Raw genomic sequence first — 71258 nt, 5'->3', positions numbered from 1 at the left:
TAAAACATAGAATAAACCATAAAAATATCGTCTGTCGTTGGTTTTGTAGTATGATACGTAATCATTTGTCTTAAAGCCACAGAAACAGCAAGACAAATACCTTTAAAAAGTAAAAGCACTCTAAATCTTTTATTTTAAATAATAAAATCTTGCTTAAAAGCGAATTGAATGTGCTTGAACATAACATTACATTACGTACAGAACAGAACTTAATAATAAACAATAATTTCCAACACTTTCATTTCCAGTCCGGATTTTTGACATTGATACTACCCTTATATGCGCAAAATCTAAGGCAGGTACCGCTGCAATTTCTTGAGCAGGGATCACGCCAAATTCATTATTATTATATATCAATTTTTCTTTTTATATCCCTGACAGTACGTGAGTTGTGAGGGAAAGTATTAAAGGGTTCATGTCCATTTAAAAACATTTATTGCAATAATATTCCAAGCGATTTCTGAACCGTTTTTCATAGAGATTTATAGGTAAAATGTCTCCAATTTAAATCGTTGTTTTCTCATTTAAGAACAATCATTTAAAGAAAAGTATAAAGAAAAAGTATAAAACATAGGTTATTGCCACGAAATAAAATAAAACCACAAAAACAAACATGGGGGTATTTGCTGAGATCAGTTTCTAGCTATCTAAATTGCCCAACCTTTTTAAAGACAGACTTTATTACAGTTTCAATTTTACAATTTGGATCGAGGTTAAGATGATTGTTATGTTTATTTATTCAAGCAAACTTTTAGCACGCTTAAGTGGCCATCAAAACTATAAACTGGCGAACTTGTAACAGTTGATTATATCAGGGGTACTTTTACCCGTTTTACTCGCCAATTTTCATGTCGTGTGCTAGCTATACGACACTATTGTGGTATAGTGTTGGGATATTAATGATATCCGGATAAATTAAAGGGAGTTGCCCTCTTTTAATGGTTGAATGATGGCCGGTCCAGGTGCACATTGAAGGATATAGCACACGAGTGGAATCAACCTGCACTATGGTTCAAATGTATTGATATTGTTTCATTTTTGACACAACACGAAATATAGAAACCCTACGCTCATATTAAATAACAGAAGTAGTTTCAATAAAAAGAAGAACAGATTAAATTTAGCTTTGACATCAAGTTTGTTGCACGATCAACATCACAACATTTCAGTTAAGCAAGAAAACGAATGACTTTGTATCTATGTTGATTTGGTTAATTCTTTTTTTAGAGTACAAACTTGTCATTTGGGTTTATTTTGGATAAAATATCTTCAATCACGGTCATTGAAATCTCATTTGATGACAGTTTATTTTTGAGTTCAAATTTTTCTTATCTTCTTCTAATTCATCAAAGTGATTCTTTACATATCCATCTGACAACCGTACAAGACGTAATGTGAGCGGTGTCACATAGAATTGTTATACTGACAATTAAACCTAACATTACAGGTGTAAAATTACTGATCCGAGCTGAAGGGTTTTCATAAAGAGCATTTACCAAGCGGTTCAAATGTTAATTAATTGTCATATAGCATGGGCTCAGGGTCGCTAGGTTATAATGTTTCATTCTATCAAAATTCTTATATCACATTAACACAACATTTTGATATTAACCTTTTATAGAGGTCGAAAACTGACACCCCGCTCATCATTTTAGATTGAATTTCAGTCAGTCAGTTTGACTTTTACGCCCTGTTTTCCATTTTGTTAAAAATGTCTGCTTTTTAAAATTAATGTTTAATGTTCAAGATGGAAGACGTTTGTGAAAAACTCGAATATGATCTCCTATAAACCTGTTTTAACATCAAAGTATTTAAAGTGAATTTGTCCATCATTGAAGGTCTGTGATACATGAAAGTGGCATTATGCCCATCGAAGGTTATACAGTTAGTGAACAGGTAATAGTCAAAATAAGTTTAGATTTTGCCATAATTCCTTTAAATTTTATATTATACTTCGCACTAATGTTAAATAAATCGTGTGGCCGAAGAAATTACACTAACTGAATTAACAATATTTTGGTTTTCCCAGGTAATCCGTAGGTACAAACAAACTTTTACTTCTTCTTCTACCAGTATACTGGCCACCTCCAGGTAAATGCGCAAGAGGGAAAGAAAGTGTAAATAGTGAGGAATATATACAGTGCAGGTAAACAACGGACAAGAGTGCGGTTTAGAAAAAAGAGTTTGGACAGATGAGTACGGAATGACTCAACTTTACCGGCTGACATAGCATCCGGAGAGAGACTGTTCCAGTCTTTGATGGTGCGATGGAAGAATGATTGTTGACGATATTGGGTGCGTCAGTAGGGATCTTGTACGATAGGTCATGTGTATGTCTTGTAGATGTGAGTTGGAAGGAATGAGTTGGGAGTTATCTTGAGCGATCTTGTTGTTGATGACTTTGTAGAGCATGATCAGTCTGGCCTACTTGCGATGTTCTTGTAGTGACTTCCATTTCAGGTCTGCAAGCATGTCCGTGTTGCTGGACCTGTTGTGATACTTGTTCTTAACATACCGTGCAGCTCGTCGTTGGACCATGTCTAGACGGTGTATGTTTCCCTTCTCGTGGGGACCCAGTACGGTTGGCTTTGTTACAGATGTTATTTATATGTTGGCCCCAGTCTAGGTTGTTATTCAGGGTGCATCCAAGGTACTTAGCTGATGTGACGTGCTCTAGAGTACGGCCATGAATGGTGTTATTGTGGGAGATAGGGTTTCTTTTGGATAAGGCATTTGTCTGGGTGGAATGACATTGTCCATTTCTCTTCCCAAACAGCTAGTTTGTCGAGGTCAGCTTGCAGTGTGGAACAGTCGGACTTGTTGGTGATGGCAAGGTAGGCCAGCGTATCATCTGCAAATAGTCGGACGACTGTGTTGAGATCCTCCGGGATGTCATTGGTATAGAACAGGAACAGACTGGGGCCAAGGACTGATCCCTGTGGGACGCCGGATTCTACAGGTACTGTATCTGAGGTTACCCCTTCCTAGACTACATATTGGGGTTGGCTGCTTAAGAAAGCCTGAATCCACAGGTTGGTCTTGCCTCTGACGCCGTAGTGCTCCAGTTTGTGGGATAAGAGGCTGTGACATACCTTGTCAAAGGCCTTGTCGAAGTCCATGATGAGAACATCAGTCTGTTTTGCCGGTTCTGGGTTATATCGTCTGTGAATTCAATAAGTTGTGTTTCACAGGATCTGTCCTTCCTGAAGCCGTGTCGGAGAGGATAAAGTATCTTGTGGTTTTCGGCATGATTCATACAGTTACTGCAACGAAAATAAGCGAAACAACTTGACTTATCTATTGTGAGGGATAGTGCACCGTAAAGCTATAACGGTAAAAGTTAGTTTGTACCTACATATTAACTTGGAAGAGAACACATTTGCCGAGTTCCGGATAACGTCGATTTCGGAATTTAACGGTATTTATTTCAATTTATGAAAAGAGTGGGACATATTTATATTTTATACAGCAATTGTTGGTCAGTTACCGTTATAACAGATGTATACAATGAAGTTATTTCAGCTCAACTTGACAATGAAAATATGGCCATAATGTCACTTTAAATAATTATGTTAATAGTATTTAGGAAACTACGGAATAATTTATATATGTATGGCTATTGTGAGATGCATGATCCGACGTTACATGTGTATCAAGAAATAGCAGATTATAAATAGTTTTAAAACAAAATATTGTTTCATGATTCATAGAAATCACGAAGAACTCTTATGATTTTAACTGAAATATATATTACATGTATATCCAAATGATAAATGTCTATTGTTTTTATTAATACTTTGAATATTTTTTGAAAATATACACCCATCCTATTTCACTTTATAGTTGTTGTCGAACCCCACAAACATGGGATTGCCTCTGATGCCGTAGTGCTTCAGTTTGTGGGATACGAGGCTGTGGCATACCTTGCCAAAGACCTTGTCGAAGTCCATGATGAGAACATCAGTCTGTTTTGCCGGTTCTGGGTTATATCGTCTGTGAATTCAATAAGTTGTGTTTCACAGGATCTGGTCCTTCCTGAAGCCGTGTCGGAGAGGATAAAGTATCTTGTGGTTTTCGGCATGATTCATACAGTTACTGCAACGAAAATAAGCGAAACAACTTGACTTATCTATTGTGAGGGATAGTGCACCGTAAAGCTATAACGGTAAAAGTTAGTTTGTACCTACATATTAACTTGGAAGAGAACACATTTGCCGAGTTCCGGATAACGTCTATTTCGGAATTTAACGGTAACGTTCAATTTATGAAAATGGTGGGACATACTTATATTTTATATAGCAATTGTTGGTCAGTCATCGTTTTAAAAGTCAATCTTTTGAAATATACACAATGTAATTATTTCAGCTAAACTTGACAATGAAAATATGGCCATTATGTCACTCTAAATAATTATGTTAATAGTATTTATCAAACTACGGAAGAATTATATATGTGGAAGTTGTTGGCTATTGTGAGATGAATGATCCGACGTTACATGTGTATCAAGAAATAGCAGATAATAAAATAGTTTTAAAATGATTAATAGAAATCACCGAGAACTCTTATGATATTTTATTGGAAATATATTATATCCAAATGATACATGTCTATTGTTTTTATTAATATTTTAAATAATCTTTGAAAATATAGACCCATCCTATTTCACTTTATAGTTGTTGTCGAACCCCACAAACATAGGGATTTTTGTCTTTGTCATTTATGTTCGTATCTCTGCAGAACTAAACTTTTAGACAAATTATTTATCAATAAGTATTGTGTTTATACTGTTTATGATGTGGTGCATTTGTATTACTCACGCGACAATGACCAATATTTACGTATATACCAAAAAACAAACAAACAAACAAACATCATATGTTTCCTATTTCAATAATATGTACTTTAAGTAGACCCTTCACATCACAGGTTTTTTTTCTAGTATTTTATTATTGTTTCTTATGATACAAGTCTGTGACAATTTGTCATATGATAATTCATTCAAATGAAAACAAACAGATGTTCATTTATGAAATATAGAATCTACAACATAATATTATTCTCTTGTTATGTAAAAGTCTTAAAATATCTCCAATTTTAGAAAGTATATAAACATTTGAGCCGCGTCACGATAAAACCAACATAGTGGGTTTGCGACCAGCATGGATCCAGACCAGCCTGCGCAGTCTGATCAGGATCGATACTGTTCGCTTACCAGCTCTATTACAAGTGCAGAAACTAACTGACAGCGAACAGCATGGATCCTGATCAGACTGCGCTGATGCGCAGGGTGGTCTGGATCCATGCTGGTCGCAAACCCACTATGTTGGTTTTGTCGTGACGCGGCTCATTTAAACTGGAAGTATAAAAGCAACAACTGGTCGATCACAGACGCAGCCGGAAATTACAGATATTAGTTTTGTATTGAATCATAAATGGCCATTTTCGATTTTTATTTCATAGAAGGAGAACATTTCGTTTTCTTTATTATCTAATGTTTGTACAAATTATCTTTATAGATCAATTCAGAGTGTCTTTTTGTTATGTTATGGGTTTATATTGACGTCCAATTTCCCGTTAGTTAAAGCAAAGAGCTATTCGTCTCATCTGATTGTCTGAAAGTTTATTTTTGTGATATCATTTCATCATTACAGCGGCCATATCTTTTCTTACAAGTATTTTCATAGGGACCCCTTATTCCAAGTCTAAACATGGGTCTCCCAACCAAATACAAATGTGATTTAGTGGTGTGTAACATAAACGTGTTCGTCAGAGCAGGGCGTCATGGTAACACTGTTATGTACCACCAACTTAAAAACAACAAAAACAAGAAAGAAAAAAACACAAAAAAAAACAAAACAACACGAACCAGTGACCAGATATGTTTCTTTATAACTTTGTCTCTGTTCACTTATATTGACATTTTTGAAAAACATAAAATTTTGAAAGAAACGTGACAGGGCGCGCACTTGCGCAAAAACGGTGTTGGCGATATAATTTCAAGTTTCAGTTTTATCTAATTCACAAGAAAACACATTTTTCTATGGACATAGCGGTGCAATAAAATCATAATTATGACCAAAAAGCCGCAGGACGAGTAAAACATTTGAACTGATAAAGTACAAAGTTACAGTAACCAGTATAATGACTGGAAGTCTTGGTGACCTTGAAAATACTGTAACAAAATAATAAAAGTACCAGGCTTATCCAATCACAAGCTGTATGTTGCGTCTTTGAAACAACAGACATAAGTACATAGCACTGGTAGAGGAAGCACGTGTAACATTCGGACACCGCCCTAGAGATGTCAGTAGAGGAAGCACGTGTAATATTCGGACACCGCCCTAGAGATGTCAGTATCATGGAGGAAACACCTGCTATATATGAGCCGCGTCACGACAAAACCAACATAATGGGTTTGCGACCAGCATGGATCCAGACCAGCCTGCGCCTCCGCGCAGTCTGATCAGGATCCATGCTGTTCGCTATCAGTTTCTCTACTTGTTATAGAGTTTGTAAGCGAACAGCATGGATCCTGATCAGACTGCGCGGATGCGCAGGCTGGTCTGGATCCATGCTGGTCGCAAACCCATTATGTTGGTTTTGTCGTGACGCGGCTCATATACTCACTAACAATGTCAGTATCGGCAAACATCAACCACAATCTTTATATACATTATATAATGTAAGTTCAGGCATTAAGCTCGTAACTGACCGAGGCAATTCTATATTAGTACACCTACACTAGCAAAACACATCGTAACAACAATTTGTATGTTCACATACATTGTATGTGTCTCACTCTATTTACAAATTTCGGTAATTAAAATCGCATGATGCTGGCTTAAATACAAACATTTTTATTTAAAATGAAAATAAATATAGTTATACAATCGCGACATATAACGTAAAAAGAAAAAAGTAGCCTTGGTTAACCAAAAAGCTGCTGACATTGCGTATTTCCAGAACCAGATAAATTCGCCGCGGATTTCAGAAAAGAAGGACAGTGCAGTTACTTTAATGCTGTAATTTTGTATTTTATTATTTATTACGACAGGGAAACATGAGCGTATAACATTATTTTATGCTGATATTTCCTACCAAATGTAGTGAATGTTCAAATTGAATACGAAATTTTGAATAGCAACAATTTAATAGCCATACAGCATATCGTATTGCAGAATTTATATATCTTAATTACAATTAAAAGAAAAGCAGATACTTTTGAAAGGTATTTTACTATGCTTGGATGATATATAAAGTTGTTTTTCTTAATGTAGAAATAAAAGCAACCATTTCAATACTTCAGATATGACCACGTGCTTGTTATAATAAATCTTTGAAGGTCTAGTGTTTGACGGAAGTATTTAATACAATTTGAATATCTGCACACATACACACTTACAACTACAACTTGATTTGAAATGTTATCACAAATATTTCCGTTCAATCATTGTAAATATTCATCCCTTTGATTTGTTTTGCAATAAACATAATATTTACAAGTCAGTCCTCATAATACGTAAGTCTAGTGATATTATAATGCACAAACGTCAATTGAAAGGGAACACATTTTTGAACAAATCTTTAAACTGAATCGTTTGTAATAATTTATACTGATAAATCACCAGTTTGCACGATTGATATATTTGCTGACTTCCTGGCTACCCATGCCTGCAATGGTTGATGCGCTACATACTTATTCTCATTAATGAAACTGAAAATGTCGTAATTATCATTGTGACTTGAACACAGACTAATGTGAAATAAAAAATATAAACCGTCTGATATACACCAGTATGACACCGTAATATTAAAAGCATACAAACTGACAGCGACGGTACCCCGTGAGACACCGCCTCCATACGGGAAAATCATTCAAAATCTCACTTGTCAGAAACTAAAGTGGTAGAGGTGCAAAAAATAGATTGCAACTAACGAACATTATAAGAATGTCATAGGAAGGGTCATTTTATCAAAGAACATAGTTTTTACGAACAGACGATTATTTTGAAACTAAGATTACAAAGTAACATAATTGTTGCGGGAATATTACAGAGAAGCAAGGTTAATCATTGTGATCTTTTCATCAGAGCTTATTAATGTTCAAAATATTTATTCTTATTTGTACATTGTTCATATATTTTGATAACATTTTCATCTATTTCAATTTTGCTGTAAATTTAATCATATGCTGTTCATTTTGGCAAGGTTTAAATGCTCTAGGCAACTTGGCTTGTATTCAGATGCTGATCTTGCATACAAATTGAAAAATTAATTGTTTCTGTAAATGGACAGTTTAAGCACTTATTTATACAGACTTAATTTAGTACATAGATAAAGTGGTATTTGGTATATTCCTATTACCTATGTCTGTTCAGTAGGGAATTTTTATTCCATCAAGCTCTAGGGTTTAACGGAGCAATTTTTATTTTTTTAGTCAACAATACACACAACAAAAGCAGCTTTCCCCATGAAGGATTTTTGTTTCTTAAAAGAACTCCACGTAGGATTTTTGAAATAATGGGGACTAGCAATACATTTTCGACATTTACGTTCACTTTGATAAAGTTCTAGACCAATGAATTGTATGAAAACTTTAAGCTCATTTGGTCACTCAATTTTTCCAGAATAATTATTTTAATTCTTAAAAATGACCCAAAACTGAAAAGCGTTGCAACGCTTATCACATAAGTGAGACTAGGAACAACACAAACTATGAGTTCCAATTTATTTCTAAGGATATTCTTAGTATATTTCTTTACTATCTTTTGCATATCTATTTGTTTTAAGTGCACCAGCAGATCTACGTAAAAATTGACAGTTTATGTTTTTTTAGGCTTTTGGACCTCAGTGAAGTTCCTTTATCCAATTATAAAAAAAAAAAGACTCGCACGGTTTCAATATACTAAAATTTTGCTTAGTCTGCCGCTTTGCAAGCATTTTTAAAGAGAATCCCACCTCCATGAGCAGTCTCTATGTTCGAATAGGTACTAAACAGGGATCTTTCAACCACTTGAAAATGTGCTAAAGTGGTTTGTGCGCAGCAGAGCACGTGCTTACAGGGATATACGTCATGCGGATGGCGTTATGGTAATGTTTGCTCCCAAACGGACTCCAAAACAAAAACAACAACAACAACAAAACAAAGCAATAAATAAATAAATAATAATTATAATGATAAACTCGCACGCACGCACACAACCACGCACAACCAGAGATTATGTGCTATGTTGTAATTATCAGGACTTTTATAAACAAAGTAAGAAATCATTGGTTATGTTCGACTAAGTCTAATTCATTTACCCTGATTAACGCGTGGAATTGATTTGCATTACAACACATTAGAAGGTTAAGTGACTTTAATATCAAAATAATAAAACTGGGTAACATGCAGGCTGGCTCCCTACTGGTGACACCGGTCAACACCGGTCTACTAGGTACATGATTGTCAATGTAAAAGGATTAAACAACGAAAGGTTTTGACTCTTCACAATGTATCAGACCATACATAAACCATACATAGGAAAGTTTAGAAGTCATAAATCTTTAACCCTTCAAACAATTTGTAGAAAATAATTTCTGCTGAATCATTGTATAAAACGAAAAAAAACTATGTTTTGTATTTGAATGATCAATCCTTTGTATGAGGGTAATTTGGAATGATTTACAGTCAGAGAGCTAGCATGCTCGTTACAGACTATGTTCGTGTAACCTAGCAATTTGCTGTACTAACATCGTGATCAATAATTGATATTTTACCAACTATTGGCAAGGGTATAATTTTAAGAAACATTGTTATGCTACTGAACTGTTGCAATATTAATTTCTCTATATCTGTTATCTATCTAAGTGTGCACATACATTTCGTGCATTTACTTAAATAAAATAATGAATGTGAATGAAGGAATGAAGGACTGACTGAAGGAAGGAAGGGGGGAAGGAAGGAATGAATGAGGAAAGGAAGGAAAGACGGACGGGCGGGCATACGAACGAGAAAAAAAAAACAAAGCAAAAGAATCTTAATCTGTAATTCGTATTTGTTGTTATGCCTTGACAAAGAATCATAAAAAAATGAACCATTCAATTATCACGGAAGGGCCTTTTTTGTTATGCAGTGAAGTATAATTTTATCTGATGAGAAATAATACACTTTACATTATCTCTCAATTTGTGTTTTATTGCGCTCGAGAGATTCTCCCATTTCAAGAATTTTGAAACCCTTTGAAATGTTGAACCATAAAAGTGCTGTCTGTAATAATAATGATTCAGCAATATGACCAGTATAAAGTCATATCATCATTTTAAACATTGCTGTGTAATCAGGCTATACAGAAGCTGTTTCCCGCATTATTTTAAGATTTAAGTATTGCTAGCCATCAAACTGGAGCTCACACTGGCCAGTTCCGAAATTAAGGGAATTAGAGAAAGTCCATCATTTAGATAAGTAGGTTAAGAGTTTATATAATATATGTGACTAATCATAGGCTTGTCAATGTTAGACACATGTTTAAAAGACAAAAAAAACAAACAACTTTACTTTGTGATATCATATCCGGTGCATCAAGTCTAGGATATTGTCAGTAAAGTACGCCGCGCCTTACAAAGGGTCATTATTAAATATATACGAGTAATTATGGCTCATATAGTACTGACAGAACACTGTCAGGTCAGCCTACACACCATACTCCATCTTGTTTTGGAGCTTAATTTGGTAATGGATTTGTTCAGTTCTTTCAAAGTTAAAGAAATTTTAATTCCAAAATACAAATTGAGCTACTAACAATATATATACAATATTGTTTTCGGTACTTTCTAGCTTTTGCTTTGCAGTATTTAGAAGTCTTTGGTATAAATAATTCTGGTTTGTCTCGTGCGTATTTCACGGCGACATTGTCATTCGAGGTGTGCTACTGTACAAGAAACATTACTTTCATTCAGTTAATTTAAGGCATAAACAAGTGAGATTGTTGCTTCTTTTTGTAAAAAAAAACTGTCAAATAGCTCAAGTATAAATATGTTGATTGAAAATTTGTCTTTGGAGATATATTTTGTCTTTATTACATGATAAAATACGTTATTACTTATGTATTGTTAAGAGAAAATGCTTGACGACTTTGAAAGAATAAAAAGTACAAATGAAGCAAACCGCCTTCTTACCCGATATATTCTTTGTATTTCCTTGTCAAGTATAGGAAATAATTGTTTTATTTTCTATACATGCAAGCTGGCCTGTAGTCAATGGCTAATCATTTCCGGTAGTTAAAACAACCTTAAACTATCAATGGAAGTTCCAAATTCAAAATCATGACAAATATTCATTAATAAAGTAAACGGTGTGTATAAAATGATTCAGTATTATCTATTACCATTTTAAACAGATGGTGACATATGTCATCATGTACCTTCAAGCTACAGGAACGTGAAGTGAATAAATCAATCAACACGGGAGTTAACTCTTATATAACATGTATTTGATATGACGCAACGGTGCAGTACCTTGCATTACACCAATCTTCGTTAACTCCCCATTAACCCGTTTATAGATGGGATAAAGTCTGCAGAGATATAAAAACTAACTGGTCGTATACAATCTAAACTATGTCGATTATTCTGGTGATCACGCAATCTACAGCTAATGTTTAAAAATTGATAGTTTAACATGAAGTGTAAGTGATACAAAAAGGCGTTTAATTTAAGTCATAAGTTTTTAAGACATCTCAGACTTACTGGTGTCAATATGGGAAAATAGAGCACGTCTACAATAACGCTATGTTCCATAGAGTATGATATAAATTTTCATAACGTATTGTCTAAGGATATTTCAGACGTCGAATGTCTGCTAATTGACATATGAAATATGTTTTCGTTCCGTTGTCATTTTGTCAAAAAAGTTAATTAATGAAGGAATGAGTTTTGATATAAAGCGACCAGTAAGTCGTTTATTTATATTATACAAATAGTTTTTCATATCGTGTATTTGTTCTAGCTTTAAGTCTCTCTCTCGTATCAGGCAAGACTAAGACAAAAATTGATAGCCGGCCTAAGAATTGTATCCCTGTAGACAAAAAGAAGCCCACTGTGAATTCAGATGAATACGATTTGAATATTTTGATATATAACAGTCCATTTTTGCCAGGAGAAAGGATAAAATGTGTCTGTATTTTATGCATTTGCAATAAAGCACGATATAACATATCAGATATGTTTAACAAGAATTTACAATTCTGTAGAAAAACAATAGCAAGGACGAGGTCGAGGGGTGATTTGCAAACATGGACAGAAAGAATGATTGGTTGACTGTGTTATATTTGCTATCATAATGGCGAAATGCTATACATTATTTATTACTAGTATAATAAAGGCATGTAGACCAGGAGAAATAGACCTACGTCGCATATTAACGATACATTCGTATCGTATCTTATAAATCACATGACCTTTTGTTATCTTTTTGATCATTGCATTTCGGTTGCCCAGATCCGCGACGTCTCTTGAAGATTTTACGTTATTATTTTATGCATGCGGTAGCGCATGTATACAGCTATTGCCGGGTTCCAGAGCCAAACATAATTCTTTAACATGGGATTTCGGTCTTACAGCCCTCACCAGAAAGCCCATTAGTTGAGTAAATGTTCGAGCGAGGATCACAAGGCTTGCCCGTTAACAGTAGAGCATAGATCCATTCCTATCTAAACGACCACACTAGCCAGTATTAATTACAAAATCCAACTCAGACATTTTTATGATATTTTTTTCTTCTGTAATCATAACGATTGACTAAAATCTTGTAAGACATTTCTGATCTCTTATATAACTGAGTACAAATGATGATACGCGATGATTGATGGCTAAAATTATTGCATCTTTGCTATTTCCAACCCAGCGATCGAATACAAGAAACGTCAAAACGGCGAAAAGCAATCAGCTGATGTCAAAAGGGACCTTTATCATCATACATGATGAGATTGCAACTAGGAGAAATACTTGTATTGAAACTGTAACAAATGAGAAAGATTAAAGAGATATGCGGATACATTCCGACATGTTTAGTCATTTTTATACAGAGAAACCTTGGCCATTATTGAAATAGTTCCCCTATTTTTTGGGGGAACTTTTTATTAAAGAACACGACCATAAAACATGTAATGACTAATAAAATTATTATGCTGGCTAACCACGATACTAAAATACAATTAAGAAGTATCAAGTATCAAGAAATCAGGTGTTTTTTTTTGCATCATAATTTATTGTGTTTATATCAATAAATAATATCTTTTTATTTTTTATCTTGAAGAATTTGAAAGATATTAATCAATTAAATAATATTGACTTATTTCTACTTATGGTAACACAGTGAATCATTTGTGCGCTATGATAATTATTCACCAAACATTGCTCTGGCTGTCATGTTATGTTTTAGCTTGATTGTTCTTTCAGCCTTTTTAAATCCCTTTCCAGTACTCGTGTTGGAACTAACCAGTACTGGAGACACATGGGGAAAAATGATGTTGACCTGACCAAGGCTTGAACCTACAATGCCTGGGTTTGAGAGAATAGCACATTAACGACTAGCTCTTTTGGGCACCGTTCCCTTCTTTGGCCGGGAGATCAGTTCCTCTAAAGCTACAGCAGATTCGAGACTCGCCTAAGGAACGGTTATTTACACCATTATTAATAGTATAAACATTAATAAAATTTATGATGTAAAAAATTTGTGAATATTTTAAGATATGAAAGATAAAATATGATATATGTATATAAAAAATAAATCAAGGCATAATTCACCCTTGAAAAGAGGAGATTCCTGGATAGCATTGACAACATACAACAAAATTGCATAAATAATGTAAAAGTATAAGATCTCTCACGCCCCCTTGCACCGGTTTTAGGGGTATATTATTAGTTATAAAAAAATTTGACAGGTTTTATGGCCCTATATAAACGGTTGTTTGAAAATATAACCCGAGCCGATAACTAATATTATAATATACTACTGTCAATTTAATAAGTAATGCTAAAAATGATGTTTGCTTTATTATAAATTCGTTAAAAATATTTCTGACAGGTTAATTGTTAGAATATATAAACGGTTATTTGCAATATAACCAAATATAACATTTCCAAACAACCGTTAATATAGGTCCATATAATCTGTCAACAATCTTTATAACTAATATTATAATACTGCGCGTTTGTAACGTCAATTTTCATTGGAGAATCGTGACGTTTATATTATTAGTTATAAAGATTGTTGACAGGTTATATGGCCATATATAAACGGCTGTTTGAAAATATAATCCGAGCCGCTAGGCGAGGGTTATATTGCAAACAGCCGTTTATATACGGTCATATAATCTGTCAGGAATATTTATAACGAATTTATAATACAGCAAACTTCCTTTTTTTGAGGAAAAGTGAGTTTTCTAACAAAATTGACTGCAGCCGTGTATATAAAACTATATAAACGTTACTTTTATCCAATGAAAATTGACGTTAGAAACGTGCAGTATTAAAAAAAACTATATAAACGTCACGATTGTCCAATGAAAATTGACGTCAGAAACGTGCAGTATTATTAAAAAAAACTATATAAACGTCACGATTGTCCAATGAAAATTGACGTCAGAAACGTGCAGTATTATTAAAAAAAACTATATAAACGTCACGATTGTCCAATGAAAATTGACGTCAGAAACGTGCAGTATTATTAAAAAAAAACTATATAAACGTCACGATTGTCCAATGAAAATTGACGTCAGAAACGTGCAGTATTATTTAAAAAAACTATATAAACGTCACGATTGTCCAATGAAAATTGACGTCAGAAACGTGCAGTATTATTAAAAAAAACTATATAAACGTCACGATTGTCCAATGAAAATTGACGTCAGAAACGTGCAGTATTATTAAAAAAACTATATAAACGTCACGATTGTCCAATGAAAATTAACGTAAGAAACGTGCAGTATTATTAAAAAAAACTATATAAACGTCACGATTGTCCAATGAAAATTGACGTCAGAAACGTGCAGTATTATTAAAAAAAACTATATAAACGTCACGATTATATAATGTGCCAAATACTATTATAATCAATCACGAAAACTAATCGTTCATATTAATAAACATCAGTGTCTCTATAAAAACATTTTAAAAGATGCATTTGTTATACATTTTAACATTCAAAATAAATATTAATATCAAATGCCCTAAGTCTTTGAACGTAAAAAACAAAAAGGATAAAAATTGGTTTGGAAATTATACGCAGAGGTGGTCGTTTTTCTGATTGTACTTTATTGTTTATTTACTCATCCTTATACTGTTAAACCCAGTCAACCACGGTACAATTTGATTACGAATGTCCCGGATGGTCTTTCCACAAACAGTTTGATTTATTTACTTATCTACAGCGGAATTATGTATCAAATCACCAAATAATGTATACCGCAAATACTCGATTGTAAAGTATTAAATTAACGTAAATTAAATATATGTTCAGAACTATAAAGAACCCCAAAACAACAACGTACAAATTTGAAAAGTCATCAATTATGAATTTTGTACTACATGGCATTACCAAGTGAAATCAGGAGCCGAAGATCTGTATTTGTTTTTACTTGTTTTGCCCTAAGAATTACAAAGATTGATTAAATTCAATGACAAAATGCAAATGTAATGCAAAATAAGACATTTTAAGATTTGCATAAGAAATACGTTGATATCTGCCCGAAATCTCAAATTTAAAACCTTTTCATAGACAGTTCTCCGTATTGTTTGACAGCTTTTGAATATAAATGTATATTTAGTTAAGAACATATAGTTGTTCTTATTGTTCCTATAGTGATAAAATTCTTTTGATCTTAATATGTATAAAATGTACTAAAATATGTAAATCATTTTATCAAATGTCCAGCCTATTTGATATGATAAAGTTAGTGATATGTAAAATAGATTTATATTAATTGTTCTATAGGATTTCTTTCCTTCTGATAAGAGAGAACACAAATTTTAAAATCAAAATTCAAGCCTATTGAAAAATATTTAATAGAAGTAAAACCGTTTAATATAAATTAACTATTTGCTTAATTTAATACAAACTTCAAAGAATTCATTTTATTACAGTCAAACATATGAATGAAAATTAATTAGGCATGGTATAAAAATTAACATTTATAAAAAATTGTAATAAGACATAATTGTAATAATGTAAACAGTTATGTTAATTTATATTTGTACTGTAAATTTTCAGCCTATAGGCAATTTTGCATTTTAAATTATAGTGAAAACACGATGAAGTATAAAAAAGACTTATCGTCTCCAATCGGTTGTATTACATTCGTTTAATTATACTTTAGTGTATGTCGTGTTAAAGTCAATTAAATTAAATTAGTTAAATGTGTTTCAATAGAGTTTTTAACTTAAACAGTTAAGTACCTAAGTTCACCAACATTCGTTAATGGACTTAAACATTCATTCCGAATTTCTATCAATCTGGTTTCAATTGAACGGACTTTTATATAAAAATATAAGAACCATTTCAATTAAATAAGCTTTTAATGTACATGCAGGTAAGTCAGGCCGTAAAGACCGGGCATGTTCTATTCTGCTGATATATTATTAAGTAACTCAATGTCAATGGTAGAGTTGAGAGTTGACATAATCTATGTCAAACAATCTATTTCTTGCTACTACATAACCAATTATAGTATGTACAAACTATCATTTCAAATTCATAAAGAAATAGACTTTCTCCTACCAGGCCAAAATCTTGCTTTGTCATTGCTTCTGTTTCTGAAAGTTGGTATAGATTTGTTATATTATTTAATGCCATGGAAAAAATCAAAGTTTCTCCTTATCATAGAACGCTTGATTACATAGAATATTATACATTGACAATAAAGATAGACTTTAACAAAACAACAGTCAGACAAATATCTTTGCTAATGCATAGTCATAATTTGTTGTCACATTTGGCCTCACCTACTTCGTCTCATTTGTTCATTTATTGAACGTCTATAAAATATATTCATTGACAATAAAGCAATAATTTAAAGTTGCACTTTGCTATTTCACAGACAAAGTTAGTTAAACTGTAAATGTATCACTACGTACAATGTGCATGCGTGTTTTACCTAAGACAAATAATGCATTCACATAGAAACAAATAAAATATAATCACATCATATTAGGTACATTTCACGAAGTTTACCGAGCATTTATCTAAGATAAATATATTGTGTGCATTGACCATTGACCATATAATCAGTTTGCAATTGACAGGTAAATAAGATCAAACATTAACATAAACTAGTTACAACTATTTTGAATTTGAAAATAATTTAAAATTCGTTCTATCTTTGTCCAGACAGAAAGCTAATCATGGTATGTTTGTGCTTAGTCATATTATTGTTACTAATAATAGATAATTATGTTGCTGCTTCTTCAGTCTCAACTACTTCTCAAATACTTGTTGTCTTTCAAAATGTTAATAAACTGAAGTTTAGTATTTCTTATTTACTTATTTATATAATATAACTGCTAATCAATATAGTGTGTTAATAGTTTCATAGTAATTGCAAGCTTGGTCATCCCTTATTATACATGTATTTGTAAATGGTCAATAGTATTTTGTATGCCGATATGCTAATAAACCTGAAACTGAAACTGTTAATGTTCATTGTAAAAGTCTAAGATTAACTGACCGGAACAAAATGTATGTATGCAATTTCGGATAATAAAGGTAAAAGGTTATGAGTCTACAGATGCAAAAACTGACATATAATATAAAAAAATCAGAAGAAAAAGAAATGTTAAATAAATATTGGACACATAAAGTTTATACGAACGTTTTTATGCATGGACACCTTAAATGTAAGTGATAAAACAGTATATTAAGGTAATTTTAAACAAATCTAAACTAAGTATTGAGATTGCAATGAAAATGATAAAACTATTGTTTTCAATCAATTTAGAATATTACAAAATTTCAAAGTTCAAAGTTTATTGGCATTAAGCAAAAACATTTGCCTTTGGTCATTTAAAATATATATTTATAGCAAAGACGATTACAAAAAAGTGATATTTATTCAGGATGAATAAAACATATGACCTTAGGTAATTCTTTTATGATGTAACGTTTGTAGTTATAAAATTTTATCCGTAAAATTGTAAAAAGCTCATAGTACTTTACTATCGCTTAGATTTGATAACATTTTGTGTGTAATTTTTGTGGTTTTAATAGTTTTGTTTTGCCTCACCCCAATAGCCGCATTTGGTTTCTTTTTTTGTCATACGCAGTGCATTTTGAACAACATAAAAGGAAGCAATTTAAAGTATCGTTTTAACTGGGTTAAGCTCTAAAAATGGTATCATATCCTAAAAGATATATTAGCTAATTGTTACTTTGTGCTATTTCTTAAAACATGTAACACGTTTTGTAAAATGAAGATAATAAATGCATGATATATCTTTAAATCGAAATTAATTAATACTAAAATGGCATAATGATGATATTTTGTTTTTGTGCACAAAATATCCAACTATTAGTTGATGACTTCATGCAGTTTTGTCAGAGTGTATCGGGTAAATTAAAATAAAAAATGAACAATAATTTCTAGTATAAAATGTGTTCCGATGTTTTGTAGAAAAAATGTCATATGACATAATGTTGTATGACATACTGTCTAAAACTGAACCGTAAAATTGATAAATGAATGCGAATATGATTATATCATTTGGGATTTGTCTACATTTAAATCAGTTTTAATTTTATCTTTTCGCCCTTTAATAGAAATCAGTGCAATGTAATTTGTTACTGTTATGTATATTTCCCTGTCTTAAATAAATGTTAATGTATAATCACGATATTGACAAAGTGACAAGGTCTTTTGACTTTCTATACATATTATGTCTATATTTCAATTTGACTGTCTTCAATTGTGTAACATTTGTAACACAGATATACCTGTTTATATAACCTTACATAAAAAACTTCAAAATGCATATGATATTGATTTAATTGAAAATCCTACCTAACCATAAGCCATTTGTCTCTTTTTCAAGCTTTGATTTCATACTTAAAGCAGCCGTGGCGGGATATCTTAGATCGACAATATTTATTTACTATTTAAGAAGAATACCGTCTCGGGACTAGACAATTTTTGATCGATCATTTCGCTAATTATGAAAATAATACTCATACAAAACTCAAAGCAATACATCAAACGATCTATAAAGTCATGTAAAAGAGATACATAATGTATATTAATATCGTAATACAACTTACATCACATCTGCAGTTTCAGCCATTCTTGTCGTCTGATCGCTCACGCGCACGGCTCGTTCTCCTAACCAGGAACGCGGCGTCTGCATCTTTCCATTTCCTCACCATTCCTACGATCACAAGTTACAGCTGTATTTTAAAGAAATTGCACTTCCTTTCATTTGGTGCAGCAGAATTTCTTCCGAGATCTCCCAATTGAGAAAACTTTGTTGACGAGAAATCAGGCGGACGAAAAGTGGCGCCAAAATGTCGTCTGCGGAATATTGGTTCTGCTAAGCAGCATCAATGTCCAATATTTATGGCAAGTTTTATAACAAGTATGCGTCTTTAATTTCTCCGAGGGAAGGATCGTCCCTACTGATAACAGACTGTGAACTGTGTTCGTCTGAAACTTTCTTTAAAAGCAATACTAGAACAAAATGTCCTTACTGCGATAGAAATTCCATTGCAGTTCTAAGATTGCTCATGGTATTCAGCCAATGGCTTTTGAGAAATACAGTTAAAAGTTACTTTTATCTCTTTTCAATACAAAAAAGATCTTTCTAAGAAGAAACGACATAATTCGGTATAGCAGGAAGTAATATTTTTTAACTTCTGTTTTCTTTTATTTTCCGTCTTTTCCTTGTTTTATTTGATGTATCATGATAATTAGATTTGTGTCGGTATTTATTTTGTTTATGTTCTACAATACTTTGTATAATGGCAAGAATATTTTACAGCATGCCATAAAGAAACAATTATTCTGTATTTCTAACATACTAATATAAATGTTAGATAAACAAACAGAGAGTAAAGTTTGTTTTATCAATTGTTTGGTACAAATTGACCCAACCAGTTAAAGTTGTGCTATGACTCTACTACCCTGCATTGACTTTGACACGCTCGATTCAAAGTTGAATAGATTTCAACGTCAAAATATAAAATCAAAAACCTAAAACCTCATCAGACTGTACGGATGTGCAGGCCAGCCTGGCTAAATAATGATAGCAGAGGCATATCTATTCCATGAGATAGGAAACTTTGAATTATATTCCAGTGCATTCTTCTGCATCTGCATCATTCCGGAAATAATTATATAGACAGAAAATGTCAAATATGCAATACATCAGGAGATGAATTTCACTTTTTTCTATGTCGCCATTTGTAAATGTTTCATTGAAAATATTATTGCAGAATTTTTTACTAACATACTATATTTTGCTCAACAATTTAGAAATCATAAGAAATATCACATGAAATTTTAAGCTATAAGCTATAAATACTACAAAATCTTAATATATTTTATTCTCATAAAATATCTATTGTTTTTGTTTTGTTAAAAATCTAATATTACTAATGAATAATCATTCTAAAATAAACTGCTTTCTAAATGCATGACTTTGTTGTTATTATTATTTTTTTTTATCTGAGATACGAGTAAAATATTTTTAATGAAGCATGCGTATGAGACTTAGTTTAAGATATTTTATATCTATCATTTGAATTTTTAAAATGATTGTTTTTGTTAAGTGTGAAATATCGGTCTGGATTTTTTTCTTCACAAAAATAAAAACATTAGCATAAAAATGATATCAGTATTGATCTCATGTACGAACATTTGGCCCAGCTAGCTATAGAACTGAGGCAATTATAATAAGCACGTGTTTTTGCACGTGTAATTGTAGGGAGCAGACTTTTCTAGACAAACCTTTGCAAGTTTCAAATCTCATGCCGGAGTTACACAAAAGAAAAGTAAACGATACGAAATCAAAATTTCCCTTGATAATGCAAAAAAATACGTTCACACTATTTTTTCCCAGAATTTAATAGAGTTATAGATTTTTGGACAAATTGTAATGCCTGTTTTCGATGAAAATATCATTTTCCCCTATTTTTGCCGCTCGAACAATTTGTTTCAGTTATTTATTGAAGTCGAGAGTTTCCGTGCGTTATTTCATTACAGTAAATTTTTGTGAAGTTGCCCGTTTCATATCTTTTTAACTATATTATTATTCATGTTTCTCATATTAGTCCCATCATAACAGGCGATGTCTGGCAGGAAATTGAAAATCAATAAATATTATTTTGAAGAAAACCCAAATTTGCAATTACTACGAATGTTTTACCTTTTATGCAATGTAAAATGTACAGACATGTAACAGAATAAAAATGAAAGTGTTTCATGTTATTTTGATTTAGTGCGAAGGCAAAATTGTAGGCCCTCGAACGTTATTGGGTTTTGGATATTCTTAAGAAAGTAAAGAAACAAAGAAAGAAAGAAAGGCGGAAAGAAAGAATGAAAGAAAGAATAATGAATATTGATATAACATGTATAATAAATGTCGGCCATACATGTATAACAAAAATTATGCGGTTACTTGCTTTCTAATGGAAGGTTAGAATATTACTTGTTTCTAATGCAGAAATAATATAATATTTTGTTTACAAATTGGTAGGACGTGAAGTGGTTGCACACGTGTTGTCGCTAGCGGCAGGACGACAAGACAAAAGTCCGTTGTCGTGTTGTCGCTAACACCACCTAGAAAAAAGCTATCGACAAGGCAACGCGCAATGTACCAAATCAGCCACCATACAAAAGCGTTCCAAATCAGCCACCATATGCAACTTCAATTAAGTTATTTTTAATAACTTCCCATTGTATTCTTAACACTTTTTCATTAATTAACTAAGGAACGTACAGCTAAAAGAAATACGTGTATTACGGTTGGAATCAAGACAAATATAACAACAAAGATCAGCAATGCAAAGCTGCTTTCAGAGAATGCAGCAAACGACAAAATTCAATCACATTGGACTACCGCAAAGGCACAAAGTAGGACACGGAACAAGAAGCAGCAGAGGGCACAAAAGCCGGCACATGGAGTAGTCGTTCCAATACACGATAACAACTGACAACTAAATAAAGAAACTCATAAAAATGTCAAAGCCATAAAAAATTAAAAGGAAATGAAATAACACAATTGTATAAAACTATCAAGGAAATATCTATGAGCAATAAATATTATCGGTATATAGATTCGCTGAATACTATTTGATTTAAAAGTTATAAGAATAAATTTGCAACCAGAAATGCTTGAAGTACAAGTTTGCAACTAAAATGCGCTTGAACAAGGTGTGTATTAAAACTTTATTTAGAACACGCAAAATGAAGCATTTACACAGTATTGAGAGAAACATAGTTTGTTTTGTGTTGTGAATTTCAACACTTAAATTGACATTATGCTCATATTTTCATATTCAAGTTGAGCTGAACTGACTATATATTTCAGAAGATTGACTGTTAAAATGGTGATTGACCAACAGTTTATATTTGAAAATGTTTAGAATAAAATTTAAATATGCCTAAAATATAAAAAGACTGCCCCACTCTTTTATGAACTGAACGTTACAGATAACTTCTATTGGATATTTACGAAAAATTCGTTTTGATCCATGTGTTGTGTATTGTTAATGTGAATTAAATTTATATATTAAAAGGAATTATGGCGGAATGATTTTTTTTTACTTTCACCTGCTTACTCATTTATACCCCTGGATGGACGTAATGTCACTTTAATGTTGTTAATAAATGAGTAGAAAATCCGACCAGAATTATAACCTGTCAAATTGGAAAATATGTACATGACCAGTTTATATCTTCAATAACTTCGTCAGATCAGAAGGTAGGAAGCTAAAACCTAAAACCGAGTGTGTCATTAACATTGCTTTAGGAATGGGCATATATTTCCCCAAAATAACATACAAATCCACTTACCTGAAGAAATCACGTGCGAGTGTTATAAATATTCATGACTCGGTAGCCATTTTGTTAAGTTTGCAACCAATTTTCTCGCTTGAACGAAGTGTGCAACAACTTCACGTCCTGTCCGTTGTTTTACATTCTTTTTTTAAAATTCTGTTTACATAAAACACAACAATGTTTAACTCATTTGTAAATCGGTATTTTTATTAGTTCATTATTTTGTTTAGTTCTTAGTTATGTAAAATGGACAGCTACTTTAGTTTTAGGCCTTTATAAAATGATCTTGCATTTCACCGCCGAGACATATAACATGTTATTTAGAGAAAAGAAACAATTTGTTTCTCGTTTATGTATTTAAGTGTTATGTTTAACAATACATAGTTATGGGTTGCTTGGACGAGAGGTGCTTGTCAGGAGGTGCTTGGTGAGCACTGGTCATCTTTCGTGTTCCTGGGGGTGTCAGGTGTAGATGATTTTTAGTCGGTGTCTCACTGGTGCCGCCCATTGCTGTTTTACAGCGAGACATCCTTGGTCATTTGCCTAAAGCCTAAATAGGATAAAATTATATGTTTGGTTTCGCCTTCGAGATTTAATTATACTGCATACTTGTAAGCAATTAATAACAACAACATCAACAACGACGAAGACCAACACCACCCCTAACAACATGAGAAATTGATTATTTTGAGTTTGTCAAGTTTAGGATTTTAAGACGCTCTTGTTTTGGTTTTCTTATATTGAATGCCCATTTAAATGCATTTAATAAAATTAATGTTTTGGGATTTATTTTTAAATATTAATAATAAGTAATGCTTACTATGTTTGTTTCTCCAGAAATTATAACATTGTTTTCAATATGAATTATTTCATGATATTCAATAATGCCATAGGGCATGGATTACCTATCCGTTAAATACCGACAGAATGATGGCAAATATATGGAGGCGAATATTCCGTACATTTACCGGAAAGCAAAGTGAAAATAAAAAGCATGCGGCCGAAAAATGCTATATCTACAATTTTGTATGAACTTCTTAATCTAATATTGAATCAATAAAGTTACATTTGGGAAATACGCACATGGATGTTTGTTATGTTTTCCATATCAACAGAATAAAGACAGTAACAAATATTTATATAGAAAAAGTCTCAATTTGGTGCGCCGAATAAACGCGAAACTTTTACGTTAACAAATATTTGATAAGCTATACTTAAATACAGAAAAAACAGTTTATTTGTTTTATATGATGTTTAAACATAGCGTACAAACGATCTAAATGCATGTTGTAACAATTAAACATGAAAAAAAACTGAATTCTAACAGTATAGAAATAATATTCGGTAATTTTGTTTCTAACGAAAAATGTAAGAATTCACGTTATAGGGCAAACAGTGTGTTTATTCATTATATTATAAATCGGGCAACAAATCGGTTGAATCTCAGAAAATCATAAATCATACTATCAGTTGATCAGCAATGATTCACAAGTAGTTCCATCATTTCTTTATAAAATAGAATAAATTTCACCGTGGCCTTTAATAACACACCTTTGCTATCAGTATAGACACAGACTAATATGTACAGTCTATGGTGGTGGTTTCGGAGTTTATCCATCAAACAACTGCATTAAACCACTTTGAGTTCACAAGAGCACAGTTCAGCCACCGCCTTCAGCTTCCACACTGTTGACTACTCGACTTTATTGTTTCGATTATAAGGTCCTGTAGACTATTTAAAAACTGTTCTAATAAAGAAGCATGATAACGAATTTTAAGCACGAGCCCGCAGTACAAGGGATTTAATAAATTCGAGGGCTTTGCACGAAAAAAGATGCATTAGCGCTATTCTTGCATTAAAGTATGCAATGTACGTCCAAATATGTTTTTCCAAGTTTCGTATGTATACAACAATCACTGCTTGTTCAATGCTTTCCAAGCCAGTGCGACGTCATTTGACATTTATTTTAATTTTTGATAATAAAACTACCGGGAACGTCATTGCATTCAGCTGTTTGGGTCACACAGCAACAACGGCGCGTGATAACGAGAATCTATCAGTTAATGTTTGTAATGTCCTCCGATAAGCAGGAATAAAGATTCAAAATCGTTAGGATTATGGTAGTCTCATAATGATTTACATCTATCTTGAAACTGTAATTACATGTATATAAATGATAATTAAATGCATAGATGTATACATGTTTAAACAATTTTGATGACATATTTACTAGAGATGAACAAAGCTATTCGCTTTACATGCTTCTTAGAGATAATAGGTGATTTGTATGGTGTTTGGGGGCAACTGTTCCACTTATGTTTGTCCTTTTGGATAACTGTGTTGTTTTTCCTAATATCGACTTTACACGTTAAATCCAAATTATCACCATTTGTTAAGCGTGCAGTATGAAGGTTTTTTCTGTAATTTAATTATTTTATTATGTTAATATTTCACAAATACCACATTAAATATACATGTACATTTGCTAAAGGATGACTGTGATCTTGACTGTTTATTAAAATCATAATTAATCAGCCACAAGGGAATGCTTTAGGTTGACACTCGTTAAAACATTAACTGTGCAATTTCATAGTTCATAAAAAACAACAACAACAACAAAAAACAGCAACAACAACAAAAACAACAACAACAAAAAATAGTCGTTCGGTTTAAGTGTTCGCTTTAGCAGAGTCGACCTAAATTATGGCGTTATTTTGATAGGATGAACCAAATGTTAAATGATATGGGAAATAATTATATTTATAGATGGTAAACATTTTTGAATCAGAGAATTAATAAACGGAATTAATATTATTATTAGTGTACTGTTGTATCTGTAAAACGTTAACAAAATGTTTCGCTTTGATGTACACATTGCTTCTCGCAAAAAGATTCTTTTTACCGAAAATATTCATTGATTTCTTGGAAAATTCAACATTACGGTCTAGAAATTTTGTGAGAAGTTAAACATTGCTTGATTGAATTAGTCCCGCCTGGGTATTGATAATACTTCATGCTAAATCATACAAGTCACTTTTCTTCAGTACTGTTGTCAATATATCAAACATGGCTCTTCTATAAACCCACTTCCATGCATCCATCTTATCCGAGCCATCGGGTCAATACAATATTTTTAACATTCGTCATTCTAAACAAATTGCTACTGCTCACACAGGCAATCGGATCCAATCCAATTACCGAATTTGGATGAATTCCCAACGTTTGACTGTCATATTCAATAATTTGGAAAATATTACTGGCTTCCGCTTTTATGAAAATTCTATAAAGGCGTTATGAATTATGGGTGCCGCAAATATCACATTGAGCCGAAAGTTACACTGATTAAGTTCACGGTTTACAAGTCGGCAGAATAATCAATATTCGGAATATCAACTGGTCTCATATCAAACAAGATTGTGATGAAGAAATATTCTTTAATAATGTAAGAAATATAAAATAGAGCAAGCAGGAATATCGACTCCGGTTCGTTCACTCGTACAGGCTATCAAGTGCTTTTCAATAGCTCGTTTTTGGAGATACATAAACTTCTTCCTACACTCGAGTGCTGTGAACGTAACCACTCAATTAAAATTTGATCGCAAATGTTGTAATGAGCCGCAATATACAGAGAAATAAGTTTTTTTAAATAGTATTAGTTTCTTTTAATAAGAAATAGTACAACTGAACAACAAAGAAACTTCAAAGTCAACTATGAACAATACTGAGTAATCTTATCTAAAATTGAACAATTGTTCTTTTGTGTTTTTTTTCTAAATAAATTTATTTTCTAGCAAAACTTTGTTCATTAATTAATAGGTCTGATGAATACATTTAAAGACTCTATTTTAATACCTGGTGGACTATCCAGTTGACATTTCAGGCCCCTTAAGGGTAACCCCGTTTATTGCAAAATATAGATAAAAAACATATAAAGATACATACATCCAAATAAACAAATGCTTCATTTCAATAATAATTAATGTAGAATCTCTTTCTATTTTTCTCCATATAAAGTTTTATAGCCATGTAGTCTTAAGAATAAAATATTTTACTAGTCATATTGAACTTAAAAATACCAAATGCATAATACCATGTCCACACAACTTAATCATAAAATGAAAATACATTTCAAACTTTCCTGGTACTTGTCAGAAATATCTACTGTTTTATTGGCGGCGTCATCTCTTATGGAATGCTTTTTTGGCCCATGGTAGGTGCTGTTATTATTAGCAGTTAATGTCATGTTGTCTTAATTAGTTTTATTTTGATTTGTAAAAATCAAGTAAACAAATATGTCGTTATATTTGTATTTAATAACTTTATGTTAAAAGCATTTGCATTGTGATACTTAAAATGTTATGCGTAACAACATCTATTTTACTTATTTGTTAATTAGAGTCTCATCTGCACATGTAAACATATATTTAAAAATATACTGTACATGCATAGGTATTTTAAATAGAATAACAGGAGACTGTATACTTCTAAAGAAGAACTACGAACCACCTTTTACCTATAGAGAAAGGTAGACATTTACATATTGAAAGAAATCAAAGAATATGTCATTTATGTCCAAAACAATCTCTTGGGGATGCATTTCATTACTTATTTGAATGTCACTTTTTTAACTCTCTTCGTAAAAAGTTTATTGATTCAAAATTCTCAAATCATCCTAATATTTATAAATTAGAATCTTTAATGAATAGCTTTGACCATTCAACTTTATTAAAACTTGCATTATTCTGCAAAATTATTATTTTAAAATTTAAATAAATCATTCTCCCGTAAGTCATGAATTTCTCAACTTTATGAATGTATTTACATAGAAACAATTTAGATAACTTCTGTATAAGACAAATCATGTCCAAAAAGTAAAGTCTAGTCAAATGATATGTGTTAGTCAAATTGATTTCCTTATATATAATTTTATGTATATATGTTTTGTTAATCACTTTTGAATAACTGTTCATTATATTGTTGATATATCATAACCTTATGCATATTATATGCCTTGGTTTTGAATAAAATCTTGAAATCTTGATTTTTTTTAAAAATTCATTTTACAGTAATATAATTAATGCAGTTCTGTACAAATAAAAGCAAAATATTTACTTCACACTCTGCATTTTGTATGTCTTAAAGACGGTGTTACCTTGTCAAAAGTAAATGTGAATTTTCAAAAAGACCACGAATCCTTTTAAAACTAAGCTGAAAAATTATTAATTTACAGGTCTTTAACTTCATCAGTATTAAAATTTTGACATCTTTTGCATAATAAGAGTTGAACGTTTGATATTTCCTTTTCTTTCATGGTGTAAAATGTAATTGCATGTTTAAATAAAACGAAATGAGGATGTTTTTAGTGTTTTTACTATTTATTTTCAATGATCCGATACGTCTCAGGTTTATCTTTATATTTGTGAACATGACATATTCATTCAATTAATTGTGTTGAATTTTTATGAATGACAATAGCAGCGAGCCTTTGCAGATTCGTCTTACTTGCTGCGGAAGTTTAAAAAGAATTTATTGCAAAACCTTAGTAGTATAAGGTATATGCACTCAAAATACATTAGATGTCTCAAAATACCCGACAAAAGCCTTTAGAAATAAGGTATGAATATGGTCTGTAAAGTAAATTTAAGTTAAATGAAGTTGAAGACGAGCTTCACTTTGTAAGTGCTTGTAATGCTTTTACTAGTCAACGCAGCATTTTATATTATAAAATAAAAGATAGGAATTTGAACATTGAAAAATAGTTTGAGATAAGCAAAATTGCAGATTTTACTTTTTATTTGTTATATACTCAGTAATAATACTGAGAGTATGAAATTCAATGTTACTCAGTATATGTGTTTTTGAGAGACATGTATATTGTACAGGGTGGTTCTCCTTAAATTAAAATAATTACCACCTACAGTATCGTGTTATTCTTTACAGTAGAGCAACAATAAAGGGATATTCTTTATCTGTTTTGTAAAGAATTGTTATTTAAATAAAGACATGTACTTAAAATTAGATACAACAATACAGTTATTTTGTATATAAATATAATTATATATGTTTAATATGATGTTCAGTTCATTGTTATTGCTATAATATAAATAAAGTTTTATTTTCTTTTACATCTTTATCTTTATTTGATCTTTGATCTCATTATTATTGTGATTTATATGTCATTTAATATGACTCATGATTAGAAATAAAAAGTTCTATTCTATTCTAATTCATTAAGTGTGAAGGCTTTAAATTTGAAAATAATTTGTATGGGCGTGCAACTTAAAATTTCTAAACACTTGATGGCATTTATTATACTGTGTTAAAGTAACTATGGCAACTATGACAACAACAACAACAACAACAACAACAACAACAACAACAACAACAACAACAACAACAAGAAAACATGACAGTGTCTTTAAGATTCAATGTGATGTATGTTCCTGTTAAGCACGAAATTGTGTTGCTATAGCAACGCTCTGAATTTTTTTATTCGGTGATACAAGTGTGTGCATATATGCTTCAAATTTATAATTATTTAAAACATGAAATGGTTGTTTAATAATATTAAATACATAGCAAATTATTTATATATGTAATAAATGGCATGCTTAATTCATTTTCTTAGTGATTATGATCGAAAAAATGGTCAGTTTGAGTGTTTAAATGTTTTAATAATTATAATAATAATTTTGATGTATAAGTAATATACTCCTGACGGTAATATTAGAATACCCATACTCTTCTCGTGTTTGTAAGTACCGCTATTGTATGGTAGTCAATTAACATGTAATATGTTTATTTGTGCCGTCCGGTTAGCTCGATTTGTAGAGCGTTGGACTATGAATTGGGCGACCTGGGTTCCCGGACGGTTCAGGTCATTTTAATTATGATTGATGATGGAATACTTTCTACGGTCATATTGACTGTACCTCTGCCCTGGGCTGTACTGAAGTATTACCAGTCTTTGTGAAAGTGAAGGCATCTAGCTAGTACTGGCAAAATGTTTGATGAACGATGTGATGCCACAAATTTGTGCTTTGGTTAATTCACAGTGGCTTACTGATGTGATTCGGAACGACTTAAAACACCAGTAAATGAATTGAATTTGCTGTGTAACCGACGTCATTTTTCATACGAATCATATAACATTTGTTATAGATTCTTCTTAAAAAGCTTTCAAAAATCATATTTTTAGGTTATATTGTTTGTTTAAATTATAGTATGCCAGTTTATCTATTTATAATACTGCATGTTTGAAACGTCACTTTTCATTGGATAATCGTAACGTTTATATGATCTAAATACGGTTGCTGTCGATTTCTGAAGTAATTTCATTTTTGTTTCAAGAAAATGGACGTTTTGCAGTATTATAAATTCGTTATAAAGAATTTTGAAAAGTTATGACTAACGGCTCGGGTTATATATACATACAACCGTTTAAATAGGGTCATATAACCTAACTTATATATAACTAATAATATATATTGGTTGACGTCAACGTGCTGTATCCAATTTCTTCCTTTTCTGTACTTTTCATTCTATAAAGTCTTACTCTTTGTAGTATTCTACAATACTAATTATGACTTAAATTAATCGCTTTATATAAAAATATAATTACTAAGTTTGCATTCACTTATTTCTCTTTTGACTGAATTTATATTATTGAAGCACGCATCAAGAGTCAACAGTTTTTCAAAAAAATATATTCAAACTTAGTTTTCCCCCAAAAAAACAAATAATAACGTTAAACATCTATTTTTATGGGCAACCTAGCAGACAAACAAGTGTAACATGTAAGATAAAAATGTTTTATTCAGATTAAGTTGAACAGATTACAAGATACACGCAATAATGTGATCTCTGATCCTATGATAACATTTGATATACTCGTTCGATTATTGTATCGTTTACAGCAATACCCTCGTGACTCATTAACTTCCAGTCCGGAAATACAATATCCGCCATTTTGCATCTTAATTTATCGCAAACATCGTCGTTTTTGACACCGTATTCTCTCGCAATGGCTGCAATTATATGACGCAGTTTAAGAATTTCTACCTCGTCCCTATTCTTGCTGTAGACACATAATTGATCAGGTGCTTTGTACAACACAAGCATCGCAATACGAAGTTTAGCACATCGCAGTAAGAGTTGTGGCCCTTCTTTATCTAGCTTCTCCAGCAAGCCTACAATCTTCTGCCTTTTCCCAAATGAAAATTTTCCATAGAAAAGGTTTCTATCAGGAATAATATAATACGGGAGAAAATTCCATTTTGATAAACAGTATTTGAGAAAAGTTAGAGAAAATAAAACTATCTCCAGCAATTTCTGTTCTCTGAACACCGTATAAGGAAGTATCTCAGCCAACCAAAAACATACATTTTTCATAATAAAGGAAGTAATTTCGTCACTTACAGTCTTAAGGATATCCTTTGCAATTAGCTTCAAAAGTACATAATGTTTAATTTGTGTAGAATTAAAGCTTTGCACAAGCTTAACTTCTGTGTTTATAAAGCACAAACGCCATTCTTTGAAGTTTGACTCATTGTCACGGCAACCTATAGGTACTAATTCACAGTTCTCCGAAGATACTCGGATATTTTCAATGACGCCAGAATTTGGCCATCCATAGTCGTGGTGTCGTTTAAGCCATGCTTTAAGTTCATTCGGGTGTTGGCAAACAAATCCTGTTACAATATCAGCCTTTAAATCGCCTGTAGATAACGGGAGAGCAGGCCCTGAAGTTTTACCATAAGAAACTGCATTTTGTTGAGGGAGCAAGCTTTGTCTCTTCTTGATCTCATTCCGCTGTTCTTCCATAAAACACGCACTTGAGATATATTTATTGTTGTCCGAGTCTTCAAACAAAGCTTTGTGAATTATCTTTGAGTTTCTTCCTCGTTTAAAATTTATAAGTTTAAGTTGGGTGTACCCTGGAGGAGCGTTTCTGTCGTCTCGTTGGAAACACGTTACATCGCTTGTAGAATGGTCGTCTGCATCCTGGACGCAGACGACATCTGTAAGAACATACATATGATCAATGTCGCTTTCGTAGACCGCACTGACGCCCTCTGCCTTACTTCCGGCTATTATAAGATGTCTGCCAGACTTGTGGTATTTCATCTTGTTCTCTTGAAGAGCGTACTTCTGCCAGAGTTTTCTCCTTAAGTTGACCATATTTGAACCATACCCAATATTGTCCATGGCACGAGACACAAATAAGGATATATCCTCCATTACTTTTCTGAAGTTATACATGAAATAATACTGTACATGTTTCTATAAAATGATGATAAACTGATTATGTAGAACGTTTTCAAAATTCGATAAAAATAAATAAACTTTCACTAAACTATTCTAAAGATCTTGTACTAAGTAGTTTTTTTTAAATTATTAATAAAGGGCGGATATGACACGGAAAACAACCACTTGACATAAATATTTTCAGAAAATGGACATACAAAGGGAATTAATTCAGTATATTTTAATTTGATATAGCACTTCTTTTATTACTTCCCATCGATAACACCCCCTTAGTGAATCGATACCGGCCAAATTTTATCTTTAAAATTACCAAAAATCCTAGTAGTACACTCAATTTTATTCATGATTTTAATTACTTAAGTAAAGATGTAAATGGTTAAAAAAATACAAAAGAAGAAATAAATAAATAAATGAATAAATAAATAGAAAAAAGTAAGTAAAAATAATGATTCAACGAGTAAAAAGTGTATTAACTTATCTACTTCCTGTGTTAAAGTTGAAACATAAGTGACAGGTGTGAACTGTATATACCAGCAAGGTTTGAATATGTCTATTCTAATGCAGTTGATTTTTATCTTAAAAAGAAAGAAAACTAGATTAATAACTTCCATGCAAAAGTGTTATTTTATCCAAACTAAAGTGTTTTTGCTTCTAATTTACCCATCGCCACGCCAAATATCTAAAACAGACTAATCTTTCTTTTAGTTTCGACAAAACCATAACAATGATTATCATTTTTGGATTATTATCAAAATAAGTATTGAATGAATAGCCGACAATGCAAACCTTGATCACACGACCCGGATGTTCCGGATGTTCGCGGTTAGCACTGTTGGCAAGCTTAGGATCAGTTACCGCCAACAGACTAATGCCAGATCAATAAAAAAATAAACTTACATTTACTCGATATCCAAATATATTTTAAACAATTTCTTAGTTTCCTAATTGTAAAATATATGGATATATTGAATCATTATAATATACACTGTAAAATTTCGCGGATTTGATAACAAGTCATGTGTGACCGTGTAAACTCCTTCTCATCTTAATTTAAATCAAAATGTCGCATTGCATTTTAAACAGAACATAACATACAATTTATTTCAGAATTAAATGTTGTATATCGCCATGCAAACATTTATATTATCACATGTATGCCACGTGGTCATACTAAATAGTCAGGTAAAAAGATAAAAAATGTTGTCAGATAATATTTTCTATAACTTGAAGACCAAATCATGATTTAATCAAGAGTAAATAATGTTTAAAGATCCTGTATGTTTTGTAATTGAGATTGCATACCACTCTTCATAAAATTATATATGTATGAAATTATGCAAATTGATCAATTTTCAAACATCGAAGAATATGTAAAATATGTATTGCAAATATTTGTACATATTTAAGGTAATCATTAAATTATATGTATTCATTTCTTATTGAAAAAATTTACTTAGAATTTATAGAGAACAAAATTCTAATTACCTCCCTTTATTTACATGAAATATTAAATTCGGTAATATCTTTATAATTAATGTTTTTTGGAACTTACAATATCGATAAATCTTAATTTGAGCATCATGATTTGTATATAAAACCATAAAAATAATGTGTTACAGGATCTAATAATACAGGATATAAATTGTAAATATAAGACCTTCCCTTTTTATTAGCTATGATATACATGTATTTCATTTTGCTGTTATGTACATGTGTTACTCAATTTAGTATCAATTGTATCGAAGTTGGAATAAACAATATCAAAAATTTGATTTCTACCCATTCTTAATTAGATGACCTCGTTCGATAATTTAAACTAAACACTGACCATTCTTATTCTCATTTAGGTTCTTAAAGTATATACATTACGTTGAATTGGTATTGTTTTCTTTTCATCAAGAAAGAGGAAAAAACAGCATTAGTAATCAAATTCATTTTTACACATGTGACACCATATCGAAAATTTTCGACATTTTCCGTTCTAAATCCGTAAGTCGACGAGGTTATAAGCATGGCATCGGTGGTAAAGATCAGTAAATATAAGGTTCCTTCTCACTTTAGTTAAAGCAGAAATAATAATCTTATCGACTGTAACAAGAAATTCATCGCCATTTACGTATGTCGTTCATTGCGGATGGATATAACAAGAAATTCATAGATATTTACGTCTGTCGTTCTTGTGGATAAAAAGAAGAAAATCGTCACCACTTACGTGTATCGTAATGTAAGGGGAAATTCGTTGCCACTTTTGTCTGTCGTTCATCTTGATGGATGAAACTTGAAAGTCATAGCCACTTAAGTCTGTCGTTCTTATTGACTTAAAACAAGAAAATTCAAAGTCGTTCATCGTGATGAATTTAACAAGAAAATTCATAGCCACGTAATTGTTTCTTGCATGCTTCCCGCCACTTTAAGTATGTCGTCCATGTGTCAATGATCATACAATGTTTAATGTTTGTATATAACGTGGATATTGTTTACTAGCTGATAATAAATATTGAGAAAATAAAGAGACAAAAGTTCAGGACAATTTTACAAAATTCCAATTTTTGAAGAGGTTGTAAAAATGGTGTTATTAGTTTAGGGTACTCACTGTCCACAGATATAAGATAAAACATGTCACAGTTAAAAGTATCCCTTTATCTACTAATTTGTCCTACTTTTGTATAAAAGTGAAAACTCCATATTATGTAAATATTTATACATATCATAGCTTAGCACAAACTATTGGTAATGAAAATCAACATTTTTTACATATCTTATTATTTACATTATTTTATTGATAGTATATTATTGTAGGCCTGCAATGGAAACTTATTTGAAGGTAGGATCGGGACATAACATTATTTCCATTCATTTACGCAATATTTTTATTTATCTAACACAATAACGTGAAGTATTATTACAAGTATGCTGATAAGCTTGATAAAAAATGTTGTCATATTCAGATTATAATGAGTCATTTTAAAACCTAGTTTGTACACGAAAGTTCAGGTGCCCGCGGCTCGATCCAAACATGTCAGAAGGAAGAAAACTCGGGGTCTACGCTTGATACAGTCAAATTGTTCAAAAGCACAAAACTCAAAAACAACTTTGTCCTTTCAGAGAAAAGTAAAAGACATGTACCAATACCCGAGAAAATTTTATGCAGTCGAGAGAAAATGGCAAATGTTAAGCTCGGAAGAGAATGTATTTCTCCGTTATAGATCTCATCTGTTAGAAACAATGCCTAACTTATGTTCCATAACAATTCAAAACCTACTGAACGGTAACCAGAAGCTAAGCCACGACATTCCCTGGGCTGGCCAACTATAATTTCTAAAACAGTCTTTAACTCGAGGTTCTGTCTATGAGTGCTTAACCACTTTGCACGCTAAAGAACCAGGAGAAGCTTCTGTAATTTGGCATATATTTGTATCTTCGACTGTCCTTCAAAGTCCTCAATGACTAATGCTCTTCTGGAGGACTCGCACATATGGGCAACTGGTGGCGAGTATAGATAAACTCAAATAACTATGACATTAATTCTTAAATATAGATAAGCCATCTCCAGGAGCTGGAGCTTTATTTCAAACTGCATACAGTATAATGCCGTCATCTTAATCACCTTTTTCCTTATTCTATCTAAACTTAAATCTCGATCCTCTTTATTGTATAAATAAGAATATTATTTTATTCAATATGACAACAGTTACAGTCATATATGAAGTATTTAATACTTTTAAAGCTCTTGATATAAACTTCCGGCTATAATCCTGTTTAATTCATGTACCTTTTTATCGTCAATATTATTTTATATTGTAACTATTCTATAAAATAAACGTTTATTGACATGTTAAAGGTATGTTTTCACAGATCTCTTATGTTATAGGTATTTTTTCATGTATCCCTTATCAAATCAACATTTTAACATCCCACAATCATAATTATCAACCTTTTACAAAAACTGTAAAAAATCACTTTAAACATCTTTAAATTCATTGTACATCTATAGATCTATTTACACTTAGTCTGTGGCACATGAAACCAGTGCAGACGACAATCAACTGTCACATCATTGCTGTCTGGTCAAGGTGTGCACTATATGCTATTTAGTAAGTACAGATTTCGAGTATGTATTTTGAATTTTTCCCTAAAAATGATAAATTGTTTTGTTCATATTGAAAAATTGTCATGTGATGGATAAGTCTATTTAAGATATGTAGCAGGGTACTAGAGATACGTGTATCATATAAATACTAGAGTTACTTGTGTCATATAGAGAATAACATGCTACTGTCTTTTGATATCAATTTTATCAGGTGAGGCTGATATGGGCTAGAAAGGGCGAGGCTTGCCGAGCCCTTTCTGCCCATATCAGCCGAGCCTGATAAAATTGATATCAAAAGACAGTAGCATGTTTTTCTATTTATCATGTAACACATAATAAATGTCAAAATAACAAAATAATCTACTTTTAAAATAGCGAATTTCGTTATAAAGGTGGATTTTTGTTCAAAGAAATAATTCTTGAAAACAAATTCCTCCGCCCCTGAAACTTAGAATTTGTAAATGGCGGCATTTTTTCTTTCGACTCGGAAAAAGTTTAGCACGAATTGGTGGAAATATTTAAAATCACCTTTAATTCTGAACATGAACAAAATTTCCACGCTAAAGTCACCAGGAAATTTAACTTACTGGAAATTTTTTTTCTTGACTTGCCCAATTCAAAGTTCACATGATAATACTTTCATGGAAAGAATTAAAACTGGCAATCAATACAAGCTAAAACCATGCATTAATTTTTAAACGAAAACAGTTTCTTCACTTTATTAAATAACATAATGGCGAAATAAATAAACATTTCATTTTTCAAGAAATCGTCATAGCCTTTTTGTTATGAAAAATTATTTTATTAAGTATGACGTGACAGTCATTTTGAGTTTTATTTGCCGATATAAACTTATACGTTTACTTCATTACTTTTTATCGTCAATATTATTTTTTATTCGTAATTGAAAAAATAATAATGAATTTTAAATATCTTGTTCAAGACTTGTTAAGGTATTTTCAGATTTACAATTAGAATTACATCCATGAAAATTATCAATTATAAAAATTGAAAAAATCCTTAAACATGTTTTCGTGGTTAATTTAGTTTATTCACGTTACTGTGCCTGAAATCAAAAATCAACTGTCACACATTGCTGTCTGGCAGTTACCATATGTATTTATAAGTAAGATTTCATGGTATGAATTTTCTAAAGTAAACTGTTTTGGTTCATTTAAAAAATTTGTCATGTGTAAGTCTAAGTTAAAATAAGCAGGTGTTTCTAGATGATACTTTATCAAAAAATACTAAGTTACTGTAAAAATTAGGCAACATGCTATGTCTTTTGATACAATATTATATCGTAAATACTAAAAATATGCCCATATACAGCTGTAAATATCTTTATCAATTAATTAATTCTTAAACAGCAAAAGATAAAAACAACAGGATTATAAAAGACCATTATTATGCTCATCACAAGAAATAAATTACCCAGGCACATTTAAAGGAGCTCCACTGAGGTCAAAATGCCTAAAAACATAAAATTTGAAATTCATTCACAGATCAAGTGAAACTCTAAAAATGTAACAAATCTGCAAAGGATAATAAAGAAATATACTAATATAAAATTAAATTTCGAGTTTTGTACTACTCTTGGTCCTAAAAATAGAAAAAGGGAATGGTTTGGAAATATGCACACAAATAATTGGTCTAGTCCTACATTAAATGCTTTGCAAATCTTGCAAAAACAGTCCCAGTCCTTTCATCTTAAAAAATCACAGTTGAGTCCCTTTAATAGATTATCATAACTATACATCTGATAAAACTCAGTTGAGTCCCTTTAATAGATTACCAATATACATTTGCGTATCATTTACGCATTTTTGTGAAACTCAAAAAAATTCAAATCTTTCTTTACACCCGTGACAAAAGCTGTTCCTATTGGAAGACTTTGCCCAAAGTAAACAGATAGTCTTCTCTTATATGAAGTCTAGCCTGACTGCTGGATACAAAATTTCAATGTTTTTAAAATCCCTAAAATAGATAGTGGACAGTTCTGAGTTCTAAGGCAGGGTTAGTCCATTACACAATTTAGGGTAAAGCAGTGTAAGATCTAAAAGTTATTTTTCAACATCATAAAACAATTAATCAAAATAAATATTCCAATTCAAAAAATTTAAATGCTTACAATCTTAAACAACATCATCAATAAAACTCGAATTCATTTTTTAAATATCTTTTCATCAACATAAAATATTATGTCAGCAATATTATGAACTGTCTGTCCCCTTTGTCAACACATACTTGCAGTGCAACAAATAGAGCAGGTATATATTATGATACAATTAGATTTTGTTGCAGATCTCAATATATCAGAATCTGTTTGTCATAGACAAGATGTATTTGTTTGTTCTCTTACAGCTCCAATCTAGTTGACAGATGCATCTATCTCTAATAAGTGCAATATAAAATATTGCTGCATAGCATATTTCCATTCTGAGATAAAGTTATGTACATCTTGCAACTACAATTTCATCTTTGGTTTAATAGACAGATGTTCAGTCTTTCTTTAGTGCATGACTGTACCATTTACCTCCCTTGGATTGACTAGACTGTGTTTTATTTCCCAGTAACTGCCTGGACTGGTTAGACAGGCCCAGTTTAGACTGCATATTCTTGTCATATCTAACAGCTTCCTCACTCACTAACCTCGCCTGCCTTGCTACATTGTCCATGTGTTTCTGTAGACAAAAGATAAGTATAAACAATAGTTTTATTTTGAATAAGTTTGACAACTTTTCTTAAAAGGTTCACTTTAAATTATAACCTTTAACACCTATATTTACCCTTAGCCAGCTGGCAGCAACTGAGTCTACCTATCTGACCAGTACAAACCAAGACCAGCTGATTCTTTGTGGTCAGATCATGGTTTGCACTGTTCGCTTTTCAGTCCTATTTTATTATTTTCCCATAAAAGAATCAAATGGTTTTGTACATATTGAAAGAGGTTCTATTAACATCTAATCAATCTCTGATAGTTTAACCAGAACCCTTGTTTTTCTTTAGAGCACAGCAACACCATATTATAACACTCTGCCCTCCATCAGCACATTTCTAATATAAAAGTTTAGATATCTACGTATAGCTATAAAAGATCTAATTTGATAATCAAAGAAAGGACTGTCTGTTTAAAAAAAAAAATAATTTGTATATTAGTGAAATACATCTACTATATGGTCAAAGGGAGGTAACTGGTACAATAAAAAAACTTTAGGAAATGACAAGTTATCTCCTTTTATTAAAGGTTTGGTACCTGTTTTCTCTCCTCTGCCAATTTCAAACTAGAAGCAAGTTCTTCAGCTGTCTTTTTTTCATTTTTATAACCTTTCATCCTTGAGTTCAGCCTATAAAAATAATTCATAAGAATTATTTGACTTCATCATGTATTTTTTCAATTAAAGGGACTCAATTGAGATTTTGTCAAGATGACATGCTGGGAGTGAAAATATGTTTTTCAAGATTTATGTACCATTTGATGTAGGTCTTAACAAATAACTTGTGTGTAATATTTCTGATCATTTTTACACTCCCTCTTTTTACATAATATCATTTTAAGTATGCAAAATGACCCAAAAATGAAAAGTTTTTAAACGCTTATAAACTCCTATCAGGGTCTTTCAAATTCTATTTTAAAGACCCTGCTCATATCATTCTATCCAGAATCACACAAAATAAGGACTTTCAATTAAAAGGATTTTTTAATTTAATTCTAAGACTGTATTTCTTCATTACTTTTTGCAAAATTCCTTTTTATGTGGCCACAATGGATCTATGTAAAAATTAAATTTTTTTAAAAATCTTTTGCTCCTCAGTTGAGCTCCTTTAAAACATATGTATATGCTGTAAATTAAAGTCTGCTTTTATTGGCAAGTTGATGAGTGTAAGAACATTTAAACAGTGTAAAGAATATCTATATCCCAATGCGATGGTTGAAACTCTGCTCTGGTGAATTCAATATTGCTTACTGCCGTGATCCGGAGTGTAAACTACCAACACCACCACCACTCTATATCCCACATTTTTTATGAAATATCAACAGATCTTAAAGATTAGGCTAGTCATAAAATTACATGTATCATTGTTTCCCTTCCTGAGACCCATGCCTGCTTGAATAGGGTAGGTAGGTAAATTTGGAGAAAAATTTATTTGAATTTCAGAAAAAAAAGGTTATGAATGCTAAGCATATACTCAAAAGTTAGAACCAATTTTAAATGTTATAGTTTTAATCAATATATATCCCAGAGGAGACAAAGGAGACAAATACACGATAATATTTTTTTGAGTATTCTGTGCTCAACCTGATTTTTTTTCCTTTATTTGACTGGGTGGCAGTGATTTTTGTGGGCAGGCAGCAGGAGGAAAAACAAACAATATCATGTTAGGCCTTATGAGGCCTTATAAAAATGAGGAAGCTTAGATTAAACAATAAAATTTATAATGAATGTACATGTATATACATACACATGTACATGTATGTCTTTCATAAATGTAAAAGAATGAAAAAAAAAAACAACTGCTCTCCTTGTTTAAATGCTTTAAAATTACCTGGTCAGAAATTCAAACAAAAATTTTGTAAACTGCATTCAGCAGAGACATATTAATTCACTTTAATCAATGACAGGACTATTGCATTAATATATAGTTACAATTAATCTGTACTCTGTAGAAATTTGTGATTTACTGAAACTCATACTTGAGTTGTCAAACAACATTTGAGCCGCGCCATAACAAAACCAACAAAGTGCGTTTGCAACCAGCATGGATCCAGACCAGCCTGCACATCTGTGCAGTCTGATCAGGATCCATGTTGTTTGCTAACCAACCCTATTGCAAGTAGAGAAACTGATAGCGAACAGCATGGATCCTGATCAGACTGCCAGATGCGCAGGCTGGTCTGGATCCATGCTGGTCGCAAACGCATTATGTTGGTTTTGTCATGACGCGGCTCATTTCTTTATTTCTTTTCTTTATCAATTTGTTGATAATTTAATTTCAAGCTCAAAACATCAAGAAACATTAAAATGTTATCATCTTAATATATCATACAATGGTAATATCAAACCGTTTTGGTACTGGAGCTATGTTCTTGTCATCAAAACCATGCAGAAATCTGAGGCCACCTTGATTTTCTACAACACTTGACCGTGAACTGTCATTCAATATGTCTTCTCTATTCGTACTAGTAGCCATGATCTGAATCCAAAGACAAAATAATACAAAACTAAAACAAATAATCATATAATATATCAACACTATAGTAATAGATTATGCTAATACACCCCTATTAGTATAAATGATGATATGGTGATGTTAAGTATGAGTATAACACTGATACCTGACCTTCAATGTCTTTTTCCTACACTCATTAAAACCCTTCTTGGCCTTAAAGTCATTTTACTTTGTTGTAATTCATTCAAAAAACTATAAAATAACGTTTTGATGCTTGTCAATATCTGTATTATAAAGCAAGCAGGACATTTCGGCCCCAAACCAAATCGGCCCCAGTCGAAAAATCGGCCCCTGGACGTTTCGGCCCTTTTCCGCGAGACGTTTCGGCCCCACTATAGTATATTGCTTGATTGATTAACAACAATTAACAACATTTCACATTTAGATAAGCTAAATAAATGGCCCTTTCAACATACAATCAGGCACATTTTTACTGAAATGTCAAAGACCTTTATCTACAGTAATTACATGTAGGTAAAAACAATGGAGTTAATGAAATGTGTACATCCTTTTAAAATAAATGGAAAATGTGAGAAAAATTAGAGATTATTAATTGATACAAATTCGTTATTAGCTTAAAGTTATTCACTAACATTTAAAATCCCTATTGATTAGCTCATTTGAAAAACAGTTCATTTTTTTTTCTATGTGTCAATTTTGGTTAACATGTGGAGGGGGTTAGTTTATAATGAGTTTTCCAGCCAAAAATGTAATCATTGTATTCTTAATATCAAGGATTGTTAATGCAGTTAATTCCTATCAAGTGACAGAAAATATTTTTTTGGTTACTTTTTCTAGAAAATATAAAGTTAAAACAGTCAGCAATTTATAACAGACATTTTTCTTAGAGTTAAAAGGATATAAACAAGAGCTGTCCGTAAGACAGCGCGCTCGACTTTTTTAGTGCTTGCCTATAATACAAAACATTGACAGTTAAGGGCCATAATTCAAATAAAATCTTTGACAGAATTACCTTCTCCTGGACATGTTTGGGAATCATGATTGTAAACAAGTATTCCAACTTTCAAATTAATATCTCAAACAGTTCAGTCAAAAAGTGGACTGGTACTAAAAACTTAACCAAGTTCTAAGTCGATAAAAGGCCTTAATTTTTAAAACAAATCCTTGACAGAGTTACCTTCTCTTGCGTACAGATGGGGGTAATGATGTGAAATAGCATTAAAAGTTTCAAAGCAATATCTCAAAGGTTAAGGCAATAAGTGGATTTTACCCATATTCAATGTATTTTCTAAGTCAAAAAGGGGCATAATTCTGTCAAAAACCTTGACAGAGTTATGTCCTCTTGTCTGTTGATGAAGGTCGTGATGGTAAACAAGTAATGGTCAGTTTCAAAGCAATACCTCCAATGGTTTTGAAATAAAGTGAGGTGGTACAAAAAACTTAACCAAGCTCAATACACTTTCTAAGTCAAAAAAGGGCCATAATTCTGTCAAAAACCTTGACAGAGTTATGTACTCTTGTCTGTAGATGGAGGTTATGATGGTGAACAAGTATGGTAAGTTTCAAAGCCATACTTGTAATACTTCTGAAATAAAGTGGGGTGGTACGAAAAACTTAACCAAGGTGTGACGCCAACGCTAACGCCGACGCCGACGCCGGGGCGAGTAGGATAGCTCCCCTTTTCATAGAAAAGTCGAGCTAAAAAGTTACTATGTAATCATTTGTCTCTGCGTGCCCCACATGTATTATCTACGTAATAAATCAATTGATTGTATCCTCACATTTAGGAGGCATTGTTTTGCTAACCTTTATATTTTACAATTCAGAGTGAAACCACACCTCTAGCTCCTCCCTAATATAATGCATTACTGAAATTTGTTAGACTGGTTAGACGACAGATTAAGTAAATTTTATTTAGTTAGTACACATTAACCAAAGTTAGACTTAGCAGAAATTTGAAAAATACTACAATGTGATTGGACAAAAAATAATGTTGATCATTAATTGCTATTAGATAATGATAGATGCTAGATGTTATAAAACTGATTGAAAAACTGAAACCAAATTATAAATGCTATGTACCTGCTATAGATAAGTTATAACATTCGAAAATAAAGTGTTTGTGCGTAAAATTGTTGGAATAATTTCATTATATATAAAATTAAATTAGATAAATTATTTGCTGGAAATTAACTGTGATTAAATACTTACAATCAGATTTTAAGTGTAAAAATTGTGACTGATAAACGGACAGAAATGTCCGATCTGTGCATTGAGTGCAATAACGTTGTGCGTGGGAGACAGCATGCAGTGACATGCGATATATGTGATGGCAGCACCGAAAATGAGATACAGCTAGGTAGGTCAGTTTTGAATAGGTTTTCCCAAAAATTAATATATTGCACCTAATGCACCTATAATTACTGTTTGGTCGGTGAGGCAGTGGTGCGTCTATACCTGTACGAAATTTTCTGCACGGAAATGAGGCGGAATTCAATGGCAGATTCCGCCCAGAAATTTAAATTCTCCCCCAAATATACAAGTGTTAAACCATTTGCTTTTGGCACGGATTCCGGCCGGATTCCAGGCGGAAACGGGACGGATTCCGGGCGGAATTGGGACGAAATATATGCAAATGAGTTGGGGCGGAATTTTGAAGCGGAATCTTGGGGGCGGGAATTTTGAAGCGGAATCTCGGGCGGAATTTTGAAGCGGAATCTCGGGGCGGAATTTCGGAACGGAATTTTGGAACGGAATTGTCAAACAAAATTCTGGGCGGAATTTTGGGACAGAATTCATTGGGGCGGAATTTTTATGAGTTTAAACATGATCACATTTTTTTTGGATAAAATTATCAATAATGTATCAGAGTTTAACATGATCACATTTTTTGGGGATAAAATTATCAATAATGTATCACATTAAATTTTTTCTTTCACAAAATTTAATACATATCCTTTTAGTCCAAATACAGAATAGAATACCATACATTCACTATAACACAAACAGTTTTTTTTCTACCTGCAGGTTTTGGTAGTTACTGGTTTTCTTAGAATCCAACACTTTGTTTTTTTTGCAATTTTTTTGCTGAGAGTGTTTCAATCATAAATTTGTTTCAAATGTTTCTGATTATTTAAATTACTATTTCTTTAATTGATGTCTGTTTTAAGTCCACTGCCTGTGTTTCCAAGAACTTCTTGTGGTTGTGCTCACCTTTAATGATAAAATTAATAATTAATTAAACAAAAATGTAGTAATTAATTATGTTTGATTGCATAATTATATGCAGTTATATTTCATATTTTTTGATAATATCATATTTTATGTTTCAACAGTATTAAATATTAAAACAGTGCTTATGAATATTCAAAATACTAAAGCTTACGCAGTATCTTATTTCAGTGCACAAGTGTTTAAGGAATTGCTCTGTATAAGAATTAATTAACTGCTTATTTGTGACACTATTTACTACTGGTTATGTATTTTTTCAAAGAAAGATGTTGAATAGTAAAGTACAATGTATTGAGATTTAAAAACATACCTTTTCAGGATTAATACTGCACATCTTTATTGAAACACCTTTGCATCTCACAGTCAGCACTTAACTCCCAGTCTGAAAATATGAGTGTAAAATGTAATTTTAGATTGTTCCATTGGAAACACAACACATACATGTTAAAAATAATAAATGATTATGATGACCTGTGTTCAGCTGTACAAACTTCTGAATTTGTACCATTTATTCCTATTTAATCAAATTGACTTAATTTGTTTAATTTCCAGGAAATGAAAAAGATCTACTACATGCTATTAATTCATACAATACACACAATCATTATATAGAATCATTGAATAATTTATATTTTACAGTCATTTAACATGTAATAAAGATTTAAAACAATTATCAGAAAAAAACAAATGTATGAAGTTGAAAATATAAAAACAACATTGACCTCTGTTACAAATTTTAGTTTGCTACCATTGATAGTTTGATATAAAACTTGCTTCAGCATTAATGTAACTAAAGGTTTATAATTACCTGATTATGTTGTTCATCTCCTTGTCCCATGTTTTCACACTTATTTATCATACCAATACTAAAACACTTTGAGATCTTAAACAAAAGTATATCTCCAAAAAATTGTTAAAATATCAAGTAGACATCCTCTGTTATTTGCACTCTTTTTGCAGACCCAGATATCTTAGAATTCAAAATTCACAACTGTATAACTGCATGGACAGGTCAATCATTATGTAAAACAGGGTTAATTTACTCATCATCTCAACCTCCATTCATTGAATGTAACAAAAATTCAAGTAACAAATTAGATATATATTTAGAATTTAAAAATCATTACATATTTCTGAACAAAAAAAAAATTTTGCAATGTCCTAGACAAATTCTGCATATGAAATTTATAATGTTATCTCTTCCCAAAATAATTCAATGGAACAGCCTGATCTGTTGGAATGACCAGTGGAGTAAATTAGTCATGCAAAGAGTTTAAGATGGTGGGAAACTGCTGGTCAGTGAGTTTTTATCAGAGCTCTGATCTGTGTAGTGGTAAAATCTTCAGTGGATATATATTGTAGTATTTATTTACCTAAATGAAAGCAATTATTGGGCATATTGGCTGATCAATTCTATATAGATTAAAAGGCATAATATATGAGATTATTTCATGCACTGTTTTGTTTTTTTTTTGTTTATTTTTTATAACAAAATCATGATTTCTTAGAAGTTTAAAATGGCAAGCACACTAATCTTGTCCTGGTGGCTGTCCTGATACTCAAATTTAAACAGCATTGCTTATTTCAATGTTGCTAATTTTATAAACTTAAGCATTTTGTAGGTGAATGTTTTCAAGTTCTACACTAAGATTATTACAGTTGTTTTTCCAGTACAAAAAAGATTTGCTAAATTTAGTCTGACAATATATCATTTGCCACAATATTTAAAAACATTGTTTAGGATATTTTAATGTCTAAAATATAACCCTATTTATTCTAAAATACACCTGTAATTATTGGTCAAGTATCAATTGCTTCAACAAAAAAATAAGTACAGTTGGTAAAATTTCAATGTCTGCAAGTGCAAAAAACAAGAGTTAACAATTATGATTAGACTTCTTATATGTGAAATTCCTGTTCAAGAAAAATGTTTAAGTATAGAATTCCGCCCATAGTGAAGACCATTCCTTCCCAAGAAATTTTCAAAGTTGAAAATTCTGTCCAAGATGAAATGTTTAAGTATAAATTCTGCTCCCAAATAAAATTCCAGCCGGAATTTTTCTAGTTTTCCGCCCAGAAAAGTGAACAAAATATTTTTCTTGTGAGACGGAATGACACGGAATTTGCGTTTCCGTTCCTGTTCAGCCCAGAAATCACTGATTCCGTGTCAATTCCGTGCCAATTCCGCCCAGAATCCGTGCCAAAATTTCGTACAGGTAGACAGAGTGTGCGCACCAATAATGATGTAGAAGGTGAGAATGCTTTAATTTAATGATAAATAACTTGATTTGGAGCAAAATTTTGTTACATTGATTTAATTAAACACGATAATATGAATAATCTGTAAAATTATAACGATCGTTACACGTTTAAAGAAAAGAAAAAAAAACAACTACAACAAAAACAGACAACAAAAAAGACACTGTTCACTTAAATCAACATATGCAGCGCGTCTTAATTTATGGCTATAAAACATGTGAATATCTTTTGATTAGCAAAAAAGATAAACATAAAAAAACAATTCAATAAATCAGCTATAACATAAAGGATTAAATTAATTGTTATTACCATATACGTGATTATACAATTATTTTGAATTGTTACAGGCTACCACGATTTGGTAAAGGGCCGAAACGTCCGGGGCCGAAACGTCTTGGGTAGTTTGGGGCCGATACGTCTTGGGGCCGAAACGTCTCGAATTCATTATAAACACTTATTTATAGAAAGAGACTAAGAGCAAAAGTGTAGTTGTTGATGATTTTATTATTTTGAATCAAAATAATTAACTGACAGCAACTTAAAGCTCTGGTACCAGTGGAGTATAGATATTGTATATTCTGTCATAGACATAAAGATATTATCTTTAATATTTGAACATTCCTACTTTCACTTTGAACCTACTGAAAATCAAACAGTAGATATGCATATTTTGGCAAGGTTGTACACAGTACCTGTTTACCTTTATGTTTACATCTGAAAATGTTAATTCAAAAGCACACAATCATTGACCGTGGTGATCAATGATCAGGTTAAAACCAAAACCAACATTGATTATACGCTCATAATACACAGGATGTTTACACAATTGTTTGGGTAACGGTGATAACGTAAGTTTTTAAAAGCCAATATCTTTATATATTGGGGGCTTAGACCACAAAATTTAAAATCGCGTTAAATACCAAACTACAAAGGTTTGATTTTGGATTCCGAATCTCCGTTAAGAAATTTAATGCTGTCATCTTTAAACATCCACAAGTCAAATGAGGCCCCGGAATTTAAGTTTGTCCTGTTTTGTTCTACTTGTAAACTTGTATTTTTTCTGACATTTCTTTAAATGTTGCATCGCCGTTGAATTTGTCTTGTTATATATACTCAGTATAGAAGTTCTCCTGCGTTCTGGCGGACAGTTCATACATACATCCTTTCCAAATATGAGGTCGTGAAGAATACACAGAAAACAACTTTTTTTTTAAACTAATCACATATCACACGCAAAACAGGCGAAATATTGTTTACTTCTACAGACGCTGTGGTAAGAAATTATATAAAGATCAAGTTATTATTGTATTCGTATCCGCGTCGATTGTGTATATGTTAAAAGCAGACATTTTGTAAAAAGGATGAAGTGATTGGTCATTTTGTAAAAATTAATGCCTATAATGTATCTCTAGTATTTTTTGGTAAAATCCCTGAAATCATAAAGAAGCTTCCAACAAATTGACTACATGCAGTATTTTAGGCATTTTATTTTTTTTAAAGAAATTCCCTGCAAAGATTAGTCAATTTGTTGAATATGTTATTTGTGAACAGAGGAGGTATAATCGGTATAATCAATGCCTGTATAAATTCATTAGCTCGTCACTTGGTCTACTTTAGTAGTGGCTCGGGCACAGATCTATAGTCTTATGTTTGAGGAAAACTCGAAAATGGTTTTTAACCTTTCGACGGCCATCCGCTATACCCGTAGGACGGCCAAAGCGTAAGAAAACGTATCGAATTTTTACATTTCTGAAAGCCAGTCTTATATTACGACAGACGTCCATAGCGTAGTTAAACGTATCAAAAATATACCTTTCTAGAATCCGTAGCGTAAATCAGCGTAAAACTTGAATTTTGTTTCATGCAACCCCGTAAAAACCTCGTTTTCGTACATTCTGGTTTTTTTAATGTGTTTATGAAAATCGAAATATTACGCTATGGCTGTTCAACTGCATACGATAAACAACAAAGCCATACCGTATAACACTGTTAATATTACGTTCAAACAGACTCACAATCCTTGTTTTCTGAATAATGTATTTAAAACAAGTTCTGAACGTTTCAAAACGGTAAATTTTACGTTATTTACCTATATAGCCTTTTTGTTGTTCACGACTTGCCTGCGTCCTTTCATACCACGGCCATTAGAATACCACGTTGAGTAAAACGTCCACAAAGAAGATTTTCTTCAATTAATTTGGATATCGATTTGATTACCACATTAATTAAAAAGTGTACTGTATATCTAAACATTTACTGTATCTGTCAATAAAGGGCACTATACAATTAACATATTTGGTGTTTTTATTTGAACAACTTTAAACAGAATGAAATAAATGAAAGGTAAACTTCAAGAATTTAGTCATTTAAAACTAAATTTTGGTGGCCTTCCTACGACAAACAGTAGTCACCAGCTTTCAGGAAGCTGAAATTTTATACCGGTTTATTACGTTATAGCCTTCTTATGACTATAGCGCTCGACTTTTGAGAAGTCGATTTTTGGTACGTTTTATTACTCTATGGCCGTCGAAAGGTTAAGAAAGTATTGTCTGACAAGAAAATCACCACAGTGGACTATTATTACAGTCAAAAGTAAGTGTATTATGTCTATATTTTTAACAGAATGTCCCATTATTGTAATACTTTATTTTTTACTTAAATACAATATCATGTAATATGTCAGCATTATTTAAAAGTAGGCGGTGGTGGTGTTGGTAGTTTTCATTCTAGATCACGACACATTGAATTCACCGGAGCACAGTTCAACCACCGCATCTGTCAAGCAATGCAGTTAACCAGTACTAGTTACCTTCACTTTACTTCTGTACATACCAGAGCAGAGGTACGGTGCATATGACCGTAGAAAGGATTTCATGATCAATCACAACAAGTGACCTGCGCCGTCAGGTCACCCGATTCACAGTCCAACGCTCTACCTATTGAGCTAATCGGACGGCTAATTTAAAAGTTCCTGTTATACCCGGTATTTAAGTACCACAGTCGTCGAACATCCGTCAATCCGAGACAACTTTTTGTTTAATATTTCTAATTAGGCTTTAGTCAATCTTTTTTTTTCTTTCAAAATTTCAAATTTGACGTCCTACAATTTGGAGACATTCAACGATGATTTGTCAACTTTGTGATGCTCAGCAAATAATGCTGTCCGAGATGGCGGTGGCAGTGGCTTCACTTAATCCTAAAATACTAAAAAATGATCTAAACATATGTAAATAATTGTCCGCCGTTGGAGTTTGTACAAATGTTCTTATTCCTACAACTTCAGTTAATCGCGGGCGGTAAAGGTAATCATATTTGTTAAATCAGATACCGTTTACAAACTTGGAATTAAAGATGGCCAGTTTGAAATTTTCGACAGCATGCTCATGTCACCATCAAATGTGAATATGGAGACCTTAATTCAATTTAGACCGGCAGATAAATCAAGTTCAATCTGTGATGGGCAAGGTTTTTGTAAATGTGGCTGCAACACAAACATAAAGTCCAGATGTAACACAAATCGTTGATTGTGTAGAAATTTTGGACAGCTGTGCAACAGTAGGTGCCACCTGAACTTAGCATGAAAAATAAGTAAACTGTATGATAGAGGAACACACAAACTGTTATTACTGTACATTATTATTTGCACTATGAACACTATAGATAATTGTACTTAAAATTCGTGTACTTATAAATATAGCATTACAGAAGTTAATAACAATTTGTTAATAAATAACTTCTCAACACAATTCATTAAAATTTCAACGAGATAATGATTTGTGTTATTTATTACATAAATTCTATTTGGCATTTTACAAAATACCTTTTATATATTTCCTGAAAATTCCTGAAATTTTTTATAAAATATCTAAAACGCCTAGTAATGTTACAAAATGCCTAAACCTTTTAGGGATTTTACAAAATGCCTACTTTCAGAAAATGCCTGTAGCATAATATACATGTATTTGCATTTGATTGTATTTTGTAATTGTAATTATATGATGTGTAATTTTTATTATCGTTTTAGACCATTTTATTTGGCATAAATTAAAACAGCGAACATACGCGCAGAGTTTGTGTCTATACATCCAGTGTAATATCATAACGAAGTAATTGCTAGTCAAAATTCCATTTAAACTTCATCTGTGCTAAAGAGATCCATAGGTGATATAAAAGAAAAAAGCTACAAAGCAACAGACCACTTCCGTTATACGGGTATCCATACTTAAACAGCAATTAGTTGATACAGCTTCGACTAGAAGTCCATATGGGTGAGTAATTGATGTTTTTGATAAAAATTAAAGATCACTGCCACAATAGTAGCACTAGAAATGCTAGATAAGGGAAGAATACCTAAAACATACAAATGACAATTCATAGCTATTACTGTATAGAATTATTGCCCTTATGAGGGACACGTAGCAAACTGCGAAACAAACCAGACTGTAATTTATTGAACAATTGACTGACGAAAGTCTATGTAACCCGTTCGTGTCTTGTTATACGTTTTCAATAAAATTTTATAAATTAATATTCAAGTTCATCATTTCAAGATTCCATAAGTGCATTTCATAGATTTTCAGTTTTTTCATTTTTGTCATACAGTGGAATGCAAGCAAAATTCTTCACAAAACAGGTCCGCAAAAGAAATATAATAATTTCGTGTTAACAACGCAAAATCAAATGATTTTTTTACATGGAGACGGTCCCATTCATGTAAATTACATTTTGCATTTTAGTCAGACGACGATAGCTTCTCCCGATTATACAATTGGAGTGCATTAATTTGTGAACGAAAATCTGCTATTAGATCAGAAATTAATTTGCATGTGATCGTTTTAACGTCTAACTTATTCTTTAGCTTTGACATATAAATGCGACCATGGTCCTGAAGTGAACTATGCAAATATGTGCTGATGTTTTTCGATAAGGTTAATAATTGTGTCAAGTTTCTTTAGTTTCTTCAAATTGTATGAAGGACTCAAAACTTTGTAACTATTTATATTGTCAACTTTAAATTTGATGCAAATATCTTGCTCTTCTTTGTCACCCATCTGCTCAAAATGGATGGACAGAAAAAATATAAAAATGGGAATGCAGATGAAAATTAATTTCAATAGAAGTGATAGGAATCTATATTTCAGCATTTTTGTTTCACATAATATTAAATACTCGTCAAACTATCATCATAAAATGATCTCATCAAAATCGTTAAGTTAGCTGCAATTAAAATCGATTTATACTCATTTTTTGCCTCTGCAAAATGGGCACACAACAGGAAATATTTATTTGCAACTTGACAACAGTCATTATTGTTCCGTAACTGATCAACAATTTAGTGCTCTTTTAAATGATTCAACTAGTTTAGAAAGAAAACCTTTCATTTCGTCTTTATCACCTTGTCAGATCGACATGTATTAGTTTTTTCTTTCATATCTCCCCCAGCTAATATAATCAATGCCAGTTTTTCTTTTTCTTTGGCTAACATTTCATCTGACAGCTATTCAAACGCTTGAGGCATGCCATTTTCTTCTTTATTATCAGTGCTCACACCGTGAACCAACCAGCGTCTTTCACTGAAACATTTATCCTTTGTTCACTTTTCCGTTATCTCATCTAAAGTAATTGCGTCACTGATGTCATGATTATTTGCAAGAGGAAGTACAGGTACATAAGTAACCAGCACATCTTCTTCGATATTCTTACAAAATTCTTTTAAAATATTATCCACCCTGAAAATGAATAACATCACCCTTTAACTAATTGTCGCATAGTTATAACTAGGGAGAAATCACTTTATATTCCTATGAACGGTGTTTAAAGGCACATTATGCCCCAGAAGTGTTACTTGTTTTATTTCTAAGAAGCTTTTTATTTCCTGTGTACTTTTACCTGAGCTTATTTTTCTTCTGTTGCTTTTTGGCAATTAGTCTAGTTACAGTAATTGAGTACATGAATGTCAGTCAAAATACTACTTTGTTTACATTTTGCTACTTTTACGTCAAAAATTTTAACATTGACCGCTAAGCATCTAATATGCTCTTACACCATTATTTAAACGTAAGTTGTAAGAATCATGTTTGTCCTTTCTATAGAAGTAAAACTTTGTTTGTTTCTGAGGAATGATATGCCTTTAAAACTGAAGTAACTACATAACGGTAAGAATGACTTCATTTACGATGCATGTACTACATAAATTTCAGAATCGTCATTTGCACAAACTGACTGAATTACAATCTAAAAAATAAATCTAAATATCAACTCTATCAATCGAACTAAGTTATGATTAAATCTTGACATAAATGATTACATTATTCATATATATCTAAAGCCTTTTGATGTCTATGTTATCTGTGCATGAATCTTTTGCTGTAAGCTGTTTTTCTGAGCATAAATCTTTTCAGAGTAGTTATCTGTTTGAATTAAGCTACCAAACCTTATCTAGCTTATCAAAATTATGCATTAGGTAAATCATTCACACACATGCTATAAAATGTAGCTACGCTAAGAGATAATTTATTGTTAAAGCGCTTCCACTAAGGTATGTTGACCTGAAAAACAGGAAATATGTATGACATGTGATGTAGATCTTGAACAATAACTTGGGTCACTCCATTGTCTCATTTGAACAGAATAATCATTTTTATTGTGGAAAAAAGACCCCCAAAAATGAAAAGCAATGTGCACAACGCTTTTATCTTATCTAAAAGCAGCATGCCTCTAGATCAGCGAACTATTTCAATAGATCAAACTTGTAAAAAATGTAAAAGATTCAAGATTCAAGTAATAATTTACATGTTATGAGCGATTTATGGTGAATTTTTCATTATGTGGAACAATACATGTATTTCTACTGCGCTACTAATGCAGTAAGGGCATTTTTTTGCATATTTTGACCTTCTTTTGTAATCAACGTGGGTTGTAAGTGCCATAGATAATGTGTAAATTGCTTCCTTTTGGTTACTATACAATATTATACATTTAATGTTATTTTCATAATTTTCATGAAAATAATCATTAATGTATGCGTACTGCTTTAAATCGGGCTTAGAATTGCACTTACCATCGATTTTCAATGTATATCTTAGTATATTTCTATATGTATAGACGTCTCAATACTATAAAGACTCATACTCCAGAAGTGTTTTACTAGTTATTTAGATATTTCTTGTCATTGCTTTTTGCAAGTTTGGTCATCAAGAAAACGAAATTAACGAAATTCGTAAATAATGTTTAATATACTTGTAAAATAAATGTTCTTAACAGAAGTAATCGACAGCGAAATGTTGATTTCTGCTTAAGCCGGTGCTGGGGGGCCAGACCGTAACTTGCACTTTCTAGTACCGTACATAAGCAAGCTCAAACAAACCGAGGCTGCAACATTTTAACTACTTTCGTGTTGGGCTTTCTTTATGTTCTGTTTTTCTCTATTTAATTGTCACATAAGTGTTATTTGTGCCATGTGGCGGCTGTATAAAGTCTCCCCGTATATTTAATCAATGATGTTTTCGATCCTTGAAGATCATTCAATACGACATTATGGCTGTGTATACATGTTATGTGGTACTTTAAGTTTCTTCTATTTGGCATTTTTCAACTTGGGTGGTTACACTATTCCTACTTGAATACTGTATAATCACCCTTAGGATATGTTGCCTGCTTTTTAAATTTGTCTTTTGACGTTTCTTCTGTGATATGCAGGCTTCATAACCTCAGATCCCCTTTCAAAATTCCAATTTATTTAATTCCGCCCATTGCTTTCTCGTTTAGGGTACACATATTCTTTTACTTGGGGCACTACTCCGTCACGTTGAAGGTTCCATAATAAACGCGAATAAAAACATCTGCGGAAGTTTCTAAATTCACAAATTCGCAATTTTCGTGTTTAAATGTTGAATTCTGCTTAAGCAGGTGCTAGGGGGCGTGGACGGTAACCTGCACTTTCCAGTACCGTCCATGAACAGGCTCAATCAAACTGAGCCTGCAACATTTTCAATTGTTTCGTGTTGGGCTTTCACAATGGATTCTGTTTTTCTCTATTTTATAATATCGGCAAGATATCGTATGTGCGGCTACAAGTAAGACCGATATCGGTTGTATATCATTAGATTGAACTGGAGCCGATGTTATGACGATATCCGTAAACTTATCTTTTTTTTTCTCATATAAAACATTTATTTGGGTAAAAAGCCATTGCAATTTATAAGGAAAACAAATCAAAGCATGAATATGAAAATTTTATTTTCATTTGACCAATATACTTCTGTTTTAGTATCAATAATTTTAACAAGCATGGTAGGTACATTGTTTACAGAATTTCATCACACTAAGGTTGTGTAATAAAACAAGTCTAAAAATATACTTTAACTTCAATGGGACAATGGTAACATTAACTAGTAATGTAACTATACTATCTTAAGGGGCGTCCGTGGCCTAGTGGTTAAGGCCGTCGACTTCAAACCACTTGCCCCTCACCGCTGTGGGTTGGAATCCCGACAGGGACTTTGATTTCTTTCATGTGAGGAAGTTATCCAGATAGCTAACGGAAAGTCAGTGGTTCTACTCATTATACTACTCAAATTTTGCACGGAAGGGCACCTGACGTCTTCCTCCACTAGTACAGCTGGAACGTCACCATATGACCTATACTGTGTCCGTGTGACGTAAAACTTAATGAATGAAAAAACAAAACAAAACAAACTCTACTTTCTTAAATCTTTGCTTTCTTAAAACAAGGCACATTTTACTTATACCACAAATAAATACCTGATAAAGTTTGTAAAGTTTAAACTACTGTATCAGTATGTTCCAATATATAGCTAAAACTTACCAAATGAGACATTAAGTTTACAAAGAAATCTTATGACTGCAATCAATCTGTTCTGTATTTGTTTATCAGCTTTTTTGTTATGAATGATTGAGAAGTATATAAAATTATTATTATTATTAAAAGTATAGTTATTTAACATTGCTATTGTCCAACAATATTGACCTGGCACTTCATTAATTTTTGTAAAGGTCCATGTATAAACACTTGTATCTAACGAATATATCGATATCTTTGTTAACTTCACAGATCAAAGAGTTGTGGTGTATTGCTGTACATGCCGAACTACTGTTAATGATCTGAAGGTCTTTGGTTCGATACCTAACCAACACCCCACGTTATGAAGATACGCACTTGTTTTATTGTATTTTGGAATTTACTAGCAAAAATTAATTTGAAATCGTTTTACTACATCTTGTGTTAGATACCTTTCAAGTAGTGTTTTTGGTACAGTTATTTTTTATTTATTTCATTACATTATCTTTTATTAATAAAAAGGACAGCGCGTTTATAATACACCTTAAAAATACTACACAAATAAAATACAACAAAAAATCAAAACGTTTTGCACGAGTTAAGAGAAAAATGGCAATTTTTAAATTAAAGAAAAAGAAAGAAAATTGAACCAGGATTCGAACCTACAAGAGAACATCTATTTTTTCTCGAAGTGAAAGACTTTACCCACTGCGCTAAGAGGGATTTGTTAATTTAAGCTATTTAACAACTGCTGATCTACATTGATATCGATTTACAAGTAGTTAGTAACATTTATGCAAGAGTGCCATGTCAATATTGTTGAACAATACATTCCGATAAGTTATTTTAATTAGATAAATAGTTGTGTAAATATATCTTATCTATTTGACATGTCTTTTTATGAAATCGAGCGTTGATGATACCAACTCGCATTCAATGTCCTTTTCCCTTCAAATTCATCACGTGTGCGATTAAATATTAATTCCTCCATGCACGTATACGTTAAAGGATTTTCATGCAGATGAAATTTATTTGCAAAAAGTTCTTTACGTGTCGACAGTCGACGGAGATCCTTTAAACTGAAGATACATATACTTCTAACCCACTTTCCATAGCATGGAGATGTAATATTACGCAAGTAATGAATCGAGGATTTCCAGACTTTAAAACGACCTAAATACGATTTTCTCGTGTAACCTGAAGGAAGAAAGGAAAGATATGGTTATAAATCAGATGTAATTTGCAAAAATATATTTAATTAATTACACATAAAAATAATTAATAATTATGTAATATACATGATAAATACTAAAACTTTACAGTCTTAATAGAGGATGCTCATAACCGCTGTATATATACCAGAGCTTCAACGTTTGTGTAGACATTTGGTTCTTTACCTTTTTATGTCCTATATGTATTAATAAAGGATGGATCACCTTTTCAATAATTATGTGTCTGTGTCAATAACAGTATCAATGTCAATTAGAATAGAAACAAGCAAATTCGTTGAATTTATATCCCACGACGAGTACTGGTTATTACTAACACAACAACTAACACAAAGACATAAGGCTTTATTTAAATATACATGTATTTATCATGGCGTAAACAGTAATATTCTTTGTACATGATAAACATTCAGAGCAATAACAGGGCCATAACTCCGTGTTAAATAGTAATATCTGGACATGCCAATGAGGTGTAAATTGCCTTTTTGTATTGATGGTTCCCCTAAGGTTTTGAAGAAGTCAATACAGCAGTTGCAAAGAAATAGCAATATTGCTCTATATGCATACTACATAACTAATCAAGGGACATAACTCTTTAATGAAGGGTCTGGTCTGAACACGGCAACAAATTATTCACATCTTTTGATATTAATGGTTCCAATTAAGTTTAATTGAATTCCAGCCAGTATAGTTGCAGAGAAAGAGCGCGGAAACAATTATTGCTCTATATGCATACTACATAATAAGTCAAAGGCCATAACTCTGAGTTAAAATTTCTGACCGGAAAAAGGCGACGACATGCGCATCTCCTCTTGATATTGATGATTCCCATAAAGTTTCCTTGAAACGATTTTTGCATATGCATAACTAATCAAGGGCCATAACTCTGAGTTTGAGGGTCTAACGGAAACAAGCCGACGATATGCGCATCTCCTCTTAATATTGAAGGTTCCCATAAAGTGTCGTTGAATTCGAGCCAGTAGTTGTAAAGAACTAGCTCGGAAACGAAATTCGAACGGACGGACAACGCCAAAACAATATCCCCCTCCTAGTTCCATCGGCGGGGATAATAACTATAGTTTGGAAATCATACAATTTGTATCGCTAAAGAAAACATATTGAAACGATACACACTGTATCGGAAACAATGATATTCTAGCTTGTACTACATGAGGGGTTCGCCAGGAGTCGATACAAAGAACCATTTTAATGTTAATCTTTGTAAATGAAATGTCAGCAAAATACAATTTTTGGAAAGAAGCGATGGTTGTAAAGTAGCACATTGGAGTAGGGAGAATATGTAAGTGTAAAAAGGTGTTTAGGACAGAAGAAGTAAACAAAACTACTAAAGAAGCAAACTAGACATTTTATGATCCTACACTTCTCAAGTCCTCAGGAAAACCTTAAAATTATCCTTATTTCTCCTCCCGTGACACATGCCAGTTTGGGTAGGTTATGTAGGTCGATAAAATATTTTTTTTATCCAAAAATGTTGTTTTTTTTCTATTAAAAGTATAGGGAGTTATAAATGTTTAGCATCAGTTTAAAGATTAGAACCATATTTTCATTCTACATATATCTCAGTTGTATATTTACAATTAAGAAAAAAAAATATGTGATTGTCATGACACTCCTTGCTTCCATGCTTAGAAAAAGAAATATATTATTTTCCATAGGCAATGAAATTATTTGGGAAGCTGTGAATTTTGTGGGAAGGTAGCGGTAGGGGTTACAAACAATATTTTATTTCATAACTTTTGACTATCATTGTGAAAACCTTCTACAAATCCTTGAATCGCTGTAGAGATGTGTTTCGGACTAAAAATGATAAAGGGTGCAAGAATGAAAAATACCAATGAACCAGATAATGACGCACATATAAATAATACATCTTGATAGTTGTTTTGATTGGATGCTTAGGAATAATATTGCACATTACATTAAAAACATAACTCGATTAAAAAAAAAATTCCACTAGAAAAACTACAAATTCTCACATTTCTCGTGGATGTAAGTCATTATTGTTAGGAAGTTCTTCGGAATAAAAACCCTCTATATGAGGCACAACTTTGTGGAAGACAATGAGCCGAATAACCGGCTAAGAACAAAAAGAAGAAAAAAAATGTTCTTCATTCTCTTTAATTTTTGTCTTTATCAAGTGAACATAGCCTTCAATTGCCACAACTCGAAATATTGAATAAAATCAGAGAATGGCATCGCTGGGATGCACAAGCTGCAGTATGATTGTTTGTTTGTTTGTTTGTTTCATTTTACGCCCTTTTCCAACAGTATTTCAGTCATATAGGCGGGTAGTTTCCTAACCATCGTTCCTGGAGAGTTACACCAGTACTAGACTACCTTCCTCCGCGCTAAACTACCAAAGCATCTCCCGGGGATCGAACCCACGCCAGAGAGGTAACTGGATTAGAAGTCATCGACTCTAACCCCTCGACCACGGAGGCGGCTTTGCAGTATGATAAACGCCAACTGATCTCAAAGAAGTTCAAACTTTCTTTAAACAAATTTGTTTTGACTTGAAGCATATATGCATATGTTCATCAGAAAAGTTGTTGACATTTTCAAAAAGGTGTAAACACTGCATTTTGCATTCATTACATGCAGTTTATTTTGGGACAACTTCACAAAAATATGTAAACGCTTTGTGTAGGAAAAGCATAATGGTTTATAAATCTATTTATAACTCCTTTGCCAATTCTATCTTTTTAAAAATATTCTGTAATTATGGTTGAAAAGAGATGTTTTCTAAATTTAATTAACATTTCCTCGAGGTTATGTTTTCACATTTTTAAATTTCAATGAGTCAAACACAACTGCTTTTGAAAAGCGTTGTAGAAATGGAACGCCATCATCAATTTCATTTTCTGATATTTTTTTGATTAATGGGTTTTTGATAAATAAATTAAAGGTATCATCAAATTCATTATCCAGCAAGTCTTCTATCATTATCTCTGATCATCGGAAGCAAGGAGATGCAGGACACGTTTTGTTGACACTGAAGCTGATCCCTCGCCACAGACCTTAAATTTCAAAAAAAAAATATTTGTGTAATGTAAATAAAATTGTGGCAACCAGTACACTATTCATTTTTCTTTAGTCTGTAAACGTCAATTTATGACCATGTGTCTATTCCTCACAATAGTATAAATTGGAAATTGAAAATGTTAAGACTGTTAGTCGAGTAACAGCTTCCCCATAAACGTCATATGACGTCTTCCCAGCTTTACTTGTGGAGGAAAACCCCAAGTGCACCTTCGTATATTATTTCAGGCACGAGCAGTCATATGAGTAGAACCACCGTTCCTCCGTAAGGTAGCTGCTTACCGTCTTTACCTGAAAGTTTCTAAAGTCTCTGATGGCACCTGTATCCAGAGCGGTGAGGAGCAAATGCCTTAAAGTCAGCGACCTTAATCACTCGGCCAAGAAGTACTCAGAATAAATATCGTACCAGTCTCTTATGAACACATGTTAGTACTATATGAGGACATTTTAAGTCTTTTGTGTCCATACTGTTCGTAAAATATGCACATCTTTTAATTATTACATGCAGGCATAAAAGCTAATACCTCATTGACGATCAATGCAGTGACATACCATGTGCATGCGATAAATGAATTATATCCAATATTCAATTTAAAGTATATCATTATATTTGGACATAATATAAAAATAAATAATAAAAAAGAATGTTTACTATGTAACGTGTCTCCGAGCGGGCTTTTGATTATAAGACTATTTAACTGAGATTTGCCTTCAACTACTTATTTACAGTTTATCATGTACAATAATTTTTCTTATGGTTACCTTGCCATTGACTGATTAGACAAATAAATGATTACTTATTATTTGATGAACAAACTATATAATAAGGAAAAGAAACAAACTATATAATAACTATATAATAAAAACACTTGATGAAAAGTACACAATATTTACAGCTTATAGTCATCCAACATCATATAGAAGCTGGGCTTCTATATTTATTGGTGATCGTTCACCTCACCAAAATAATATATTCAACTGATGTTCATCCAATATCAAAGAAGCTGAGCTTCTATGTTAAATAGGACGATCTCTATAGTCAACGTTCAGAAGAAATGCAATTATATCCTATCTTTGTGTTCCCAAAGAAGCCGAGCTTTTAAGGGATTTACTTATAGGACGTTTAAGCCCACGGTTTATCTTCCTGGATAGCTTGAAGTGTTAGCCGAAAAGGGATTTCAAATGCGTCTTCTCCTGCTTATATATGGATAAGAGAAGCGCCATCTACTGGATAACTTCCCCTTATTATAAATAATATCCTTCCCAAAGAACAAGATATTCTCTAAACTTGATGATATATTGAAATTAAACTTACCTTTTTAAATTTAGCATACTAATAGACTCTTTCCGACAGATATAACCTAGTTATAAACAAATATGACGTTAAAAACATTTAACTACACCTAACTTACCAAACTCTCCTTAATTCTCAATAGAGACCAAGTAGTATTCGTTGATTTATTAACATATAAAAGTTTTCGACAGAATTTTGCATGAATAAGTTCTATATCTGTCCCTGTATACCTTCCCCAGACTGCTGAACAGTAATTTAGTACAGTAGCAACTAACGAATGAAACAGTTTACTTTTTTCATAAGTAGAAAACGCATACTTATCAAAAATTGAAAATAGTTATGTAAAGATTTAGATACACATATTCTGCAATGCATTTCTGCTTTCTATTCCAGTTTGCATTTTTGAAATCTCCTATGATTATTTGTAGAAAAATAAATATAAGATATTGGATCCATTTACTGAAATCAGACAACTCTTTGCAAATGTAAATTTATATCATGCTTAAGAATGATGCCAACATAATAATATAACACATAATAATTCAAAATGTATCTCATAGGATTTTTGTCATTGTCCAAAATCATTTTGTTTTCTGTAACATTTTTTTAACCCTGTTATATATCTGATCATTAAACAGACGATATTTATTATTAAAGGTAAAAAAATAAAGGTGCATGATCTGAAAAACATTCATTCCATTTTAGAATATCAAGATCAGAGATAAAACTATAATTTAAAAAATGTGCTTACACTTAGTCCACGTGCAGAGAAGAAGCTAAAGTCACCTTTACCTTGATCTTCATACATTCGGCCATTAAGTATGATATACTTTAACACAGAGAAATAAGTTTTCTTCCACAATTATTTTGATTTAAACGCATTGGAATGTTATTCATTTCCACGATTAAATCATCATCATTATCAATATCAAGGTATCTATCAAACTCTAAAATATCATTTAAATCGGACGTTCTTGAATTGAAGTCTCCTATTACATAGACTTTTCCTAATTTACTATATTTTTCTATACCTTTTTCAACCTATTCGAGAATAAATAGCAACATTAGAAAATCGCGAATGATACAGGACTTACAGTGTAATTTTTTTAGCAGGGTTTGCAAAAACCCGGGTTCTATGTGTACTGCCAAGTCCAATGGGTAATACTTTGAAAACCCGGATTTTCTGGGTAATACTGGGCATTTCTGGGTAAAACGAGCATTTGCAATATAGCATAATACTATTTATGGTATGATTTGAAAAAAATAGTGCACTTTTCTTTAAAAAGAAAGGTGTTAACAAGTACCTTGAAGTAATAATTATTTGTATAAACAACAATATACATTACTCAAGCTCAAACAGGGTATTACAAAAATGATTCTTTATAATATACTTAAGGACAATGAAAACGCACGCCCGCATTATATGCATTTTGTTACATTAAAACAAAACACTCCATTAGACTCCATTAGATATATATCATAACTTTAATGCAAAACGCAAACTTAACAACTGAAAATAATTCAAAATGCTTAAAATCAAATGTACACCAGTAAATCGAAGAACCTTAAGTGAAAATCCCAAAATCACACTTTTTCATCACAGTAATGCATTCTTAACACAGGCAAAAAATGAAAATCCAAAACAAAGTCACTCATAAATGTCTATTCTTTATGTCACCGTCGGGATCTTTAGAAACGACAATATCCTCCATCAGCGTCTCTTAACAGATGTACATCGTCGCCTCATAGACCTTACGGTGCAGATAGTACCTGTGGAATCTGACGCCATTCAGCCTGAAGTGTAGTGCGAAAACGCTGGTGAAGCCGAGAAATTGTAGACCGACGGACACCAAAACGGTTGGTGCTTTGATAATACAAAATTTGATTGTAAGATAGACCAGACTGAATCTCTCCTAAATCTACCCAGCGGTTAATTCCTTGTAGAACCAGTGCATACAATTTGATAAAACTATTCAATAGTGTTTGAAATTAAGCACCCTTTATAGAGGAAAAGTGTGTATATGCAATTTCAATGTGAGCTTTACGATTTCTAAAACTGAACATTGGCATAGTTTAATATTCATTTTCATAAAAAATTTAATTGCTTATTTGTGTCTAACATTTAAAGAAAGGTGTGAAAAACAAGTTAATAATTAACAGTTTAAAAAAATAAATAATTTCATTTCATAATGTAACCATGAATTGATTAAATCTGTTTTCTGTTGTGATCTTATCACAATTAGCCAAAAGTGTTACTTTTGACTTTTCGGGTACTGTCTTTATCATGCAATAACTTCATTAAAATGCAATCATTTTTCATAACTTTGGTATCTAAATGACCGGAATGCATTCGGTTTTATGAAACTGTTAAAAAATACTAACAGGAAATATATTTTCCTTGTTAAAACGCAATTATTCCGACCGTGCGTTTTCATTGTCCTTAAGTATAGTACCAGCAAAAACCTAACATATTAAAGTGAATTTGAGCTAATCTGTGAGTGAAAAGATTTTACAAGTAAAACAAGTAATGGGTTGTCATCAGCGTTGTTTGTGTCGTATGGAGGTTGAAAAAAGTCATACAAATGTACATATAGTTATACATGTTTAGTTATATATATAGTTATAGTTGTACATTCAATCAAAGATGTTAAATTTCCGATCCTTGAAAATCGTTCAGCACGACTTATATTTATTGTTGTGTTTATGGTACTTATAGATTTTACTTTTCGGCATTTTCTAGTTGGGTGGTTCAAATAATTCTAGTTGAATGTTGAATCACCCTTAGGATTTGTTGCCTGCTTTTAACGTCTTATCTGTTACATGCAGGCTTCATAACATCTGATCTCCTTTCAAAAAAATCCATTTTATTTAGTCCCGCCCGATGTTTTTCTCGTTTATGGCAAATGCTTTCTTTTATTTGGGGACCATGCGCCGCTTTTCATAGAATGGCAGGAAAGGGTCACATTAAAGGTTCTTTAGTTATTCTTATTTTCTCTATTTTTGGTTTAAACACATCCGCGGATGTTTCAAAATTCCAAATTGTACCAGTTCATATTAAATGTTTAATTCTGCTTAAGCCGGTGCTAGGGTGGGGGCGGGCGTGCACTTTCCATTACCGTCCATGAACAGGCTCAATCAAACCGAGCCTGCAACATTTTCATTTTTGCCATGTTTTTTTATGGATTCTTATTTTCTCTATTTTGAAAAGGAGCATTGAAAATAGTATCCGCTATCGTCTTATTACAGAGAATTTGCAACTTGGGGTAGCAGTAACAGAGAACAAAGATATGGTGTTGGATCTTTTAACTGACATGCAGAATTTAATATAGCTAAGTTTAGTATGGAACATTTATCTCAAATAAGTGTGTCAGTCTGTTTCTTACTATGATTTCATCAAATTTCCTGTTATTAGTGGTGATATTTTGTATTTCAGATTCACTGTAGCGACCATCTGATAATCCAGCATATCTACGCACTGTGGTGATCATGCCATAAGGATAGACTGTGCATGCAATCCCAGTTGTACAGGTTATGTTAACATGATTGCCTTGACTTTTATGGCTTGTGTTACCGGGTATTTAAAATAAATACAAAAACAATTGATTGACTTTTATGGCTTGTGTTATTTAAAATAAATCCAAAAACAATTGATTAATCACTTCCAGCTGCCCGTTATCAACAAATTATGACAGCTCACAGCAGTCTCTACAAAAGCATCTGCCTACTCATTCATTTTATGCTATTATTTTACCTTGAAATAAATATGTATACAATTAAAAACGTGCTCTTTAATGTATGTTTACATGTGTCACATTATATCTGACACATTTTTATTGTCGCATGTTGAAATATACATCACCTTTATTTGAGCTCAGCCAACGCAGTAAACCACACGGCAGATTAATAAGTACATACTGTTAACTTGAAAAAGATACGCAACTTCTTTGAGGAATAAGCTTTGCTTAGCTTCATAAGTTGCAGTTAATATACTTGATTGTTTAGCGATGTCTTCCCGATATATCTAGCAATTACGCAATGAAAGCATACATATTACGACTTACAATTTCGTGTCAAACATGAAAAGGCAGAAAATACTGCGACGTTAAATCGGTTTCTTACCGATAGTTCTGTGTTGCTGGGTCGTGTATGGGGACGAGTTCATTGAATACCACTTGTTCTTATTGATTTTCTTTTTCAAATTTGATTGACCCTTCTTATGGACGGTAGTGGTAAATGCAGATACAAAATATAAAGAAAAAAAAGAATCCCTAAAGAAAAGCCAAACACGGCAAAATTGACAATGTTGCAGGCTCGGTTTGATCGAACCTGTCCATTGATGGTACTGGAAAGTACAAAGTACCGGCCACGCCCCCTAGCAACGGCTTTAGTAGAATTCAGTATTTAAACACGAAAATAGTGAAATTTTTAATTTAGAAACATCCGCAGATATGTTTATAAGGCGGTTATCATGGAACCTTCAATGCGACACAGAAGTGCCATTACATAAAAAGCGGCCAATGACCCACAAGTAAAAGAATGCGTGTACCCTTCTTGAACTGCAAGCCTAATTAATATATTACTGTTTTGAATAAAAGACTATTTTGTACTTATTATCAATGAATTTAGTATTTCCTTTAAAAGGCTTATTTGAATCAATGTCTTCTGTTAAAGGGACTCCACTGAGGTCTTTTGACATGACGGGACTGGAAATATTTTTTTTGAGATTATTACTCTATTTGATGTAGATCTATACTAATAACTTATGTGCAAAATTTCAGATCATTAACTCCCTCCGTTTTTCGAGAATAATTTTAAACGCTTTTCACTCAAATCGGACTGAGTATAGCACAATTAAATGATTTTCAATGTATGTCTTGTATATTTCTTGGTTATAATTTATTTGTATTTCTGTTTTTAGTGCTAATGTTTATCTGTGTGAAAAATTATTTTTTTTTTATGTTTTTTACGCTTATAAACCTCAGCGGAGTTCCTTTAAATTATTCAAATAACAATGTCAACAATAGTTTTATTTACAATAAGCAGCCATCAACTATATAGCTTTAAACACTTTAACAAATAGAATTATTAATTATTGATTGATTTTCTTGTTGATGCATCTGCATTTCAGACATAAACAAATGATAAAATGTTTGAAAGAAGTAGAAATTTTAATCACTTTGAAACGCAAGTTATCGACAATTTTATCGCTTGTTTAAAAAATGATATTATTAAAGACAGAGTTAAAAAAATATACATACAACCAAAGTACTGGAGAATACCTTATATGTAAATACATATATGTGTTAAATTACGAACATTAATTTATAATGCCTTTGCGAAACATAGCAGTTTGCTATACACAAATACAATACTAAATAGAACGTAGAATATGTTTATTATTGTATCTAGATATGTTACGATATTTATACTCGTACATACATATATCACAGCTATAGTATATTTTTTGCTGATATAGATAATACTATTAAATGTGTAAGAATACTGTTGTTTGTATATATGCAATGTATTTTGCTAATAATTATGCTATGCGACCTTCTTTATTCACTTTTATAGAGGTTAATTCATCGTTGCTGCTCGCCATGATGCGAAAATGGCCCGAGAAACATTATGGATTCGAGGGCATGTATTACTCAAATGTTTAAAATATGATGAAACAAGATCAACAAGGAAATGCGGCGTAAATTAAAGTCTAAATCGCCGTCAATATAAATGTCATCCTGTATCTGTTTACGATTTATTGTCTTCGTTCATATAAAATAGATCAACTGTAAATGTAGGCTGTCGAGCAAAACAAAAACTATTGTTGCACATTACAGACATTGGCACATAAAGTTAATAACGCTTTTGTTTTCAATGTCAAGATCACAATCGTTTATTTACAGTAAAAGAAGATCAGAGATAGCATGGGCGTAAGCTGATGAGAAGTTTTCCAGAATATTCTGACAGGAAAGAAATAAGGTTTTATGATTTTGGTAGATATGAAGAATGATGAAATAAATAAGGTTTGAATCATTTTAAACAATGACATTAGTTTTGTGTTTAAATTTCAAAGGCAAGTAAAGAGTTGAGAAAACGTTTTCATACAAAGATGATTCAATATTTTTTCTTGCAAGCTTCAGTACGGCACACTGACAATTTATGAACAATTTATGTTTTAGGGCTGATTTGTGTAGATATGAAGTAGTATGCACTTATAAGAGTATCCTCCAGTAATTTAGTGACAGGTGTGTTAACAAATGCATCTCTTTTGTTTTGGGTTATATATCAGCTGTGTATAATTTCTTTTCAGGTGCAAAATGCTTGTTGACATAAGTATCTGTTATGAAATTTGTTAATACAGCATTCAAATAATAATTTGTACCAAAGTGAAAGACTTTTCAACAGTAAAGGGTTTTTGTTGATCTACATGTTTCACTGCTTCTGGACTACAAGAGACAACAGGACCTGATGATGTTTATGGACTACAAGGCTGATAATTGCTGAATCAGAACTGGTGGCTTCAGTATTGACAACGTTGCTCTGTGTTTGAGCCCCATCAGCTACCGCTGTATCATTTGTGTCTGCAGCTGTAATATCACCTTGACTTGCAATAGACATTGTTGCTTATAATTATAATGTTTGATTATTCAAATTATAATTCATTACCTTGATTAGAATAAATAGTTCAAGACAAGTATTTTTTCCCCATTTTTTACATTAGAGAACAGTTTTATGCATAAACTAAATTATACTTAATTTGATGTTAATTAATTTTCCTATGTTGTCAGGCGTACGTGTATAAGATTTTATCAGTGATTTTAAAGAAACCTAACTTTATAACTTTAATTGTAAAATAATAAAATTATGTCTGAGCAAAGGCAATTATAAATTCAGACAAATGACTTAACTTGTTTTATTCAAAAGTGAATGTCAGATTAACAGTTATCTAGTATAAACAGATAAGTGATTCAATAAATTGATTAAACTGAAAACAGAATTGGTGTAAAATAAACAAATTCATGAATCAGGAAGTCCTTTGTCATATGGGACCTTTTCTATCTTACTGCCTCCTATCATAATTAAATGTTGGCCAATGTTTATATAGTTTTGTAAATAAAATCATGCTTCCCTAACTGAATAGTAATGTTAAACAAATTAAGAATATTTAGATAGTTCTTGCTTAAATAAGACAACAACATTCAATCAAAGTGAACTTATTTCAATGCTCAAAACTGGCAAAAACCTTTAATTTTAAAGAATTTACTTTCTTTTCAATGTTAACGTAGTTTATTTAGTCAGTTAAGTTTATTATCATTACTATTATTTAAACAAAAGCCACGCCGGGCGGGGGCAACGCTCGACTGCTTTACAAAATGTTGCGTGTTCAATTGTGACGATAATCCATTAATTTATTACCAAGTTTTAGTCACTTATAGCAAAAACAATCGCACAATTTTTTGTGACGCATAAATGTCCACTTATACAGTAAATAGAGGATTAACTTTTTAGTAAAGATTTTTAAAAATGCCACGTAAAAAGCATTAAACTTACCTTAGTTTCGTAAGTGTGACAAAAAAATGAATCGAATAATTGTTTCGGACCGGTTGATGTTTTAAATACAGCGTGCAAAATTGTCATTTCCGTTTTCAAGTGACGAAACGTCAACGATTTATTATATCTATCAGGCGTTAGAATACTTTTTCGTAATTACAGCAAATACACAAAACATCACCTATATTAATCTGTATCGGCGCGAAAGAGAAAAAATTCCAAACTGATTTTAACGGAGTTTTATTAGATGATATGGATCGCCGGTCGATTAATAATGAAAAACCTGATAATTATTTATGTTATAACAAGTCTTTTTTTAAAGTCCAATTATCTTTAAGTTGGTCCACATTTAAAGAAATAATTTAGATTGACCATTTTAAACATGTGGTAATTTACTAAAAAATAAATCACTTAATTTCCTTAACATTTAATATCTCTGTCATATGTAGTTGTTGCTTCCATCACCTGATATGTCGCCTTTATGATTTTTGATGTTTTGTAACAGTAAAAATTGATGGAAGCAACAACTACATATGACAGAGATATAAAATGTTAAGATGACATCTACACTTTAATTACTTATATAAGTATTTGTAAACATTAATTCATACCTTTATAAGATCCAGGTACTTGCAAATGTGAATTATAGTTAAGGGTTGCAAAGAATTCTTCGTCTGGTACTGCACATGCGTGACTCATCCATTTTAAAATAACACGAGCTCTACGGTCATGTAGAACATAGTCAACGTAACTCCGTGTAACGGCTATATGAACTGCCCCCTTCATTATTTGAATACCGTAAGGGGGAGGGGTTCTGCTTCTTCCACTACATCTTCGGGATCTGCAAATACAATATGGACATGCATATTTACCAAATTTGATAAATGTTCTTTTTTTTGTATAATTTATGATCGTAAACATTTTGGAAATAGTATAAAATAAATTGCTTTTTTAAGGGGTTCTTAACTGAGTTCAAACATGAATTATTTAACACTTACTCATTTTTAGCAACACTTATGTCATTTTTACCATTATACGCCTTTAAAATCTTCACTAGCTCATAATTTGTCTGCAATGGAAATTCCTGCCCTGTAAGATTAATAAAATATTTCCAAGTTTTGTGTCTTTTCCAAAGTTCTTCCATGCATAAAATTTCTGGAGTTAATACGGACATCTTGCCCCATATAACTTTTATTCTTTTTCGTAAAACAAACACATTTTCAAAACAATGCGATATTTCTGAAATCGATTTATATATGTCAATATCTGCTTTTGAGTCGACATGTATGCAGTAAATATTTTGTGGCCTGTATATTGCACGTAAAAGTCGTTCAACTTGCTGTACATTTTTATACATTATAATACTAAAAGCAATGGGAAACCGCTGTTCTTCTGTTGTCAAAAAATGTGTTATATACCCTCTTTTTTCGAAAAAACATGAACAATTTCTAGTAAGTTCTTGATATTTGATGTGTGTCCAATATTTTAAATCCTGAGTGACACTATTACGAGCTGTTTCTACTCCCGACATATCCCATTCGAAAATATTCTTGCAGCCAATTATTTTCTGTTTACTGTTTTCTCCGAAATACTTGTTTTGTAAATACAAATGTGTACTTTCATTATAAGATCTTGTACTTTCAGCATAATCGTGTACGATAGAAGTGTTATCAAGAAAATAAAACAAGAATATTACCGAACAAATCATGAGCATACAAATAAACAGATCCTTGTTTACTTCCTTTCTTTCCCTGAGACAGTACATACTGAAAGAAATTATGCACAGTAATTAGAGGATAGTTTGAGTAAAACTCCAAAAATAATGATAGGAATCGTAAAGAGTGGATGAATTCGCACTAGATATTATGGTAACACAGTTTCGTTTTAAACTTGATTTTATCCAGTCACTAAGTACTGCTGAAACGAACAAACGAGTATGCTCAAAAGCGCAGATTGCAACTGCATATTTAAATAACTTTAATGCAACTGACAAGTAAATCGAAAGAAGGAGACAACACACATCAATTGATTACACTTTTAATGCAACTGTTATAAAAGTCAATATTGAAAGGCGAAGTGACATTATATGTGCACATATGGTACAAGATAATCGAAAATGGCGGTGAGAATAAAAACACTTTTTTATTAAATTTCTTAGCAGTCGCTTAGCAAAAAGACACTGATAAATAGAATAGAGGCAATAATGTTAATTGTTTTGTTTCGTTAATTGCTTTTGCAGTCATAGATAATTCATACAATAAT

The 71258-nt window shown here is 31.9% G+C and overlaps 3 protein-coding genes and 1 long non-coding RNA gene across 5 annotated transcripts; all 4 read right to left on the bottom strand.

Moving 5' to 3' along the window:
- Positions 1-30748: 30748 nt before the first annotated feature.
- On the bottom strand, positions 30749-33415 carry LOC132728449 (uncharacterized). Of its 2 annotated transcripts, XM_060714092.1 has the most exons (3): positions 33187-33415; positions 32764-32864; positions 30749-32269 (listed from the first exon to the last, which is right to left on the bottom strand). In XM_060714092.1, exon 3 carries the CDS (start codon positions 32260-32262, stop codon positions 30892-30894), a length of 1371 nt encoding a protein of 456 aa, XP_060570075.1. In that variant the 5' UTR covers positions 32263-32269; positions 32764-32864; positions 33187-33415; the 3' UTR covers positions 30749-30891. The 2 variants fall into 2 exon arrangements, with proteins under 2 accessions (XP_060570075.1, XP_060570074.1); XM_060714091.1 differs by lacking the exon at positions 32764-32864.
- A 4303-nt stretch (positions 33416-37718) lies between these two features.
- Positions 37719-47896, bottom strand: LOC132728446 (uncharacterized). The gene is made up of 4 exons (XM_060714088.1): positions 47850-47896; positions 41445-41575; positions 39636-39726; positions 37719-39063 (listed from the first exon to the last, which is right to left on the bottom strand). Exons 2-4 carry the CDS (start codon positions 41570-41572, stop codon positions 38881-38883), a joined length of 402 nt encoding a protein of 133 aa, XP_060570071.1. The 5' UTR covers positions 41573-41575; positions 47850-47896; the 3' UTR covers positions 37719-38880.
- Positions 44537-46067, bottom strand: LOC132728444 (uncharacterized). The gene is made up of 3 exons (XR_009625488.1): positions 45612-46067; positions 45114-45185; positions 44537-44785 (listed from the first exon to the last, which is right to left on the bottom strand). It is a non-coding gene; the product is annotated as an uncharacterized LOC132728444 (long non-coding RNA).
- A 7400-nt stretch (positions 47897-55296) lies between the features above and the next one.
- Positions 55297-70982, bottom strand: LOC132728453 (beta-1,3-galactosyl-O-glycosyl-glycoprotein beta-1,6-N-acetylglucosaminyltransferase-like). The gene is made up of 3 exons (XM_060714095.1): positions 69995-70982; positions 69608-69837; positions 55297-57059 (listed from the first exon to the last, which is right to left on the bottom strand). The coding sequence occupies exons 1-3, from the start codon at positions 70759-70761 to the stop codon at positions 56761-56763; spliced, it is 1296 nt and encodes a 431-aa protein (XP_060570078.1). The 5' UTR covers positions 70762-70982; the 3' UTR covers positions 55297-56760.
- Between the last annotated feature and the right edge of the window lie 276 nt (positions 70983-71258).

This window comes from Ruditapes philippinarum, unplaced genomic scaffold (genome assembly GCF_026571515.1).
Source record: "Ruditapes philippinarum isolate M1 unplaced genomic scaffold, ASM2657151v2 ctg233_1_1_1_1, whole genome shotgun sequence".
Lineage (NCBI taxonomy): Eukaryota > Metazoa > Mollusca > Bivalvia > Venerida > Veneridae > Ruditapes > Ruditapes philippinarum.
This window is presented reverse-complemented; position numbering and strand designations above follow the sequence as displayed.

Coding starts and splice junctions, on each gene's coding strand:
- LOC132728449 (XM_060714092.1), bottom strand. CDS start 32,262: ATGGAGGATATATCCTTATTTGTGTCTCGTGCCATGGACAATATTGGG.
- LOC132728446 (XM_060714088.1), bottom strand. CDS start 41,572: ATGGCTACTAGTACGAATAGAGAAGACATATTGAATGACAGTTCACGG. Junction 39,727..41,444: donor ATAGCTCCAGTACCAAAACG/GTTTGATATTAC, acceptor TTATTTTTATAG/GCTGAACTCAAGGATGAAAG. Junction 39,064..39,635: donor TGGCAGAGGAGAGAAAACAG/GTACCAAACCTT, acceptor TTTTGTCTACAG/AAACACATGGACAATGTAGC.
- LOC132728453 (XM_060714095.1), bottom strand. CDS start 70,761: ATGTACTGTCTCAGGGAAAGAAAGGAAGTAAACAAGGATCTGTTTATT. Junction 69,838..69,994: donor ATAAGTGTTGCTAAAAATGA/GTAAGTGTTAAA, acceptor TTGTATTTGCAG/ATCCCGAAGATGTAGTGGAA. Junction 57,060..69,607: donor AGTACCTGGATCTTATAAAG/GTATGAATTAAT, acceptor TTCTTCCTTCAG/GTTACACGAGAAAATCGTAT.